This window comes from Quercus suber, unplaced genomic scaffold (genome assembly GCF_002906115.3).
Source record: "Quercus suber isolate HL8 unplaced genomic scaffold, Cork oak 2.0 scaffold_959, whole genome shotgun sequence".
NCBI lineage: Eukaryota > Viridiplantae > Streptophyta > Magnoliopsida > Fagales > Fagaceae > Quercus > Quercus suber.
In genome coordinates this window covers 96,288-168,376 of record NW_027070379.1, presented here as the reverse complement: position 1 = coordinate 168,376, position 72,089 = coordinate 96,288, and the positions used below count along the sequence as shown (strand labels likewise).

Genomic DNA, 72,089 nt, shown 5'->3' with positions numbered 1-72,089 from the left:
TGTTGATCTTATAGGGGATCTACTGGATGCTTGTCTCATCCAAAACCTCCTAAAAGCTTTATGAATAGTTGTAAACTAAGATACCATTGGTGTCATTTCCACATAAATGCGACAAGTTGGTTAGGTGCAGAGCATTTAATGTGATGGTAGCAGCCTTTTTCCCAGATATTCCATCCTTTATTGTTGACTTCTTTCCCTAAAACTTATCCTCAAAAGAATGGTTACCTCTTGCACAGCATTCTCAAGGTGGCCGGGTTCCAACCTTCCATAATGCTTTCCCAAGGAAGCTCGGCTCCTCAAGAGCTACCACTAGTTTGTTATTATCTTTCCTTAACCTCGGCTCATTGACCCCAAAACTTATCAAACCTTTTGACCATCCTCGAGCTCCTATATGTTCCAGGCATAGTCCACAGCCTAACACTCCTGCTCGGCTCATTTATCCTCACAAAAATAGTTAGGTGACAATAGCCGATAGTTGGGGAAGGCAATGCTATGCTTTTAACTAAAATGAAATATTACAACCATTTGGTACTCAAAGAGAGAAAATTGCAATTTACCTTTAAAATTTAATAAACTCAAGCAATAATGAAAGAAACTATCATACAAACACCAAGACATCAAAATGATTACACCACAACAAATCAAATATATAGAAAACCTTCTAATGTTTAAAAAAAGAAAAAAAGAAAAAAAAAGACCTCTACATGAATAAATATAAGGAAAAATTACACTTTTCTCCCCTAATCTTTTACCTAATTTACAATGTCACCTTGAATTTTTGAAATGCACAATTGACCTCCCAACGAAAGTAAAGTTAAAATATTAAAATAAAATTTAGTCAAATTTAAAAGGCACAATTTCTATTTTAGCCTTTTTTTTTTATGCGCCTTTATCTCCTGGTGGCTTTATACCTTTGTTTTCATGCCAGATTCTTTGCAGCTATGCCTTGTATTTTTGTCTCATCTGCTAAAATGCCCTGAAAATGCCCCCAATGCATCACTTGGTTTTGAACTTGGAAATCTTGGAAGAGATCTTCTTGTCCTTGACTTCTCCCACACTTGATATTTAGCAATTTGACACCATAAAAAATTATTTTATTTATTTTACTACGTCACTTTACAAATAGCAATATGGTGTTAACGGTGCTAAAAATAGCAATATGGTCTTAATATTATTTCTTTTTTCTTTTTTTTCCCAAACTAAACCCACGTCATATTTTTTTGTGAGTCTCAACATAAAAGGCCTTGATTAAATAAAAACGCCCAGTATATTGTGGAGCCTAATAGGCCCGTTTTGTCCTTTAACAATACTCTCGCTTTTTTGAACACCGCTACTCAATGCTCAGGCTTTAAGTTATTCGTACAATGCGTTGAGCTATCACTAGTAGGTGAGCAATGTTCTGTAGGTTTTGTTTCTTCTTTCAATTACCTCATCATACCATACTCTTCTCTGTGCTTTTGTGTTTTGTGCCAGGAGATAGGCCTTTCACAAATCTAGTCCTAAATGTTGATTACCGATTTTGTCAAGTCTGTTGGTTCCTTGTATACACTAAAAGCTCATCTACCCAAATATTACTATACAATTTTGTTTTTCATGAACATTTTTAGGATTTCTTATTATCTAGATACACTAATGCTCAATAAATGGTTCCAGATGACTGTCAGTATTAAGTCAACCGTATGCGTTGAAGCAGTCCTACTTAGTCTAGCATCTCTTTTTGTTGCAGAGTTGTATGGATTCGATTAGTACTTATTAATAGGCCACAATCTGAATGACCCCTTGTGATTAACCCTAATTAATTAATTAGCCAAGTTATTAATTAATCATGCAATTGCGTGGAAGCACAAACAAATCACCAAAAACTAAATATGCAGCGGAAATTAAATAACACGGTGATTTGTTTACGAATGGGGAAAACTCTAACGGCAAAAACCCCACCGGGTGATTTTCAGGTCACCACTCTCGAAACTCCACTATTATCAAATCAAGTGGTTACAAGTAAAGGAATCCCAAGTACCTTACCAACCTACAGTTGAACCCTTACCCCAATACCCAATTGGACTTGATCTGTAGCAACAGTTCCCACCTTTGATGCACGGCTCCTAAGTACGTGACTAACCAATGCGCTGATCCCAGTACGCGACTTCAGAACACCAACTAAGGAAGAAAGGTTGGCTGCAAATTTTTTCAGTTCATCCTTTATGATGAATAGCAGGAAGATGCTTGGTTACAAAACCCTACGATGCAAATACACAGCAACTTCTTGAAGGAAGATGAACTAGGTCAAGAACTTCGTCTTTTGATCATAATTTGCTTGAACAGAGATTGCTCAATGATATTGCAACTTGTGTCACACTTGACGGCTCTTAAAACAATCCTTTTATATGTTTAGAGTTAGAAGAAAAGAAGGCCCAAAATCATATTCACGGATTCCAAGAAAATCAGATTGGAAATCTGAAATTTTAAATCTCAACAGATATCAGGTGTCGAGGTAGCTATCGAGAAGGTGTCGAGCTTTAAAAACTTTGCACTTCAGCTTGCTTTTTCTTGGACAGACTTGATGACTTCAACACTTAACCTTGAAACCTTGTTTCTTAAAGTATTAAAAATACATAGAACTACCAAATTACAAGTAAAGTGCGTTTTGTCAAAGGATTAGCCAATTTACATAAATAAGTGACATATGTTCTTAACAAGTGAAAACATATATGTCCTAACACTTATATAAAGAAAACATTTTTCTTTTTTTGGGTTATTAAATAATGTGCAAATAAGAGTTTAGGTTTAGTGCAACCATGACAAGGTGCTAGGTTAATTGTTTCCCATTGCTTAATATGGTGTCTTTGGTGGGAAAGAAAAAGCAGGTGTTTTGGAGATAATGAGTGATCCATTTCAGATTTCAAGTTATTTTTCTTTAGAACTTTATTAGATTGTGTTACGAACTAGCTTGTTAAAGTGGATTTGAACAGCAGTTCAGATCAGATTATGTAGCACAGTTGTTACTATCTCTTGGCTGCTCTTGATGAGTGTTATCTGCTGCACAAGATTGGTTCTAGCTTGTTGAAGTTATCTAATTGTTTAGGATTTGTTTAGGAGTTATTAATGGTTATCTTATTTCTGTTTATAGGGTTGCTTTTCAAATAATGACTCTGCTTGGGTGTGTCCAACAGAGATAGGAGTTGGAAATATGATAGGATTTGATGTTATTTTATCTTTATCATTAGGAATGCTGCATTGTATGCTCAGTTGGAGGCTATTTATAGTCTATGTTTATTAATAAGAAGTCCTCTGAATATTCCAATAAAAAAATCAAGCTTTTGTTTGTTAAGGAGGTCCTGGTTATCCCTCGAAGCATAACCAAAAATTTATCCTTCTTCTTTTCTGTTAATTTCCAGAATTTCCCAAATCTAACCATAGCCCTACGTGGGAAAAGAGGAGCTACACGCAGTCGAGGCGGGGGTCATATCAGATTAGTTGGTTGCAATGCGGAACCAATCATTCTCTTCTTTTCTTAATTTCCTTGATTCTAGTAATTTTTGTATTGTTGACCCTTGTACACTCCCTGTGTAATAAGGTGTTCTTTTTTTGATATTAATAAAACTTATTACTTATCAAAAAAAAAAAATTGGGGATAATGTTGCCTACTAGTCACCTTTCTTAGACCTGTCAATGTGAGAGCTTATGAACTTTAAATCATGCACAGAGAAATAATATAGATAGAACTTTAAAATAATGCTTAATTTGAAAAGATCGTTTGGATTGAATCAAAACTTACTATTTCAACCAATTAAAAGGAACACGATAGTTCTAATTTTAATTGGTTTTGAAGTGGTCTATATCAGTGTAACTGTTTTCTTTTTTGTGGGAACATACGAACACCTGCTCTGAGTTCTTTCTTGATCTAATTTTTCAAAATTTTACAAAATATCATTGAAAGTTTGAAACCAAGCTCTTGTTGGGATTAGTGCCCATGAATCCTATTTGGTAGACCAAAAACACATTGACCCCTTGTGATTAAACCAATTAATTAATTAGCCAAGTTATTAATTAATCAATTTAACATACAAACACGTGGTAGCACAAAATCACCAATAAACTAATTATGCAGCGGAAATTAAATAACATGGTGATTTGTTTACGAATCGGGAAAACCTAGCGGCAAAAACCCACCGAGTGATTTTCAGGTCACCACTCCCGAAACTCTACTATTATCATAACAAGCGGTTACAATTAAAGGAATTTCAAGTATCTTATCAACCTATAGTTGAACCCTTATCCCAATACCCAATTGGACTTGTTCTGTAGTGGCAGTTCCCCCTTTTGATGCACGGCTCCCAAGTACATGACTAACCAATGTGCGGATCCTAGTACGCGACTTCAACACCAACTAAAAGAGAGGTTGGCTGCAAAGTTTTTCAGTTCATCCTACATGATGAAAATCGAGAAGATGCTTGGTCACAAAACCTAAAGGTGCAAATACACAGCAACTTCTTCAGAAGAGATGAACTAGGGCAAGAACTTCGTCTCTGGTCATAATTTGCTTCAACAGAGTTTTCTCAATGCTTGTGCAACTTGTGAACAGTTTTACGGCCCTTAAAACAATCATTTTATATGTCTAGGATTAGGAGAAAAGAATGCCTAAAGACACATTCACGGATCCCAAGAAATCAGATCAAAATTTTGATTTTTATAAACCTCAACAGATAGGAGGTGTCGAGTAGCTGTCGAGCAGGTGTCGAGCAGTTGTCGAGCACACAGGGCTTGAATGGCTTTCTTAAGCTTGATAGATGCAGCTGTTGAGCTTTAATGAAATTGCACTATCAGCTTGTTTTCTTGGACAGACTTGATGACTTCAACACTTGATCTTGAAACCTTGTTTCTTGAAGTATTAAAAACACCTAGAACTACCCAATTACAAGTAAAGTGCGTTTGGTCAAAGGATTAGCCAATTACATAAAAGAATAACATATGTTCTTTAATAAATGAAACACATATGTCCTAACAATCTCCCCCTTTGACAATCCGTGATAAAACCACAACAAACAAATGAATATATAAGAGAAGTCATAAATCACTCAACTCATATTCACTTGTTGAATACAATAAAATCTATCCTAACACAAACTCTTGAAAAACTTTGCAAGAAAAGAGTTTATGGCAAGTAGACTTTGACAACATGTATTTCTGAAACACTTTAAACAAAACTCATCAAGGCATCTTGTGTGAAACAGAAATAATAGATTGCCTACAAGTATTAGAAACATGTGTATAAAGATAGAAAAGAAACAACACATGTAGAGATAGGTGTAAGAAACATACATCCACATATATAGAAAATAAGTACAATGTATGTAAAAATTGGTCATAAGACCTCATATACAAGAACAATGTATCTAAAAAGTAGAAAAGAAAAAGATACATCATATCCTCACTACATCGCTTAAATATCAACACTCCCTCTAACAAAAATGTCCTATACTAACTCTCCCCCTAAGATTAATACTCTCATATCCCAAAACTACTCCCTATTTTTGTCACGAGTGACAAAGGGTAGAGTGTCAAGTAGACATCTCATCAGTAGAGCTAGCATCTCCATCATCATCATCTGAAGCATCATCATCCTCGTCATCATCATCCTCAGAATCAGAAGCCGCTAGAGGAGGTGGTGAAGGAGTAGCCTCAGGAGTAAAACCACCCATGGTCGCCTGCCGTCGTGCAATACGACCAACACGAACATTCACCTAATACAACTCAATGGAGAGTGTATCGAGGTGAGCATCCATGTGCTGCAGCTGTGCCATGATGTCTCCAAGTGAAACATTGCTCATAGAGGAAGAAGGAGCGGATGTAGATGGAGTAGATTGGGATGGAATAGAATAGGAGAGAGGAGTAGAGTCTGGCTGTCTCAACCTAAATTGAGTCTCACTATGTTTTACGGTAGCAGCATCTATGGTACACATGAAAGTGAAATGGTCGGACATGGGAAAAGGAATAGAAAAATGGCGTAGAATCCTTGTGATAGCAGAAGGAAAGATGAGTTTATCACGGGTTGCCGCATCCAAATGAACATCTATAATAGACAGAATGAAATGAGAAAGAAAATTTATGGTAAGATGCTCAAGAAGGGATAACAAAAATTGAGTACGAGGCTCTGTGATGGAGTTGTAGTGAGAAAGCGGATGAAGTACAAAAGTCATCACCATGTTTAAAAATCTAAGACCTTTAGTAAAAGGCCGACGTGATGTGAATTGATGCTCACCCACTCCGAAGGGTGCTCATATAAAGCAGATATGAGCTCATCCCTGGACACAGTCCTTAGACGCTCACATGAAGGATAGTCAGGAAACTCTATCTTAGGGACTCGAAGCACATCCGTAACAAACTGCGGTGTGACAGGGATGCGCGTACCTCAAACGCGAGTGAAAAAGAGAGGTACTGAACGATCAATCCTGTGCATGTTAAAGTAAAACTCTTGAATGAGCACGAGAGGACATGTGACAGGGACGTCATATAGTGACTTCCATCCCTTACTGTGAATGACAGAGTGAAGGTCAATATCGGCAAAGTCCGCCAAAATGACTTGTCGTTTCGAATGAACACCTCGTCTAAAGAAGTTCTCTGAGAATGCCTTATGGGCATCATCATCACGAAACCAAAGATTAAGAGGAGCAGAATCAGAAGATGAAGAAGCTCTAAAACGCAGACGGTTCCGAGCCGAAATAGATTTATGCTTAGGTACCATAGACACTACTAATGTAAACAGAATGAGAGAGAGAGAGAGAGAAAGAGACAATCAAAAAAGTCGCAAAGCAATTCAAATATATCAAATATATTGAATAGAGAGTACGTATGCATGGGGATGCATGAACATGTGACATGCAAAGGAAATTTCATTATGGGCTCAGCCTAATCCAAACCTACCAGCACACAAACATAGTACACACATCTAAATGCATAAAAATACCATTCTAATGCCAATGTGATGTAATGCATGAGATTTTGAACACATTTAAATGAAAATCCATCCCAAAATTTCAAGAAAAACTCATCAATTTTGAAAAACCCCAAAATTTTTCAAAAACCTCAAAACCTAAGAATCAAAAACATGAAATGCATGAAGAATGAAGGGAAAAGAGATCATACCAAGTGATTTGAAGCAAGGAAGGGCCGAAAATCACGTGGGTTAAAGGTTTTGAGTGAGAAAACTGAGTTTGGGAGATGAATAGTCGCGGACAGATCAAGAGAGATCGAGAAAAAGAGAATCAGATCGCGAACATGGTTTATATAGAACCTCAATAAATCTTGACAGATGAGGTATCGAGAGGTGTCGAGCCATCTGTCGATGCAGGTGTCGAGAAAATGAACTTCGACAGCTACAGGTGTCGAGGAGGTTTCGAGGAATAAACACCAGAACCAAAAACAGAAGCTCGATCGATCCACTAGGTGTCGAGAAGGTATCGAGGAGACATAAACTTTCTTGATCGATCCACCAGGTGTTCAGGAGGTGTCGAGCTTGCTTTTAAAAACAGTTTTTCGAGAAGTGAAAAACACAGACATGAATGCAATCCAACATGCACCTCAACCAATGATCCAATCAACATATGAAGCTCTCAAAATTAACTCTCAACAAGAATTTTAAGCACATGGATCCTTAGAAACACACACACACACACTAAACAAGTCTAGCCAATTTTATATTTCAAAAACGAGTCAAGGCAGTTTAGTAAGCATACATTAGCACATTTAAAACCTAGTGATGACCAAATCACATTGTACCTGCACATGTATCAAGAGTAGCAAAGAATATTGCATGTTGTGTGTGAAAAATATCGCAAAATTGCATAAGTGTATACATGTTATGACAATTTGAGATATGAGAAAATCACTTTAACTCACATACAATCATAACTGTTTGATGGAGACTATCACCTTTGAGGTACATCCTATAACTCCCACATCTCCTAGAAAATACGCTTGCAATCATATTTAAAGCATTTTTGATCTTTTTGCATTTTATTTTCTTTGCATATTTTCTTTTATTTAGCATATCATGCATGGACATAAAAGAGAGAAAAGAAATACCCAACATGTTAAGTATTGACATTGCACTTTTGCTATGCCAAAGTATACAGATGTCTTTAACACTGCACTTTTGCTATGCTAAAGTATACAGGTGTCTTATTATAATTGGCGAGTAACAGTGGTAAGATGGTAATTTATGCCTTTTTCTTAGGATTTTCTAGGTTTACCCGTCAAAAAGAGTGATATGAGTGTTAGGTTCAAGAGATGACTTAATCTTACTCATCGTAAACAAAGAGCCACAAAGCTCACTTGCTTAGTTGTGCATAGAGATGCTCATCTAAGCTACAAAAGATACAAAGTTTATAAAACTTTATTTCAGTGGCCATCCAAGGTACACAAGTACTAATGTACACAAAACACACACTGTTTTTGTATTTTTCTGATTTTTCATTTTTTTTTTAAAATAGACAAAACTGAAAACAAACAAACAAAAACATGTTAAACAAAGTAAAGCATAAAACTAGACTGACTCAAAATAAAAATGCAAAACACATAAGTAATGCAACAAACAAAAACAAGAAGATAGAAGAAAGTGATAAAATCACTTAGAGTCCTTTTTCTTCCACACTTTGGAAGAACCTTTCCTTTGATTGAATCCTTGAATCGGTGGTGAAGGGGAAGAATTGAACCCGTTCAAGTTTGAAAGGAACATTAGGGCTTTCAGAAGATCTCCAAAAGGAGCAAGAGAGGATTGAAGCTGATTTTGGCTTCCAGATGCTATCATGCCGTTGCTCTGTTGAGTGGCTAACCACTTATAGCAATTTGGTCGTGTATGACCGGCAGCTCCACAATCATAAAGATACTGCTTCTTCTATTTTGGCTTTTGAGAGGTAGCCTTCTTAGCCCTAGGGTTTTTAACATCTTTCTTATCCTAAGAGGTAGCCTTCTTAGCCCTAGGGTTTTTAACATCTTTCTTATCCTGCTTAGGGGGTGCTACTAAGATAGATTTACCCTTATTTAGGTTCTCACTAACTAATTCAGTTGTAACATCAGTGTTCTTAATTTCAGTGTTATTAGCAGGAGAAACAAAAACAGTAACACTAGTAGAAGCAGTATTAAAGGAAGAAAGACCATACCCTAAACCTGTTCGATTTGAAGCAGATTTCTGATGGCTGAGCATTTCATCAAGCTTTGCACTTAAAGTCCTTTTCAATTGAGCTCTGACTTGAAACAGCTTCGCTTCAAGCTTTTTGGTCTTCTCAGCCAAGAAATTGTTCTCAAATCTCAACGTTCCAATAGTCTGATTTGCCTCATCAAACTTTGTGGATAACTTTTCACGATCAAGTTCCACATCACTGAACTTCTTGGTGGCCAGCCTATACAGTTTTTCATGCTTCTTAGACAGCTTGTATAGTTTCTCATAGGCTGAATGGATATCATCTTGATCATCCATCTTCTCACACTTAGAATCCACCAATTCTTCTTCTTCTTCTTCCACGACTTCAACAATCCCTTTAGTAGGATTGACTGTGGCAGTGAAGGCATTCAAGATTCCATCATCTTCAATGTTGGAATCATCCTTAGGCTCAGTGTCACTTACGGTAGTAGCAAGTGCCTTACTCTTCCCAATGCTTTTGAGATACGTGGGGCATTCTTGCTTCATATTACTGAATCCATGGCATCCAAAACACTTAGGTCTTATGGGAATAGTGTACTGACCGCCATCCCTTGAATCTTTCTTCCTTTTGTCTTGGCTCTTAAACTGAGAAGAACTAGATTATCTGCGGTTTTTGTCAAAGTTCCTCCCATTGGCATTTTTCATAAATTTCTTGAACTGCCTTGTAATGTAAGATTTCATCTTGGAATCTTCATCATCAGAAGAATCATCTGTGTCACTACTCTTTGCCTTCAAGGCCATACTCTTGCCTTTACTTGACTTGCCAATCCTAGATAATCCAAGTTCGTAGGTCTGCAATTTTCCAACCAGCTCAGTCAAAGGGATCTTGTCAATATCCTTTGATTCCTCGATTGCTGTAATCTTTGCTTGGAATCTCTCGGGTAGAGATCTGAGCACCTTCCTTACAATCTTGGGTTCAAGAATGGTTTTCCCGAGATTGAAGGCTAAGTTCACTATGTCCTTGAGTTTGGCATAGAACTCATCGAACGTCTCATCTTCCTCCATCTTTATTTCTTCAAAGCTTGTGGTGAGCTTTTGAAGTTTTGAATCCTTGACAGCCTTTATACCCTCATTGGTTGTTTGGAGGATAGTCCATGCTTCCTTTACAGTTTCAGTAGAGGATATCTTCTTGCACTCCTCATTGGTGATTGCGCTGAATAAGGCATTCAACGCTCTGCTATTGAAGTTTGCCACCTTGATCTTGGCTTCATCCCAATCGGCTGGCGCTTCTTTTGGGTTGGTCCAGCCAATCTCTACATCTTGCCACACCTTCTCATCTAAAGACTGTAAGAAAACTCTCATGCGTACTTTCTAGTATGCATAGTTAGTGCCATCAAATAAAGGGGGTATGATTAATGATTGTCCTTTCTCCATGACAAACAGGGGTCAATGGATCAACACAGCAAAGATTAAACCTAATCAGTGTGTGCCTGCTCTGATACCACTTGATAGACCAAAAACATATTGACCCCTTGTGATTAAACCAATTAATTAATTAGTCAAGTTATTAATTAATCAATTTAACATACAAACACGTGGTAGCATAAACAAATTACCAATAAACTAATTATGCAGCAAAAATTAAATGACATGATGATTTGTTTATGAATGGGAAAAACCTAACGGCAAAAACCCCACCGGGTGATTTTCAGGTCACCACTCACGAAATTCTACTATTATCACAACAAGCGGTTACAAGTAAAGGAATCCCAAGTACCTTACCAACCTACAGTTGAACCCTTACCCCAATATCCAATTGGACTTGTTCTGTAGTGACAGTTCTCCCTTTTGATGCACAACTCCCAAGTACGTGACTAACTAATGTGCGGATCCCAGTACGCGACTTTAACACCAACTAAAAAAGAGGTTAGCTGCAAAGTTCTTCAGTTCATCCTACACGATGAAGATCAAGAAGATGCTTGGTCACAAAACCCAAAGGTGCAAATACACGCAACTTCTTCAAAAGAGATGAACTAGGGCAAGAACTTTGTCTCTGGTCACAATTCGCTTCAACAGAGTTTTCTCAATGCTTATGCAACTTATGAACAGTTTGACGGCCCTTAAAACAATCATTTTATATGTCTAGGGTTAGGAAAAAAGAAGACCCAAAGACACATTCACGGATCCCAAGAAATTAGATTAGAATTCTAATTTTTATAAACCTCGACAGATAGGAAGTGTCAAGCAGCTGTTAAGCAGGTGTCGAGCACACGGGGCTTGAACAGCTTTCTTAAGCTCGATAGATGCAGTTGTGGAGCTAGTTGTCGAGTTTTAATGAAATTGCACAATCAGCTTGTTTTCTTGGACAGACTTGATGACTTCAACACTTGATCTTGAAACCTTATTTCTTGAAGTATTAAAAACACCAAGAACTACCCAATTACAAGTAAAGTGCGTTTTGTCAAAGGATTAGCCAATTACATAAAAGAATGACATATGTTCTTTAATAAGTGAAACACATATGTCCTAACACTATTGTATGATTCTATGTATTATATTATGTATGACATTATGTATAACATGATGTATGACTTAATATTGTAATCAATAAAATTGTTTTATTATTATCTGAAATAATGATAACATGAATATTCGGACATTATTATATAATCCATGAGATGCATAGTATGTGATTTATGTGAAAAGTCGCAGAAGATATAAATCAAAAGTTCTTTGTAAACTTAGAATTTAGTTCGTAGTCAGTGATGAATTTGGGCGTTTCATCTGCGAAGACTATAACATATTAATTAAGATGATTTATCTTGATCATGGAAATGGTGACTTCTAGTTGATATGTTGATATGTTTTAAGAGTTAAAACATATTGAACAGGATTGCTATGAGATTTATTATTCACCTAACTACTGTCAATTGAATAATAAATTTTACGACTTATATTTACATAAACTCTTAATTCTGAGAGAATAATGGACCTGATCATGATGTGTAAGTTGCTTTGATATATCGAGTGAGATCTAAAGTAACGGTCAAAACCTCAGTATATTGGACAGCCATATTTAATGTTGATGGAACATATATTCTCAAGATGGAATTCCTAGTCTCTTAACGGAGATACAAAATATTCCCTTGAAATAAGTTTAATGGGTTTGTTATTCAAAATGTTAGACCTAACTACTTTGGTAAATAGTTACTAAAGTATATATTTATGGAATTGGATTTCATAAATATATAATGAGTAACTTAAAAGATTAAACTGGGACTCAAGGATTAAAATGTAGTAATTCACAAAGTGGCAGTCTTAATTCATGACTTTGTGTTACTGCGAATATTTTATGAAGGGGTTGCATATACAATAAATTCTTGGGATATAATTTATTAATAAGACCTAGAGTGCAATTATATTTATATAGTAGTATTAAATATAATTAATAGTAACTTTGGACTTGTCAAGAGTTGATAGAAAAGTGTAAGGCTCATTGGAGCTAGTGTCTTATTTGTTCCCTTTTGGTCCCACTCCAAGTCACAGATTAAAACCCAATTGTAAAGGCCCAAAAGGCCAGCCCAATTAGATAATCAGTTATAAGGAGAGAAACATATAGAATTTTGTAAGTGCATGAAACGTTTTGTTTGTAAGTGTTGGACACTCTCTAATTCTCTCAAGAACAAACTCAAATAACTGATTGAGAGACCACACATCTTCCAATGTACATTCTCCTGTTCTATATTCTAAAACTTACATAGTGTATGTTATCAATTGTGAATGAAGTAGATTCGTTATTTTTCTGCTGCGTACATATGATTTTCCAACAGCTCTCAGCCAACATTTTTAACTTCGCTAAGTTAAAACAATTGTTGTTTCTTGCACGGCTTATTTTTATGTTCAAAATTACAATAGTAAAGAAGACTAACATTTATAGGTAAATTGCAAGCAAACATCAAGGCTTGGAAAAGTAATATTTAACGGAGGTATAATCTTAACCTTCCACTCCGAGCACCCAGATAAGTATGAGAGGAAACGTCAAAGTATTGAAAATTGACAATGTTAAATATAAACCACTCACATAAGATCAAGATTTTTTAAAATTTTTTTAATTTATAGAATTACTAAAAAGAATAAGTTGATGAAGGCCTTGTAGATGTGAGGACAACACCAGTTACACCACACTTTATTATTATGTCATTTATGGTTTTTTTTTTTTTTTATTGAACTTTGAAAATCAGTCATTCAAAGATTTTAAAAACACTGTTAAATGATGTTTTTCTTTGTGTGGGAACAAGAATTTTCTTGGCCATCTCCTTTTTCCCTCTTATATTGGGGAAACAGATTTCTATCTACCATAGCAATGATTCAAAACAAAACTCGAGCTAAAATTTTTTTGAAAATAGAAAATTTTGAAACAATTGATCACAACTAAAGCGATCAACTTGTCTAGCTTGTACTATTTAAATAATCATCAACATATGTATTTGATAAATCTCATTGTTTTTCTTTTAACCTATTACATGAGTCACTTCATTTTTTCTTTCATCAGCAATTAGCCTTACTAAGGAAACATAGCTAATAGATCTCGCAATTGCCATAGAACATTGAAAACATGCGTAAACAACAGATCATAAGGTCACTTACTTTGACATCATAATTATCTCAAAAGTGTTGATACAAAGATTAATTAGATGCTAATTACCTCCATTTTCACCACTTGTCTCTGTTGAGTTTGCAGCTGGCATTAAAGAACTATTGAATGGTCTGGAAGCTTCTTGACGCAGTGATGGGAAGCTATCTTGGAACTAAACGCACTGTTGGGAAATTTAGATCTTGGTTGATAAAATTAACGAGTTTTAAACCCAAGTTGTTAATTAGATTTATTATAAATAAAGCTTGTTAAAAACAAAAAAAACATCAATATCATGTCAAAATCATGCAGCGGAAAAATAAATAAGACAAGATATGATGACCCAGGAAAACCAATGAAACCAACCAGTTTCATTGTAAAAAACCTGGGGGGAAACCTTCCTGAAAAGAAATTCACTATAGTAAAGAGAAGTTTCAGATCTAGTACAAAACTTTTGTCCCTAGACTCTACAATCCCCGTAGATGAACTCACAGCAGAAACCTTCTATCGCTTCAGAACCTCTAAACTCTTCAATATATGAACGCCACCCTTTTATGTTGCACGGATCCCAATACATAGCTAACTCCTTTGCACGAATCCCAGTACGTGACTCACTCACCAACTTAAGGAAGAAGAATGTTGGCTGCAAAGTTCTTCACTTCATCAACAATGAAGATCAAGAAGCACTTGGTTGCAAAACTCTAAGGTGCAAAGCCGCAGTAGCTTTTCTTAGAGAGAATAAGGTATCGATCACCTATTGCATATGTTCTCCTTGTATTCTCTAATGTGACGGCCTCTAAAATAAGCCTTATATAGGTTTAGGGTTGTGAGAAAAGAAACCCTACTCAAATACATAAGCCTGGCCTAAAAATAGAAATCTGAATTTCCGTAACCTCGACAGATAGCAGCTATCTGTCATGAATTTCCATAAGCCTGGCCCAAAAATTTGAAAAACTTTGCAAGAAGAGAGTTCATAGCATGGAAGACTTTAACAACCTGTATTTCTGAAACACTTAAACAAAATTCATCAAGGCATCTTAGTGTGAAACAGAAATAATAGATTGCGTACAAGTAAAGAAACATGTGTATAAAGATAGAAAAGAAACAACACATGTAAAGGTAGGTGAAGAAGACATACATCATCATATAAAGAAGATGAGCATAATGTATGCAAACATGGTCACAAGACCCAAGGTACAAGAAGAAAGAGGTAAGCACTCCTCCTAACAAGATGAAACACATCTCCCTTTTTCAAAGAAATGTATTTCTCCCCCTAACATGTAGAATCTTAAAAAAGAAACTACATCACAATTTCTCCCCCTTTTTGTCATGATTGACAAAGGGTACAAGAAACTAGAAAGCTTCACCCGAGAGACATAAAGATTATCAAAGATGATCAAGGGGGCACAAAGAATCCATATAAATGCATGAATGTAATGAAACAAGATGCTATGAAAAACAAGATAAAAGAAAGATGCAAAACATGTGAAAGATGAATCTCTCAATAAAAATGTTAAGCACATAGATCCCAAAACACACACATACTAAACAAGTCTAACCAATTTTATATTTCAAAAACAAGGTAAGACAGTTTAGTGAGCATACATTGGCACATGTAAAACCTTTGTGATGGCCAAATCACATTATGCCTGTACATGTATCAAGAGTAGCAAAGAATATTATGTGTTGTGTGTGAAAAACATTGCAAGGTTGCATATGTGTATACATGTTATGACGATCTGAGATATGAGAAAATAACTTTAACTCACACATAATCATAACTGTTTGATGGGGACTATCACCTTCGAGGTACATCCTATAACTCCTACATCTCTTAGAATACACGCTTGTAACCATATTTAAAACATTTTTGATCTTTTTGCTTTTTATTTTTCTTTGCATATTTTTTATTTTTTATTTTTAGCATATCGTGCATGAGCATAAAGAGAGAGAAAAGAAATATCCAAGATGTTAAGCATTTGACATCGCACTTTTGCTATGCCGAAACATACGAATGTCTTTGACACTGCACTTTTGCTATGCCGAAGCATACAGGTGTCTTTGACACTGCATTTTTGCTATGCCAAAGCATATATGTGTCATTTATGATTGGCGAGTAACAGTGGTGAGATGGTTATTTATGCCTTTTTCTTAGGATTTTCTAATCCTACCCATCAAAAAGAGTGATATGAGTGTTAAGTTCAAAAGATAACTTAATCTTACTCATCACAAATAAGAGCCACAAAGCTCACTTGCTTAGTTGTGCATAGAGATGCTCATCTAAGTTACCAAAGATACAAAGTTTAGAAAACTTTGTTTCATTGGCCATCCAAGGTACACAAGTACCAAAGTACACAAAACACACACTGTTTTTGTATTTTTCTCATTTTTCTCTTTCTTTTTATTATTTTATTTTGAAAAAAAAATAAAATAAAAACTAAACAACCAAACAAAAACAAACAAACAACATGAAAGCATGAAAGAAATATGCATGCATATGCATGAAAGCATGATAGAAATGTGCAGATGCATGAAAGCGTGATTCTAAGAACAGATAAGAAATCAAGCAAAGAGAGTCCTACTTTAGATAGACAGAATTAAAGCAGAGGACAAATAGAAAAGACAATTAAGTCTTAGACTCCTTTTTCACCCACACAGCACGAGTCTTTGGCTGTAAAGATGAAAATGCACGTATCCTAGTATGTCTACTAAAGGACATAGAAGAATTAGAATTCTTCTGAAATTGAGTTAAAAAGTTCAAGACTTTTAATAACTCTCCAAACAAAGGTGTAGGTCCTTGAAAGGAAATCTATGACCGTTTGGACAATTGCTTATGAGAATATAACTTAAAGCAATTAGGATGAATGTGTCCAAAAACACCACAATGGTGACAAACATGAGGTCTAATAAAGGATTTAGAATTAGATAGATTAGTTTTGGATTTCATACCTTTATCATCTTTCTCAGATTGTGGCACAAAGATAGTCCTTGATCCAGAAGCTATGGAAGATGAGGGGCTGGAGGAAACAACATATCCTAGGCCAGTCTTATCAGAACTAGGCTTTTGAGCACTCAAGACCTCATCAAGTTTTGCACTAGACATCCTCTCTATTTGAGTTCTAGTTTGACCAAGCTCAACCTTAAGATTCTTGAGCTTCTCTTCTAATAAGGTGTTCTCTACAATAAGAGTCTCAACTAACCTTGTAGTCTCATCTAGTTTGACTAACAGTTCAACTTTTTCAGTTTTTACCTCATTCAGCTCTTTTCTACAAAGATGAGAAGTCTTTTCAGATTTTATAAACTCAGTGCAAAGCTTATCATAGACTTCCTGAAGTGTCATCTTCTTAGGTACTTCATCATCAGAAGAATCCTCACTGTTACTAGCACTTTCCACAATCACCTTATCAGTTGTGGTAGCAAAGGCCATAACTTGATGACATTCATCCACAAACTCATCAGAAGAGTCATCCTCAGTATCACTCCAGGTGGCAGCCAACCCTTTATCTTCTGACTTCTTGGTCTTTTCCTTCATGAGATAGTTTGGGCACTTTATCCTTATATGACCAAAACCTTTGCACTCATGGCATTTAATAAGGGGTTCCTTATTTTTGCCATTCCTAGAGGATTTAAATTTCCGAGGAGGTTTGCCCTTATCCTTTTTCCTAAATTGAAGAAGCTTGATAATCTTATCAGTTATGAAGGTTAGATCCTCATCCTCATCTTCACTTTCATCTTCATCTTCAGAGTCCTCAATCTCTTCCTCTATACCCTTGAGAGCCAAGTTTTTACTCTTTCCACCTTCTCCCATTGAGCCTAATCTCATCTCATAGGTTTGAAGGTTCCTTACAAGCTCAGTCAAAGGAATTTGATCAATGTCCTTTGCTTCTTCAATGACAGTGATCTTGATATGGAATCTTTCAGGTAAGGACTTAAAGATTTTCTTAACAATTTTGGATTCTGCAATAGATTCTCCAAGATCGAAAGAAGAATTCACAATATCCTTGAGTTTAGCATAAAACTCATCAAATGTTTCATCCTCCTCTATCCTTATTTCTTCAAAACTACTAGTGAGTTGTTGAAACTTCACAGTCTTTACTGCCTTGGTACCTTCATAGGTGGTTTCAAGAATGGTCCATGCTTCTTTGGCAACTTTCGTGGATGATATTTTCTTGAATTCCTCATTGATCACTGCACAGAACAAAGCATTCAAGGCCCTACTGTTGAAATTTGCCGTTACGATTATTGCATCATCCCAATCCACCAGCGCTTCCTTTGGCTTAATCTAGCCAACTTCAACAGCTTGCCAAACTTGTTCACCTAGAGCCTGCAAAAAAACTTTTATACGAACTTTCCAGTACGCATAATTAGTGCCATCAAATAAAGGAGGTATAAATAAAGATTGTCCTCTATCCATGACAACAGGGGTCAATGGATCACACTTAAGAAATTAATCCAATCAGAGTAAACCCGCTCTGATACCACTTGTTGGGAATTTAGACCCCGGTTGATAAAATTAACACGTTTTAAACCCAAATTGTTAATTAGATTTATTATAAATAAAACTTGTTAAAAACAAACAAACATTAATATCATGTCAAAATCATGCAGTGGAAAAATAAATAAGACAAGATATGATGACCTTGAAAAACCAATGAAACCAACCAGTTTCACAGTACAAAACCTAGGGGGAAACCTTCCCGAAAAGCAATTCACTATAGTAAAGAGAAGTTTCAGATCTAATACAAAACCTTTGTCCCTAGACTCTACAATCCCCGTAGATGAACTCATAGCAGAAACCTTCTACCACTTCAAAACCTCTAAACTCTTCAATATATGAACGCCACCCTTTTATGTTGCACGGATCCCAATACAAGACTAATTCCTTTGCACGAATCTTAGTACGTGACTCACTTACCAACTTAAGGAAGAAGAATGTTGGCTGCAAAGTTCTTCACTTCATCAACAATAAAGATCAAGAAGCACTTGGTTATAAAACCCTAAGGCGCAAAGACGCAGTAGCTTCTTTTAGAGAGAATAAGGTATCGATCACCTATTGCATATGTTCTCCTTGTATTCTCTTATGTGATGGCCTCTAAAATAAGCCTTATATAGGTTTAGGGTTGTGAGAAAAGAAACCCTACTCAAATACATAAGCCTGGCCCAAAAATAGAAATCTGAATTTTCGTAACCTCGACAGATAGCAGCTATCGAGGAGGTGTCGAGCAGGTGTTGAGTTTTATGAATCTCAACAGATACAGCTATCAAGAAGGTGTCAAGAAGGTGTCGAGGGGACAGAAGCTTTCTCGATCGATCGACCAGCTATCGAGAAGCTATTGTGATTGGGATAAGAATCAGCTGAAGAGCTCGACAGATAGCCAGGTGTCGAGGAGGTGTCAAGAAGCTATCGAGCTTTAAAATTCAGCACTTTCTCACTTGATTCTTGGACAGACTTGCACGACTTTAACACTTGAACTTGAAACAAGGTTTCTTGAAGTATTAAACACATCCTAGATCTAACAAATTACAAGTAAAGTGCGTTTTGTCAAAGGATTAGCCAATTACATAAAAAATATTGACATATGTTCTTAACAAATGAATCACATATGTCCTAACATGCACAATTTGTTGAATGCATTTGAAGTAGCTTCACTAATTGTGTTGAATGCATTTGTAGTAGCTTAACTGAATGACTGGAGAATCTATGAGTCATTAAGTAATAGCAGAGATGTGCATACCCATAAAACGAGGATGAGCAATCCTAAAACGAGAGTGAGCAATCTAAAGGGAGGTACAATAATCTGTAGCAACAAGCCACAAGCTAAAGCTCCAAAAATGATACACACATGCCTAAGTATAGGGAGGTATCTTGTGTTGGGAGTCAGTTGGCTTATCACTACCAATGCTGTAGCGTAAAAAAATATGGCTATGACAAAAGCCGACATGGTTGCACCATGCATTTGAAATGGGTCGCCAAAGCTTTGACCCCTGACTTGGAGGAGGGTAAGCAGCAATATTATGAGAAAGCCAACAACAGTGTGGATTGTAATGGAGGAATGGGTTTCTTGTTGACTGCCACAAATAGAAGAACATGGAATTGCCTCAGATTAGATGCAATATTTGTGACTATACATGCAGTTGAAGAGTTAGCACGAGGGAATTAAGCAAATATCCATTACATTCCATTTGTCAACTAGAATTTTTGCTTTTAATGAGATTCATGCACCTACAAAATTTACAGTTGTAAGTTAAATTATTTGTTGAGTCTTTCAATATTGTATCAAAGACTTTGAATCAAATCTTCCAATCATTAATGTTAACCTTTTCTTTTGTTCCTATGCTTACATCTAATATTCTTCTAGAACAAAATAAAGAGAAGTTACCTGATTTTATTTTGCTGGCTCTCACCGAATTGTTGTTGTGGTAAAAAAAAAAATCCGCTTCATTTCTTTCACTACTCTGTTTGCCATTATTTCACTTTCCTAGGGTGTTTGCTTCGCTCCAAGTTTTCTTCTTCTATTAAAACTAGGATATAGTTTAACTACAAAATTGGTTGTAGTCTAAGGATACAAACCTTACTCAATATCATTAACAATACTATATATTTCAAAAATCTAACTATTAGATTGCATGTTTTTTACGCTCTTAATATACATGTCAAATTTTGTGCAAATCGGCTATTATTTACTATATGATCTACATAATTATATTTTATGCATAATTTTAAATTATAAAAATTTACAATTTAAACAATTTATTAATGACATAGTTATTGATATATAATTTTCTAGAAATTTTACAAGTACGGAGGATATAAGAAGAAATTGTAATCTAATAGTGGATTTGTCAAAATTCTATTAAGTAAGATTATAGATTTAAGCTAACCAATGACTCAGAGATAAATTAATTGGAACTAGTGTTCAAAATATGAGGAACAATTCATTTATCCTTTTGAGAGTAAAAAAAAAAAAAAACCCTTTGTATCTTGATTTTGATCCATCTTCTAATACTCACCTATAGAGTAAATTGAACTTTTAAGTCTTGGGAATTGTATTTTATGGTTTTTTATTATTTAGAATTATATTCTATGGTTACTTACCACAAATCCAACAAAAATTCTATTAAAACTAAGTTGTTAGACATCTTGTTCATAACAGATGAACTTAAATATTCTGTAAACAATTAACAGTGCAGGTAAGCTGTAAGGTTAAGGCCCGAAGGCCCATAAATCCAAAAAGCCTGAGGTAGGCACACCTCTGTATCACAATTCACCAGCCCCAAAATAGTACATAGAGCATTCCCATCATATGTGTTAAAATTATGTCATTTTAACACATCAAAAAACTTATTTTATTATTTTACCTTCTCATTTTACAATACACTATTCATCACATGTTGTATTCTTTTATTTTTTTTGTTGTGTAGATGGCACCCCAGGACTCAAATCAGTAACAATAAATAAGCGAAAATTAAATAACAAGCACATACAAAGAACACAAGAATTTACGTGGTTCGGCAAATTGCCTACCTCCATGGTGACGACAGAGAAATTTTACTATAAAAAAATATGGAGATACAATAAAGCACAAGAACACTCTCAAGAAACCCAAATCCCAATTACACCCTAGCACTCTCTTACAGAAACAGTAAGAATAAAAGCTAGCTACCTCTCTTTTCTCTCATGCGGCTGCTGCTTACTAGGTTAATTGGAATAATCTCTATTGCCCCTTCAACACAAACCTAATATATATATATATTTATATATATGTCATTGGTCGGCTATACTAGGAAATTCATTCCTAGCTATACTCAGTCATCCTTGACCGACTTATAAGAATGGGCTTGGGCTTCAGTGGCAATTCAAGCCACCCACATCAACAAATCTCCACCTTGGCTTGAATTGATCAAGCTACATGAGCGAACTCCTTCATCGCCTCTACCTTAGCCCCTTAAGGGCTCACAAGCTGCAAACACCAAACAAGTCCAAGCAGTGCTTCAACTTGTCTGTTGGAACTGGCTTTGTTAACATATTAGAGGCATTCTCACTAGTAAGAATCTTTGACAAAGAAATATCACCAGACGAAACCCATTCTCTGATCTTGTGATACCGCAAAGCAATGTGCTTTGTTCTTGCATGATATACTTGATTCTTCACCAAATGAATTGCACTCTGACTATCACAATGTAGCACCATGCTATCCTGCTTGAAACCAAGCTCATTAACCGGTCCACTAAGCCAAACGGCTTCTTTTCCTGCCTCTGTCATCGCCATATATTCTGCTTCTGTAGTGAATAAAGAAACTACATCTTATAGTGTAGACTTCCAGCAAATTGGGCCACAAGCAAACCTAAAGGCATATCCTGTCGTGGACTTTCTAGAATCAAGGTACCCTGCATAGTCAGAATCCACATAACCCACAACTTTTGTACTAGCTGTCTGATCAAATAGGATACCAAAATCACAAGTGCCTGTAAGATATCTAAAGATCCACTTTACTGCATTCCAATGCTTTTTGCCTGGATCTGCCATATTCCTACTAACCACACTGACTGCATGAGAAATATCAGGCTTAGTGCACACCATCAACTACATGAGACACCCAACTGCATTCGCATATGGCACTTTAGTTATATACTTTGACTCCTTATCTGAACTTGGACACAATTGTGAGGACAATTTAAAATGGGTAGAAAGCGGTGTATTAATAGGTTTTGCATCAAGCATACTGAACCTCTCTAACACCTTCTTAAGATATCCCTTCTGAGATAATCATAATTTACTAGCCCTTCTATCTTAATGAATTTCTATCCCTAGGATCTTCTTGGCATTTCTAAGATCCTTCATGTCAAATTCACTACTCAACAAAGACTTCAACTTCACAATTTCTTGCTTACTTTTTGCCGCTACTAACATATCATCAACATATAAAGTAAGAAATATATAAGAGCCATCAGTAAGTACTCTAAAATAAACACAATAGTCATACCCACAGTGCATGTACCCATGTGTGACCATGAATGAATCAAACCGTTTGTACCATTGCCTAGGAGATTGCTTCAAGCCATATAATGTTCTCTTTAATAGACAAACATAATCTTCCTTGCCAGGTTCTTTGAAGCCATCGGGTTGTTGCATGTAAATCTCTTCTTCTAAATCTCCATGGAGGAATGAGGTCTTCACATCTAGCTGCTCTAACTCCATGTCATGCATTGTCACAAATCCTAAGATTACTCGAATTGAGGTGTGCTTCACAACTGGTGAAAAAATCTCATTATAATCAATTCTTTCTCTCTGTGAGCAACACTTAGCCACTAACCGTGCCTTGAATTTTTCAACTTCCTTTTTTGACAATGCTTCTTTCTTGCGGAATATCCACTTGCAACTAATAGCCTTCTTTCCCTTGGGCAATTTCACTAATTCCCAAGTCTTATTCTTCTATAGTGATTCCATCTCTTCTGACATTGCTACAAGCCATTTATCATTTGTAGCCTCCTTGAAAGTGAATGGATCTCCATCCTGGTTACGAGAGCAAAACTAACCATGTCTTCAAAGCCATATCTCTGAGGTGCTTATGAACCCGCTTCTCTCTACCTTTAGCAATTGAATAAGGCTCTTCTTATTGCTGTTGTGGATCAATCTCAACATCACCCTTATCACTGGGTGAACTATTCTCGTCAAACTCCACCTCAACATAAAGGCTTCATCAAATATGACATCTCTGCTGGTCATCGTTTTCTTTGAGATTGGATCCCAAAGCCTGTAGCCTTTAACACCTTTTTCAAAACCAAGAAATACACATTTTCTTGACTTTGAATCCAATTTAGAATGCTCTCCACGCTGCACATGCACATAAGCTGGACAACCAAAGATTTTTAGACTCGAATAATCAACTAGTCTACAGGACCAAACCTCTTTTGGAATCTTGAAATCTATGGCTGATGATGGAGATTTATTAATAATGAAGCTTGTTGTGTTAATTGTCTCTGCCCAAAACATCTTAGGCAATCTACATCCAATCTCATGCATCTGGCTCTTTCTGCTAAGGTTATGTTCATTCTCTCTGCAAGCCCATTCTACTATGGAGTTCCTTTAACTATGAAGTGACGAGTAATGCCTTCTAATTCACAAAATCTTATGAATTCCTTATCTTTGTACTCTAGTCCATTATCTATTCTAAGGTATTTTATTTTCCTGCCAGTCTGATTCTCAATATGTGCTTTCCACTTTTTAAATATGCCAAACACATTAGACTTATGCTTCATAAAATAAATTCATGCCTTTCTAGAGTAGTCATCAACGAAATTGACGAAATACTGAGCACCTCTATGAGAAAAAACTGATACTGGACCCCAAACATCTAAATAAATGTAGTCAAGAACACCCTTACTTGTATGAGAGTTGCTTCCCATACACACAATACTTGCAGAAGTCTAGCTTGCATGTCTTCATCCTTTTCAATAAATTTCTCTTGTGCAACTCTAACATACCACATTCACCAATATGGCTAAGTCGTATATGCCATAATTTTGTGTCGTCAGTGCTGGACTCCACTGGAGTGGTGAATGCAACTCTTCCTACAATTGTGTTCCCAATCAATCTGTAAAGCGTGCTTACTTTCTGTTCCTTCATCACCATCAAAGCACCTTTGGTAATCTTCATGATTTCATCCTTTGATGAGTATGAAGAGCCTAAATCATCCAATACTCTTAAAGAAATTAAATTTTTTCTAAGATCTAGAACATGTTTGACGTTACTAAGAACTCTCACAACTCCATCAAACATCTTGATCTTCACGGTACCAATTCCAATAATCGGGCATGTAGCATCATTACTCATTTGGACCATACCACCGTTGTAAGGCTTAGACGTGTCAAACCAATCTTTCTTTGGTGTCATATGATATGAGCATGCTGAATCTAAAACCCAAGATTCCAATAGAATATTGTTACTTGATGAGACTGAAAGTAAATCTGTATCAACTTCACTGTCATCTGATGTTTCTTCAGTAACACTAGCTGATTCTAGGGTCTTTTTTCCATTCTTCTTCTCCTTTAAATGCTCTTTTAACTCTTTACACTGATTCTTGTAGTGCTCTTTCATATGACAATAAAAGCACCTTACATCTTTCTTTGCACGTGATTTAGACTGTGATCTATTCCTGTTGGAGTTTCGTCCTTTTGACCTGCTTTTGCCTCTATTGCCTGACTCAGACTTTACAATAAGTCCATCAGCCTAAGAACCATCGCCATCTTGCTTCATCTTTATGTTTGAAAAAAGAGTATTAGTCACCTCCTCAAGTACTATAGTCTCTTTCCGATACATCAACGTAGTCTCTGGATAATCAAAAGAAGTAGGAAGTGACGCTAATAAGAGTAACGCTTTATCTTCGTCCTCATAATTCACCCCAAAACTTGATAGTTGGGTGTTCAATATGTTAAACATGTTGAGATGCTCCAACATATCAGAATCCTCCTTCATATGCAAACTATACAATTGCTTCTTCATGTACAACTTGTTCGTCAGATTCTTTCTCATATAAAGACCTTATAATTTTTCCTAAACCTCCTTTGCGGTCTTTGCTTCTAGGATGTTGTGAATGACCTCATCACCTAGGTTGAGACGAATAGCACTAGCTGCTTTCTCATCTATCTCTACCCCTTCTACATCCTTCATCGTTTTCAGTTTCTTCTCCTTCCTAAGCAAGACCTTGTGAACTCCTTGTTGAATTAGGAGATCCTTCATCCACCTTTGCCAAAGAGAAAAATTTCCTTTACCACAAAACTTCTCTAGATCATACTTTGTGCTTGACATCTTTATTGTGTTCAAAGTGTTGAATCCTAACCTGGCTTTGATACCATTTGTTGTGCAGATAGCACCCCAAGACTCAAATCAATAATAGTAAATAAGCGAAAATTAAATAAAAAGCAAACACAAAGAACACAAGAATTTATGTGCTTCAGTAAACTGCCTACCTCTACGACGACGACGGAGAAATTTTACTATAAAAAAAAATAGGAAGATACAATAGAGTACAATAACACTCTCAAGAAACCCAAATCCCAATTACACCCTAGCACTCTCTCACAGAAATAATAAGAATAGAAGCTGGTTGCCTCTCTTTTCTCTATTTTCTCTCATGCGGCTGCTGCTTACTAGGTTAATTGGAATAATCTCTATTGCCCCTTCAACACAAACCTAGTATATATATATATATATATATATGTCATTGGTCGGCTGTACTAGGAAATACATTCCTAGCTATACTCGATCATCCTTGACCGACTTACAAGAATGGGTTTGGGCTTCAGTGGCAATTCAAGCCACCTACGTCAACAATTCTAAACATTAAAATAATTTACACAACACATTAAATAATATATTAACTCAAAACAAATGACAAAGTAGAGAGTCTAGAGTGACAAGAGAGAGAGAAGAAATGAACAAATGATAAAATATCTCGTAACATGGGCTTTCACTTATGAAAGTGCACGGTTGCAAAAAAATTTGAGATTTGGAACATTTATGGGTATGAATATTGGTGTTTGGTATTTCAAATACCAAATATTTAACATTTGACACATCTGATGGTAATGCGGCTTAAACCAAAACCAGAGCAAGTCCTTGCTACAGGAGCTCGTATATGGGGTACCTGGCATACTCTCGCACACAGGCGAGCCCCACAGCTATTGTGTCCCATCAACTGTGAGAGGAGAGAAACATACACCCATAATAGGTGTATTTTCTCCTGAGGTAGGCACCCCTCTGTATCACAATTCACCAGCACCAGAACAGTACAGAGTCATAAGGCTTAAACCAAAAACAAAGCAAGGTCCCCTACAACAGCACTAACAATGTCTATCACATTCCATTCCTTTATAATTTATTCGATGCATTATATTATAAACTAGTAAATGAAGCCTTGGTGATGAAAATTATTACTACAAAAGCAATAAACTTGTTGTAGGATTCATAGGCTTATATGTAGAAAAATGTAAAACAAAAACTAGTGCGAAGAGATTTCGACTAACCCTTCGTGTTCGGGACCTAGATCGCTGAGCCTATTTTCCATTCTCTCTCTCTCTCTCTCTCTCTCTCTCTCTGTTTTTGTTATGTGTAACTTCGTAGAGATGAAATCTTTGGGGTTTAGTGCACTACTTCTTGCAGCGCTGATGCTTCTGCACTCTCTAGTATGGCACTCTCTCAAAGCTGATGGATACTGCCTTAAAAGCAATATTTTGAGGTACTATAGCAATTTTGTAAGGATTATTTAGTGACCAAGTAAGTTACAGATTTACCCTTTCATTTGTGCAAATAAGCTTCTAATTCGGTGAGAAGTCACGGGTATATAAGAGGCTGTTTGGATTGGCAATTTTCATGACTCAATTTTCAGTTTTTATAACTCAATTCTCAAAAATGGTGGGACCCATAACAAAATATTCGTTTGCTTGCACCAATACTTTAATTCCATAACTCTATTTCCAATACTTAATTCTTTACTTTTTGAGTTATGAGTTGTGGAAACTGAAAACAACTTTTTGCTGTTTTCAGTTTTCAATTCTCAGTTTTTAATGGCAAACTTGTAAATACTATTACAAATCCGGTCCCACAGTCAGATTTTTGCTCCCTCTTTATCTTCTTTTCTCTTTTTTTTTTTTTTTCTTTTCTTTTTGTCTTTCACAAGTCTGGGACTGTCTGCTCCTCCTCTTCTTTTTCTTCTTTTCTTTTCTTTTCTTCACTTTCTGGGTCTGGTTCTTTTTTTTTTTTTTTTTTTTTCTTTCTTTGTTTCAAGCATGAGTTCAGCTGCTTTAATGGGTGCATGGAATTCTTGAATTTGGCCGCTTGGGAAGATCACTTTTGTGGCTCTAGACTGCTTGCCTCCTGGGCTGGATAGAGCACAAGAAACGTAGTTTCCCATATGATATGCCTTGTGAATATATATATATATATATATATGTCAAGAAGAGAAATGTAAATAAGCAAAACGGTACTTGAAGAAAACTCGGAGTAGTGGCTAGCTAGATATATATTAGTATGTGGGCTTTGAGTTTGATGAACAAGTTAGAGAAAGAGATCGAAGTGGATTTGTGTTGGGGTTGGAGAGGTTTGAAGGAGAAGAGATGGCTTTGGAGAGGACCTTGTCTTGGGATTAATGAGTCAGTTTTGGGAGTACCGGGGGGGCAACGAAGAGCTAGGGAGTTGGGGAATAATAATGAGTCAATTTTATAAGGCAGTAGCTAGCTATAGAAAAAGTCTAAACAAGAAATATACATATGAATATAGAAGATTCTAATAAGGAATGAGCCAGTTGTGTAAAGTAGTTGGGGTTGACATTCTTGCGAGTCCGCGTAGGGAAATTTAAAGAAAGTATCAAAACAATATTTATTATATATTGAAGAAACATATTGGAAGGTACATTTCCAGTTGGTAGTTGATTTTATCATGTATGGTTTATCATTTCCAACAATTATCCTATCTTAACGTGTGAGACCCACTCCTTTTCCCTTTGTAAAGGGAGTTATCTTTCTTTTTCTTTCTTTCCTTTTCTATGTGTGTTTATTGGTCTTGGTTGTGTTTCGTATAGAAGTAATACAAACTTTTATGACTTTCATATATGTATGTATAAAAGAAAGACTAATGGTTGGATCATCCCTTGCTAAGATATATGTCTTTCAGCACCGAAAATGGATTTTTTTTTTTTGGGAAGAATGATCAATAATTAATATAGTTATAATTAAAAAAGAACAATCCAGTGGGGTTGTTGGTGAGAAACCAAAAAAAGAAAAAGAAAAAAAGAACAGGAAAACATGCGAGCTACGAATATATATATATATATATATATAATTGAACAGTAAGGTTTGCGTGAACTTTTTGCTAATTTGTCTTTCTGAGAGAATTGAAGGAAGTGGTGGCGGTGTCGGTTACGCTAGTCCGTGCTCTTCTAAAAGTTCAGCTCATCATATACTATAAGCTAATTGCGTCACGGGAGCGTTGGTGCCACATTTCCTAGTATCTTTCCCAATCTCATATATATATATATATATTTATATATTCTTTAATTAATTAGGATTAATATACGATAATCTAGTACTGCTTTTCCATCTCAAACAATTTTTAATTTTAATTTTTCCATCTCATACAATACAACATCTCATTAGGGCACTGCACTGGCATGGAGTATTTTAAATCTGTTCCACTAAAGTTATGCTTCCGTACTACTACATTGGGTGGCCCCATTATCTTATGCCACCAGGATACAATATTAGCTCCGCTTTTGGGGGATGGTACAACACGGTATTCAACAACTATTATTATAATTATAATTATAATTTGTAAACCATCTCACCTATAACGAAAAACAATCTGTCATCTCTTTCATCAGCCTCTAAAACGAATACAAAGGAATTCACTAAAACATTAGAAGGCCTAAAGTTAGGGGTATCAAATGGGTGAGTTTGGAGTGGGTATAATTGGGTTGGGTATATAAAACTCATTTATCCATTAAAACTCATTTAACTAATTGTTTCTAACCCAAACTCAACCCAATCCAATTATTATGGGTAAACCCCAACCCACCCAATTACCCAATTATCAAAATTACCAAAATGACCCTAAAGTGTAAATGACCAAAGTACTCTAAAATCTTAAAAAATGACCAAAATGCCCTCGAAACCTAAAAATTACCAAAATAACCACGAAACCTACAAAATGACCAAAATATCCCCGAAACCCAAGTAAATGACCAAAATACCCCCAAAATACCCCTAAAACCCAAAAATGACCAAAATACCCCCGAAACCTAAAAAATGACCAAAATACTCTTGAAACATAAAAAAATGACCAAAATACCCCTAAACCCAAAAAATGACCAAAATACCCCCGAAACCTAAAAATTACCAAAATAATCTCGAAACCTACAAAATGACCAAAATACCCCTGAAACCATAAAATAACCAAAATACCCCTCGAAACCTAAAAATTACAAAAATAATCTCGAAACCTACAAAATGACCAAAATACCCCTAGAACCCAAAAAATGACCAAAATACCCCTTAACCTAAAAATGACCAAAATACCCCCAAAAACCCAAAAAATTACCAAAATACCCCCGAAACCTAAAAATGACCAAAATACCCCATAAACCCAAAAAAATGTCCAAAATACCTCCAAAACCTAAAAAATGGCCAAAATAACCTCGACGCCTAAAAATTGACCAAAATAACCCTAAAAACTAAAAATAACCAAAATACTCCCGAAACCTCAAAAATGGCCAAAATAACCACGAAGTCTAAAAATTGACCAAAATAACCTAGAAACCTAAAAATGACCAAAATAGCCCCTGAACCTAAAAATACCAAAATACCCCCTAAACCTAAAAAATGATCAATATACTTTCGAAACCTAAAAATTAACAGAAATACCCCCTGAAACCTAAAAAAAGACCAAAATACCCTTGAAACCTAAATACGATCAAAATAACCCATAAACCTTAAAATGACCAAAATATCCTCGAAACCTAAAAAATGACCAAAATTTTCCGAAACCTATAAAATGACAAAAAAAAACTCCTTAAACCTGTAAGTCGATAAAAATACACCATAAAACTAAAAAATTACCAAAATCCCCCATAAAACTAAAGAATGACCAAAATACTCCCTAAACATAAAAAATGACCAAAATACCTATAAACCTAAAAAATGACTAAGATACCCCAAACCCCTATTTTAGTAATTTTAGAGGCTTCGAGTGTATTTTGTTCATCTTATAGGATTAGTTGTATGTTGGTCATTTTAGATATTTTGAGGGGTATTTTGGTCGTTTTATAGGTTTAGAGGTATTTTGTCGTTTTAAACGTTTCAAGGTATTTTTGGTAATTTTAGAAGTTTCATGTTGTTTATGGCCATTTTAGTTGTTTTGGGTTTATCTGGGTCATTTCAAAGGTTTAGGGGTATTTTTGTCACTTTAGAGGTTTGAGGGTACTGTGGTCATTTTTTAGGTTTAAGGGGTATTTTGGTCACTTTTTAAGTTTATGAGATATTTTGGTCATTTTATAGTTTTAGGGGGGGGTATTTTGTTCATTTTTAGGTTTCGAGGTTATTTTTGTCAATTTTTAGATTTCGGGGTTATTTTGGCAATTTTTTAGGTTTCGAGTGTATTTTACTCATTTTTAAGGTTTTGAGGGTATTTTGGTCATTTTTTAGGTTTTAGGGTTATTTTGGTTATTTTTTAGGCTACGGGGGTTATTTTGGCCATTTTTTTAGGTTTCGAAGGTATTTTGGAAATTTTTATGTTTCAGGGGTATTTTGGTCAATTTTTTGAATTTCTAGGGTATTTTGGTTATTTTTAGGTTTTGGGGGTATTTTGGTCATTTTTTGGGTTTCGGGAGTATTTTGGTCATTTTTGGGTTTTGGGGGTATTTTGGTCATTTTTGGGTTTTAGGGGTATTTTGGTCATTTTTTAGGTTTTAGGATTATTTTGGTCATTTTTGGAGTTTTGGGGGTATTTTGGTCATATTTTGGGTTTCGGGAGGTATTTTGGTCATTTTTTGGATTTTTGGGGTATTTTGGTCATTTTGTAGGTTTATGTGTTATTTTGGTCATTTTTTAAGTTGAAGGGGTATTTTAGTAATTTTAGTAGTTTTGGGGTTGGGTAATTGGGTACCCAATTAAAACCCAATAAACATTAGTGTTAATTGGGTTTAATTGGGTTAATACCCATTTAACCCAACTAATAATTGGGTGGGTTTGGGTCTATTTTAAGTGGGTGGGTTTAGGTGAACAAATGGGTTTGGGTTGATTTTGCCACCCCTACCTAAAGTACATAACAAAAAACTTGTTAAAAAATTAAAAATGAAATTCATACATAGAAGGGTTTGGATTGCAAGATACAAACAGTCAGGGATGATACGTGTTCAAAAACAATTACATGTTAGCTCCATTAAGTACACAGGAGTACTAAACAAAACCTCTACCCTTCATGCAAAGCTTGATATCTTAGAGTTTTGCTACAATTGAACAATGGGAACCATGGGTGAGGAGCTGAAGGGGGTTGACTACATTAAGAATATTTCCATCTAATACACTTGCCATAGAAATTACGAGAGTATCATGGGGTTCATTCAACCTAAAGAGGATCTCCTGTCTCGATAAAGTCAGTCCTTTACATGCAGAATGTTAGAGCTTTGTAGTTTCTACTAAATGCCACAAAGCATACTTTGTCGTTCTTCACCATCGCGCCAATATTTATCACCTACCAAAATTACACACATATATAATTCACGGCTTGCTTTAGTTTGTTTTGAAATAAAATATTTTTCTGAAAAATGTTTTCCCATTTTCAAATGTTTATTTGCATGTAAAATGTGGTCAAAGTTGTAAATTATTTTCCATTAACTATAAAATCCTTTATAAAAAGTTATAAAATGCTTTTATCTTTAAAAATTTTGGTCAAATATTTTATGAAAACTCGTGGTGGTTTCTCCTCACCCCATCTGGTGGTTAGGTCACCAATCTAGTGGGTCGAACAGCCAATGCCCATAGTCTAATGGCTGGAGTTGTCGCTCCAGCGACCGATGCCCAGGGTCCAATCACTTGAGCCACCATTCCGACAATTGGTGTCGATGGTTCAGTCATTGGAGATGCCATTCTAGCCACCAATGCTGGCGGTCTAGTCATTAGAGATGTCGCTCCAACAACTGTCATCAGCAATCTAGTCACCAGAGCCACCATTTTCAGTCACCAAACCTTCGACACCGATGACTCTAGTGGTTAAGGCAATGGTTTTGGTCGTTTGCTTGAAATATTTTACTTCACATATCAAACACTTGAAAATATTTTATTAAAAATGTTTTTACATGTAAAATATTTTATTTCAAAACAAACAAAGTGTAAATTCAATATTGTGATTATATTTTTATTTCTTTTAGAGAAAAAGATAGTAATTTTATTGATTGAGGATGAAAATCAAAATATTGCACAGCCACAGCTTTGGACTAGCCTAATCCTTTGCTAAGCGAGCTAAAGCGTGTGCAACTGTGATTATATTTTGGGTTTGAGTAGGTTGGGATTTAGAAGGATAAAGCTTCTTCTAGTGGTGGTTCCAGAAATATTTTTTTGGATAGTTATTAAGAAACTTAAATTATACAAAATTTAATAAAAAATAGAATTTCATATATTGACCAAAAAAAATTCACATACACACACAAAGACATAAGTCTTACAATTTCTTTTTTGAATTTTCTTATTTTGAAATTTTTGCATGATAATATCATTATTAATACTGCAAATTATATCTTTTTCAAAATTTTAGTTTCATAAAAATTTTCTTGGGTTTTTGCTACAACTCTCACTAAACAAATTAACATGGTTACATATTTTGAAAATTTAAATGTTAAATTGTTTGTTCTTTATATTCTTAAAACACATTTCAAATTTCATGTCAATCAAAAGTTATTTACTATTTAGTCTATAAAGTTATTTTTTATGTATAATTTTAGACAACAAAAATATGAAATTTAAAGATTTGAGTGATGACATAGTTATTGATATTTAATCTTTTTGAAATTTTACATGTATGGAGAACTTAAGAAAAAAATGTAATTCAATGGTGGATTTGCCTAAATTCACATTCAATAAAAAAAGATTGAGTGAAATTGTAGTCTTAATCTATAATCAAGTTTGTTGTTAAATTTTGTCCAAACTATAATTATATTGAGCCTAAAAAAATTTAAGGTGGTCCCAAATATTTTTTAAGGATAAAAAATTATAAAATTTTTAAAATTTACATATAATAATTAATTTTTTTTCCAAGTCAGGGTGGTCCTGTGACCACCCTACACTCTATGTGGAGCCACCAGTTCTTCTATGAGTTGGGAACCCAAAAAAGTAAAAGGAAAAGAAAAGAAGGAATCAATATTGGATAATCATAAAAGAGGCGATCTTGAGTAAAACCATGTAATATGCTAAACAATCGTGTTTTTCTTCATCTGAAAGAATAAAAACCCAAAATAGAAAAAATATCCATTAGGTTGCAATATATATATATATATATATGATATAATATAAGTAGTAATGATTTATATAAAAAATAGAGGTCTTAGACATTATTGAGATTTGCTCATAGGACAAAACTTAGGTGTTGTAGCTAATGCTCCCTAATTGAATTCGACATAAAGTGCATACGAACGCAAATGAATAACCATGCAAACCCAAATACTTCAATTAAATAAGCATTTGGTATATTCTTAAAAAAAAAAACAAAAAAACAAAAAAAAAACAAAACAAAACAAAACAAAACTTATCCTTAAATTTCACTTTGTAGGGTGGAAAAAGAAAGTCTCAAAATTCTGTAACAAAAATAAGATGTAGCATTTTATAACCCCAAAAGAATAACTTTGGAGCAGTTGAACCATTCCGTTCCTCAAGAAGCCTCATTTTTAATGGTGACTAACTAAGATGGGGAGTGCAAGAAAACATGCGAAAGACCATCAAAACTAAAAATGAAAGCAAAATCCCCAACCCTGGACCTGGAGTGACATCTTCAAAATTAACCTCTACCTTAATGGGTTCCCTGGATGGCTGGATGAGAGTGGCATTACCTTAACATTAAACAGCCTGAGCCACAGGTTCAGATGCAGTCGATTCTTCCAGCCTATGTAGAACAAGTAGCAATTTTAGTGAAAAAATATAGGATGACACAATAAGGCCATGTGCTAGGAAAAGCAAAAAATATTTTTGCTGCAGGGTATAAGGTGCATAATCTCACCTCAGGCACCAAACAAAATGAACTGAAAAATCAGCATACAACAAAGACTGACAATCATAGACAACATATGCAGATTAGGCCCTGAAGACCTAGTTCAGCATGTCCAAATGATAAGAAGCTTTGGTAGTCACACAACCGTAAATAGCAATGAAAATGAGTACTGATTATTCAAGGTAGCCTCCCAAAAATCAACAGAAACTTACTAAACAAAATGAAGTTCAGTGATGAATAAAACAATGCTTACATTTCACAAACTGGGTCATATCATTTTATATGATACATCGCATTTGTCTCTAAATCTACTCCGGTAATTCTCAATTTTGTCATTACTGGCTAAAACCTATGCAAATATTACATGGAAAAAATGAACCTCATCCCAGAATTTTATTTCCCTAGGCTTCTAAACGGAGATACACTGGATGAGACAGTGAAATCAAGGAAGTGCTTTGCCATGAAGGAGAATGCAATAGCATAAGAAAGGAGGGAGGTGATCATGCATATGCTATGAATAAGGAACTAATGGTGGTCAGAGAATTTTCTTAAATGTCAAGTCAACAATGAGAATTGACTATTATGGGCTGTATCATTGTTGTATCCTGTAGGGATACATTTGATAAGCAATAACATGCTTGAACTCTTTCTGCTCCAAACGGAAGTGTTTTGATGCCAGTTCTACCTAGTAGGATGGAGCATCAATATGGGGAAACTTATGAGCAACATTCAATACGTTCAGACATAATGATAACTATGATCTTGACCAGGTCCATTGCTATAGCCAAAGAACTGATGGAAAACACACACATTACATTTTACAATATCTAAGATTAAGGAAGCTACACAAGTGATGACAAAGCAAAACTCATATGAACACCATTTCAGAAGCCACACATTACATTTAATATTAATGGTAGTCAAAAAGTTACATTGACAGGCTCAATGGTATTGCTCGGACCAAAGAACATACATTGAGCAAAGTGTCTACCTTTGAATTCCTTCTCCAACTTCCATCCTGAAAAAATTCCCTATCTTCACAGGTGAGCCTACTTCCTTGGATAGATTATTTAACAGTGTCTGTAGAGTAATGTATAAAACATGAGTCAACCACAAAATAGCAAATAATACAGGGCACAAATATGCTCACATATGAAACTTGCCAGCAGTTGTGCATGTCTGCATGTTATAGATACTGGCAGATAAAGTGATTAATACTCCAAACAAGGGAAGAGAAACTATGTTTTGATGAGGTCTTATAAATCAACATTAAGCTAAACTTAATGTCTTCTAGTGATTATTATGAGAAGACACCAACCGGAGCCAGCTATAGTTGGTCTACACTCTTCTATACTCATCACTGTATGGAGTCGTAGTGCTACACATAGATCCCACGATTGTAACATATGGCTTATGGCGTCAACATCTTTTCATGCTTCTCTCTTTTCTTTTTGTGTGATTGAACAGAAATTCATTAGCAATACTAGAAATCCATATAACAGTCAACATATGATGATACAATAAGTACACCACACCACAAACTAGCTTGAAACTAAAAAAATCTACTGTCCAGACGACCATCAATACACAAGGATGAGCTAATATATTGGCATTGACTTCAACTAAAATGGACCTTTCCATAATACAACAGCTAAAATTGAAACCCGTCATCCTCAGTGAGCAAGTTAACAGGTGACATGTTAATTGTTATGTTGCATTTTTTTCATAATATATATCTCCACTTTTACTTTCACAGTTTCACTTCCGAGAACTACGAACCAATGAAGATGTAGGAGGATTTAAGGACATGCAAGGAAGTTACATAGAGCTGATAAGGTTCATCAGAAGTTACCTTCCACTCTCTCTGCCTCTTTAAATTCTCCTTCTCAAATATTAACCTAGATCTAGCTATTTCATTTGTCATTGTCAAGTGTCAATTGCTATTTCATCCCAAATCCAAATTCTTTCAAGACATTGAATATGGCGATACCTTATGCACTGGTTAAAACCTTTTTATTGAATATTGAGATACGCCACATGCATTACTGCCCATAGAATTAAAGAGAAGAAACCGGTGGATAATATGCACAGCTATAAAATTACAGGTGTGATAAAAATTCCATATGAACTCAAATATTCAATAATCATTGAGGAAGTTTTAATTAATAAACATAATTTACAAAGTCACAAGAAATTTAGAAAATGGAGAGCCCTCACTGTAATTCGACAATTAATTATTTAAGAGCTAAATTATACATAATCTTTTTCAGTGATAAGGGAGTTAAATTATAAAATCTATCATTATAAGAAACAAAGGTAGAATGAGAAATCCAAAATGAACATATCTCCACAGAAAGATATTATCCTCCCACAAGGAAAAAAACAATTGTTATACACTTAACTTCAAAATGGCCAGTGTTTGACACAGAAAGTTCTGCCAGCTTCTCTTATTTTTAGTTTTATGTGATGCAATTCATGCAACTCTTTTTTTCTTTTTCTTTTTTCTTCTTTTTTTTTTTTTTTTTGCTAGATACCTCATTCTCCAAATAAAAACTGATTAATCTGTTGTTATCTTCCTGGTCATGTTATCTGAAGAATAAATAAGATTCATCTTATGGTCCATTTTCTAGTAATCAAATTTCATAATTTCAGATAATACAAGCTGGTCTCACATACCTTTACATTTATGGTATCATTCATAACAAATTTTTGCTCCATTAGAACAACATCCTCAAAGTATTTACGAAGTCGACCTTCTACCATTTTTTCTATGGCCATCTGAGGCTTCCCACTGGTTTCAGCCTGTAAAGAAAAACCAAATAAATAGTTTAAATCTAAAACTACCAGAATGAACATTACAATGACAAGTAGCTAGATGGATGTTGCAAATTAGCAGAAAACTACAGAATAGTTTGAGGAGATAGAATAGATTAGCATAATCATCATTGAAAAGCTATCTAAAAATGCTTATCAAAAAATGAAAAAGGAAAGCTATCTGAAAACAAAAGGAAAAAAGAGGGGGAGGGGAGGGGATAGTGGGAGCACAATTGACCGAAGACCACAACTCATGAAGCAAAGGTTGCTAGTTCAAATTTCCCTTTGGGGCCAAACTGTATTAAAATAAAGGCCCCTGTGATATCTGATGGTTCATACTTTTTAAGTTCCTATAATTGCTGGGCAGAGATCATTTGAAGCAACCACAGTCTAACAAAATCATACCAAACAAATCAGGTGATTATGGTAAAGAGATGGGGAATTCACTACAAAAAATTTCCAGTGGCATGCAGTTGCTAGAAACAGTGCTGGAGATCAAGCACACGTATGTCTACTCAACCACACATACATATTATAGTAGAGAGGGGATTCATTACAGCAAGTTTCCAGTGGCATGCATTTGCTAGAGCCTAGAAACAGCCTTTGCACAGCAACACTACATGGCTACTTGGAGTTGGTTACATCAATCCTTTCCTATCAATGACCCTCCTTTGAGTCAACGTCTTCTGCTGAAGAAATTTTTCTCCAAAGGCTCAACTTTCTTCATGGGACCATTAATCTTCAATGCACACGCCACCATCATGAAAATATCACCACCATTTTCTACAAGAATAATCCAAAAAACATCACAGCTTGCTGTAATCCATATAATGTTCTCATTTCAGCACAGTCCGTTCAATAGGTAATGTCTCCTTAATTGCCTAGCATATAATACAATAGAGAACTTACTCCTAGTCATTTCTCCAATTTTGAAGGTATTTATTGATAGCACACTAACTAAAGCATATAATTATCCCTCTGGATGTAACAGAACACCCATTGAAGTACACAAAAAAATTTCTTAGCAATGAAATTAAGGGATTGAAAACAAGAGACCCTGAATGGGGTTATTTATGAGGACGAATCCGAGATGGCAGACCAAGTTGTATAGTTTTATAAAAACTTGTACAAGGAGACAGAGGAGTGGAGGCCTTTTGTGGAAGGCCTGGAGTTTGATCAGATAGAGGGGTTGGAGAGGGACTGGTTCAAACGGAGGTTTGAAAAGGAGGAGGTTGGTCAAGGAATTGGAAGGAGATAAAGCTCCAGGTCCAGATGGTTTCTCTTTGGCTTTCTACCACCATTGTTGGGGAGTTGTGGAAAGAGATGTCTTAGTTGCGTTTGAAGCATTTTATCAACACAGTAAGTTTGAAAAATCTCTTAATGCAACTTTCATAGCTTTAATCCCTAAAAAGAATGGTGCCTCCAATATTCAAGATTTTAGACCTATTAGTTTGGTGGGGAGTGTTTACAAGATTCTAGCTAAGGTGTTGGCAAACCGCTTGAAAGAGGTTTCGGATCAGCTGATATCTAAGTCTCAGAACAGTTTTGTGGGTGGTAGACAGATACTTGATTCAGTTCTTATTGCTAATAAGTGTGTTGATAGTAGGGTGAAGAGTAAGATTCCGGGGGTTATTTGTAAATTAGATATTGAGAAAGCCTATGATCATGTGAACTGAGGCGCTCCTTGATTTGTTGAAGAGAATGGGATTTGGGGTGAGGTGGTGTAGGTGGATCCGCACCTGCATCTCTACAGTCCAATTCTCTTTCTTGTTTAACGGGTCTCCAGCTGATTTTTTTAGGAGTTCGAGGGATTTGAGACAAGGGGACCCACTATGTCCCATGTTGTTTCTGGTTATGGTGGAGGTCTTCAGTAAGATGATGAAAAGAGCTAAAGGGGCTGGTTTGATTCGAGGGTTTAGGGCTGCTGGTATTCGGGGTGGAGGGGAATGTGTCTCGCATCTTTTGTTTGTGAATGATACGATTCTATTTTGCAATGCAGATGAGGAGCTGATTCTACATGTTCGGTGCTTCTTCTTTGTTTCTTGGCAGCGACAGGTTTAAAAGTTAATGCATTGAAGAGTGAGATGGTTCCCATTGGGGAGGTCCCTAATGTCTATGTCTTGGTAGAGATTTTGGGATGCCAGATTGGGTCTTTGCCTATGACCTATCTTGGTATGTCATTGGGGGCATCCCATAAGTCCCCCACTGTTTGGAATTCGATCTTGGAGAAAATTGAGCGTAAGTTGGCCGGTTGGAAGAAGATGTATTTGTCTAAAGATGGAAGACTAACGTTGCTTAAGAGCACGTTATCTAATCTTTCCACTTATTATTTATCTCTTTTTACCATCCCTACACATGTGGCCAATAAAATTGAGAGATTGCAAAGGAATTTCTTGTGGGGGACTCCAAGACTCATTTGGTGGGATGGGACATGGTGTGTGCACCTTTGGAAAATGGTGGGTCAGGAGTAAGGAAAGTAACTACTTTTAATAAAGCCTTACTAGGGAGGTGGCTATGGCGGTTTGGGATTGAGAAGACAAGGCTTTGGAGAAGGGTTGTAGCTCTAAAATTTGGGGAAGAATGGGGGGATGGACATCCAAGCTAGGTAGAGGGGTGCATGGGTGTGGCTTGTGGGGAAGCATTCGCATGGGTTGGGAGGAGTTTAGCAAAAATATTCGCTTTAAGATAGGGGTGGGATATAGAGTTAAGCTTTGGACAGATCGATGGTGTGGGGATTCTCCTCTTCAATTGACTTTTTCGAGAGTGTATGGGATTGCTTCCTATAAAGAGGCATCGATGGCCTCTTCTCTTGAGCGGTTGGGGATAGAGGATCGGAGAAGCTGGAATGTTCATTTTATTCAGAGACCTAATGATTGAGAAATGGGTGGGGTGGATGGTTTTCTTTGTACCTTGGGTTCAAATGTACCTCTCACTGAGAATGGAGATCATATGAGGTGTAAGTTGACAAAGAATGGGGATTTTGATATCTAATCGTTTTACAATAAGTTGAGAAGTCCCTTGCCCATTATTTTTCTTTGGAAAGGTGTTTGGAAGGTTAAGGTTTCTTGGCGTGTTTCCTTCTTTGTGTGGACTGCTGTATGGGATAGGATTCTTACAAGTGACAATTTGAGAGGTAGAGGGATGGATTTTGTTGACTGGTGCATCATGTGCCGTTGCAATGGGGAGACGGTGGATCATTTGTTACTTCATTGTGGCTAGGCTTCTCGATTGTGGAGTTTGGTGTTTAAATCTTTTGGGATCTCTTGGGTCTTGCCAAGATCGGTTACGGATACTCTTTTTGGGTGGTGGAATTGGCCTGGAAAGCATTTGTCTAGTATTTGGAATTTAGCTCCATTGTGCTTAATGTGGTGCCTTTAGAGGGAGCGAAACAGGAGGACTTTTAAGGACATGGATAGCTCGGATGACCAACTATTAGCTTCTTTTAGTGTCTCTCTATTTGACTGGTCTAGGGCTTGGGGACTCACCTCTAGTGATTCTCTCCCTATGTTCCTTAGCTCGCTCCTGTATAATTAGTATCTTTTCTTTTCTTTTTTCCTTCTTCTCTTTCTTTTCCCTTTGTAATTTTCTCTCTAGCCTATGTTTTTTCGCATAAGGTAGTGTTCTTGAATATATATCATTATTACTTATAATTAAAAAAAAAAAAAAAAAGACCCTGAAGTTAAATTAAAAGCATGTATGATTAAAAATTGAGAATAACTAAACGGGAACAAGCATATAAAATAACTACATGGCCACCATCCATTGTTTAGCGCATTAGCACCTATGAATACACAAAAATAACAACCAAGCCTAAGTCCCAAAATTTTGGGATTGACATTTGGATCCTCAATAGACTAGTTAGGGTTGCCCACATGTATTCTTTATGCTATTCGAAGTCTCTCTAACATCTCCTTAAACGATATGTCCTTTTATATTACTTCTAATAATGCTATTTTAGGTCTTCCTTTATCTTTTTCGTTCCCTAGGCTTGATTAACTCACTTTTTCTCATTGGTGCATTAATCATTCTCCTATGCACATGACCAAACCATCCCAAGCGACTTTCCCATATCTTTTCATCAATAGGGCTACCCCTATCTTTAATAGAATTTTTTTTTTAATCATATCTTTCCTTGTATTTCTATCTTATTATCATTTCAGCTACAATGCTACACTCAAACATATTGCGTCTTAACAACCCAACATTCGGTACCATAGAGTATAACTAATCTAATAAAAGTTTTCATTTATCTAAATAGATATCTACAAGTGCTCTTGATACCTACACTTCATCCATCCTACTCTTATCCTATGATTCACATCCTCTTCAGTCTCTTTATCTTTATGAATTATTGATCCAATATATTAAAAGCTCTCCCTCTTTGCTATCTTTCAACCATAAAGTCTTACAACTCCTTCATCTTCGTTTCTACTTTACTAAACTTCCATTCGATGTACTCTGTTATTCCTACTTAGCCGAAGGCCTTTAGATTCTCAAGCATCTCTTCAAATTTCTAAATTCACATTTAGTTCATCCACTAAAACTCTTATACTAACAGGCTTCATCTTGAATCAATTTAGTTAGCTCATCCATCACTAGTTGAAAGAGATATAGATTTAATGATGATCTTTGATGAAAACCTATGGTAATAAGAAACTTACTTGTGATGCTTCCACGTGTTCTCGCACTAGTTACAGTTCCATCAACATAACTTAATAAACCCAAAGAGGGGGGAAAAAAGCCACATTCATATAAAAATTTCAGTTGGCACCTCATAGAACAACAATTATGACATTTATTGAATAAGTCAACGAACAGATTCCATGCTACAATTCAGTGCTTTAAAAGGCACTCTATTGACCATGTCAACAAATAGCTTTCACCGTTCATTTCATGTTTAGCATAGAGCCAATTATTAGTGCTTAATGATGTCACTGAGTACCTGAGACTTAAGAATTTCCCTTTCACTTTCTAATGTATCAGAAGAAACAAGTTCCTTTGTCAAGAACAATGGCTTGGCTGCTACTATATGCATTGCCAATTCTGATCCAACACGCTGAAGAGCATCCAGTTGAGAATTTCCATCCTCTACTTCAAGAGTTAAAATTCCAGCTATACGACCCAAACCTGTTCCAGGTCAAACATTTAATAGTTCATGGTTCATGCCAAATGAGACAATCCTCTTAGTCCGGCCAAGGTTACCAACTTATTATCTAAACAGTATCACAGAACATAGGAGTTCCATTTTAGGACCTGTGTGTGTGAAAGAGAGAGAGAGAGAGAGAGAGAGAGAGAGAGAGAAAGAGAGAGTCTAATTTCTTCCAATAAAGGGAAGGGAAACAGTTTGAAATCACGAGCCAATGAGCTCTATTCTCCTCCCTCTGAAAAATGGTGTACGGGATGAAGTTGTGGGCTCAAAACCTAGTGGGTGCTAACCCAAAAAAAAAAAAGGCAGTTTGACATTACAGTACCTGGTTGAGGACTGGTATGGAGGTAGGTAGAGAGAACACCATTTGAAGATGTAGACATCACGAATCCCCTCCTAAGTTTGACATTTTCTCCCATCATTGCAGCCACTTCCGTAATTGCATTATGAACAGTTGTTTCTCCACTAATCTTTGGATGTTCAAGATTTAACTTCAACTCCTGATACGATTGAAGATAAATAACTCACTGACCATAGACTAACAACTTCAACAACAACAACAAAAAATCAGAATTTCCCTGAAGCAAATTCGAAAATTTTATCTGTTTTCACTATTTTCCTTACAAAAACTAAATTTTCACCATGCATAGACTAAATATCATTGTCACCAGTACATAAATTCATGTCAGCTTTATGTCCTGGTTAAAATTTTCAAAGTCCTTGACCGCCATACAATATGACTACTAGGTGAAATTCTCAAAGCATGATTATATCTTACTAACACAGATCACAATTAGGCCAATGAGCTCTAGTTCACACAGCCCTTCCTACACTTCTAAAATCAGGGCAAAATGTGAGACGTTGAAAACTCATTGGATGCATGTATAACTCACCAATAAAAAGAATCAAAAGAAATACATGTAACTTAGCAATACCCAGTTCACAAACTCATACCCACAATACATTGCTTGGGCAGAAGGCACTAGCCGTCGCACCAAGTTCTAAAATTTATGAAGTTGGCAAAATGAACAATATGAAACTAAGGCTACTTCCCCCCCTTTTTAGACTCAATTTAGCCAAAGTAGAGGTCATCAACAGAGAAAACTACAATATCTCAGCCTTTATTTCCTTCATCACATGATTTAACTTAGAAATTTAGAAAAATAGACAAGAGCTCTCAAGGTCCAAAATCCACATAAGCCCTGAGCTGTATAGGTCCAAAATTTATAAGTAAGTTTTAGCCCCAAGGGGAGGGAGGTTCGAACTAATGACCTCCATTTCATGCGGTGTTGTCTCCAGTCAATTATGCTATTCCTTAGGGTTATTTAGAAATCTACATTAAAAAATATGGTACCATCTTAACAAAGAAGCAGAAAATTAATCAATTGATCCAAGAGTAATTAGTAGAATACTAGAATATATGCAAAATTGTTAATGGATATCCCATATGCTTTACTTGAAACAATTATAAATAAAATGGCTTCTTGTTTATAAAATGGACATGCTTTACTTGAAACTGATCCAAGAGCCATTTTATGGACATGCTTTACTTGAAAAAATTTAAGCTAAATAAATAAACAAGTTCTCATTTTTGATATCCCATATATGCAAAATTGTAGTTTATTTTTCTTCATCTATAAGGGCCAAAGCAAATATACCACCTTTCCTTTCTTCAAATAAATACTATATTTTACAATTAGTGAATTCTCCCTCTGATCTCTTTCTTCTTCCAATTAAACAATGATATAAATAATCACACGCTGAATTGCACACTGCCGTACACAGCGTAGCTGAAAACACGATTTTACAATTATAACTGAAATCTTGTTTCCCAAACAAAACATCCCTATCACCACTCCTAAACTAAACTTTAGCCCATGAGTATCCATTCCTTATCAACTCCCAAACAAAGTGTCGGTAACAAAACTGAACTAAAAAATGACACGAACAGAGTATTTTGGTACGTGTAACTACATAATAATTACTAATTACAAAGCTAACAACAGATTATCCATACCTCGAGATTCTCAGGTCCAACATGAAACCCCCCAGCACCAAAACCCAGCTGAGCTTGAGTACCACTTTCCACCAGCAAAGCCTGCTTCGCCAAAGACAAAGCCTAAAAAATAAAAATAATAAGAAGGATGAGCATCAAAATTGAATGAAGAAATAAATGTATGTAAAAGCAAAATCGGAAAATGTGAAAAATACACAAACCAAGTGCTGAAAAATATCGTTCCTGGCGACGAAATCGGTCTCGCAGTTGAGTTCGATAAGAGCAGCCCTATTGTGAGTGTGAGTGTGAGAGAGAGCGAGAGCGAGCAAACCCTCGGTGGCCGTACGAGCGGACTTCTTGGACGCCAGAACTTTGCCTCTCTTCCTGAGCTCAGTCTGCGCAGCCTCGATGTCCCAATTGGATTCCATCAGTGCGGCCTTCACGTCCTTTATGGGCGCGCTCGTTCGTTCCCTCAATTGCTTTATCAGATTCGTTTGATTCGAAGCTGAAGAAGAAGAAGAAGAAGTTTCGCTGGTGAATCTTCTACTTCTACAAGTGGAATTTGGGAACAGCCGAGCGTTGAAGAGGATGGCTCCGATAGAGCGAGAGCGTTTTGTTACGGCGGAGAAAGCCATGACTTGTCAGAAATTGAAAGTGCGCTGACTCTGAGGCCGAGAGTGTACCGACTACTGACTGCGGCGTCGCTGCTTCAAAGACACTGATGCCCAGTTTGTTCTTTGTTGTGTCTTTTTTTTTTTTTTTTAATTTTTTTTTCCTTTGACAAATAAACGCTTTAAAAATAATTTAAAATGCAAATTTTCCCAATTAACTTTGACTAAAATTTTTTAGTACTCTAACGAGTCTTTTAAGTTTTATTTTTTCTCATGTTAGAATTTTTTTTTACTAGTTAATAGTATACTTAATGGCAATTTTTAGATGGAATTAACATAAGGCTTAAATTTAATAAATTTAATATTTAAAAAACTTAATTGAATGAAATTAAAGTTAAACTCTTAAATAAATTTCAACCAAATTTAAAATGTATAATTGTATTTAACCTCTCTTTTAATCATTTGAAGAAAAAGGCGGAAATATTTTTTTACGGGGATTGTTATGAAAAAAAAAAAAAAAAGACAAGATAGAAATAGTAAAAAAAATTAACTTAAAAAAAGAAAGAAAAAAAAGAAAGAGTAGAATAACATTTATACACTCTTTTTTTATGAACACTTACACACTTCTAAAGAGATGGGAAGTCCTTGGGAGGTAAGTTCTCTGCAAAGAATGGGATTTAGGTTAAGATGTGATCAAACTAACAAGATTTTAATCGGTCAGTCCTAAAAATAATTACTCTCATCCTCACATTAATACATTAGTTGATAATATAGCTTTTTTTTTTTTTTTTTTTTGAGAGGGATGATAATATAGCTATTAATACAATGTTCTATTTATGGAGGATATTTCGAGATATGACCAAATCAAAATGGTTAAGAAAGACAAGACAAAAACGACGTTTGTCACACACTAGAATACTTTCATGTACGAAGTTGTGACTTTCCGTTTGAAAAACGACAAAGCCATGGTCACTATATTGAGTCTATTCCATGAAATGCTGCTAGGAGATGAAAGTTTACATTGACAGCATAATTGCTAAATCTCACAATTTGGAAAATCATTTGATAAACCTATGTAAGTTGTTGCAATGTCTTAGGAAGTTCTAGCCAAGGTTAAATACTAACAAGTGCGTCTTTGGTGCCACGTTAGCAATCAAGCTCCATTTTGACTGCACCAATTATATGATAGAATATGAGGCTTGTATAGTTGGACTGTTGGCAACCTTGGATTTTGGTACCTATAAATTGGAAGTCTTTGGAAATTTTATATCAATAGTAATGATGATTTATAACAAGTCTCATTCGTCCATAACAGTCGTCCAAGCCCAACAACACCCGAGATAATCTTGAGAAGGGAGAAAATAGCAAGATGCACCACAAGCATGAAAATAGGTTGTCCTAGGAGATGTTGTTTGTCCAAAGAGATGTCGGTCTCCATACCACAGGAAGGTATAGACGACCAATTAATACTTATAGTCTATTTAGATGACATGAATTTGGATTTGGATTTGAGTGGGCCAAAATCCAAATCCATTGTTTGGATAAGTTAAAAGAGTTGGATTTGGATTTGGCCCAAATCCATCTTGGACTTCAGGGGTCCAAATCCATGGATTTGAAATCCCCTCCTCACAAACCCAAGAATTTAGAAATCTCTCACCTCACGCTTGCCCTCTGTTCTCAGTACTTCATCAGCTCCAGAACTGTCATGCTCTCTCTTCCTCTGTTCTTAGTACTTCTTTCTCTCTTTCTTGCAGCAAGGTTTGTCTCTTTCAACTCTTTTCTTCCTCTTATCTGCTTAGTGCTTTTTTTTGGTACATGATCTCCAGGTCATCCATAGTACTGATGAGGAACATACTGACGAGCTCCAGGTCGTCGATCGTACTTATGAGGTGAAATTCTGCTTCATCAATATATATATATATATATATTGTGGTGGACATTTTTTGCTTTATTGGGCCTTAACCCCTCTTGTTGCACTGCAGACTGTTGGTCTGAGGTAAGAGAGTCGGGACTGGCCTAAATGAGACTACACTTCAAGCCAACTTGTGCACAAGTTGAGCCATCCTAATATAGACACGTTCTGGCATGGGCATAGTGGGCTGAGTGTATGGCATGGCCACAACAGGAATACCTATTATAGATGCTATGGTAGAAACACAATACAACAGAACAACTATAATACTAAATGAGATGAATAAAACCAACATTGAGAATGGAAGGTAACTAATAAAGTTATGGTAGAATATTATAGCAAATAGAAATAACGCTATGGTAGAAAAGACAAACAGCTTAATAACTGAATAGTAGACAAATCACCCAATAAGTATGAATAGTAAAAGGAAAACTTATTTGCCGAACAGCGGGCTTAGCTTTTCAGCAGAAGTGGACCCAAGAAGGGAGTCAATCTCTAATGTGAGTAACCTCAAGAAAGGCTCCTGTCATAAAAGTAACAGACTTTGGAAAAATGACCTAAATGGTTTAAGCTTCGATTATCAATCCCTCGAAGTGTAGGTTTGTCAAGAGGGAGAGAAAAAGTGGTCTATTGATGCATGTATTTATTCCTATTCATATTTTTTTCTCCCTCTAGTTTTTCTGTGTGTTCTTTCTTTTCTTTTTTTCTACCTCTCCTTCCGTCCTTTCTACTGTTCATAGCTACCCATTGTTGTATCATCTGCTGTTGTGGGATTTACCTTTTTTTCCCCTTAACTGCTTTTGGCTCTTTATAGGTATCCTTCCAAGATTGCCTACTAGCCTGTCGGCTGCCCAGCCACTATCACTACTCATAGTGTGTTGGTTGCACCACTCTTCATTCCCAGACAAAATTACTTGTCTTGTTTCTTACCTCTCTCAATTTTTTACTTCACCCATCTGGATAAGGATTAAGTCATCTCATCATCTACCTCTATAGCATGCATCAAGTAGTCACAGCCCATACTTACCTCTTTTGGGTGAGATGCCATCCCAGCCCCAAAAAAGCTTGAGTGGAAACACCATAATAGACTCCATTTTCTCCTCACCGCCAAACCACACCCTTTGAAAGCATTAACCCATGACCCACCTCCCATGTATTGGATGGGTATAAGTAGGTGGTGCCCTGGCCCTTTGTGCATGCTCCATTTCGTCTGAATTTGTTTCTTTCTAGCCTTCACATCATTTCTGCTGCCTTTGCATTTATTTGATTCTGTTGTACGTGCTAGTTAATGTTTTATCTTTTGTGGCTTGAGGATGTATGGGCTTTTAGGCTCATATTTTCTTCCTTTTATCCCTTCTTGGACTGGGTATCGCGTAGGCATAACCCTTCATCTTCTTGCTCAGCTCGTGTTTTTTCTTCTCTATGACTTGGGCCTTTTAGCCACTGATCCTGCCTTATCACTTCATCGCATTTGCTATAGCTTTAACTCTGTTTTTATTTCTTATTACACTGTGGGCTTAAGGGCTAATGCTCATGCCGTGTCAACCCATTTCTTCATCAATCTTTTACTTAGGGTTTCCTTGGCCCACTTTCCACATCTTTACCTTTTTTTGGGCTTGTTGGCCAACATTCCTGCCATGCTAGCCCATTTTTATTACTTTATTCGTTGGGCTTCCTTGGCCCATTTGCTCCCTCTTTACCTCTTTTACTCCCATGGGATTTTTGCTAAATTCTTTGGGCTTCCTTGGTTCAATTACTACATCTTTACCTCTTATTACTTTTCGGGCTTATTGGCCTTCAAGCCAACTCGTTGAGTTTATTAATTCATTTCCCAGGCTTCCCCAACCCATTTATTTCCTCTTTACCTCTTATTATTCTCATAGGTTTATCATTTCATTTATTGGGCTTCCTCGACCCATTTACTTCTTCTTTACCTCTTTTTATTCTTGTGGGCTTGCTAACCATCAATCCTGCTATTTTAGTCCACTGGGCTTGTTTCCTTATTTCTTCACCGTTTTTTCTTTCTTATTCTCTATTGTTAGACTTCTTCTATTGTTGGGCCCTTTGTCAAAAAATGGGCATCAATATATATAAATATATATATATATATTAATAAGTAAGAAAGTTGTATATTCAAAAGGTTACTTTATGCATGAAAAGCACAAAGCAAACCAAAATTTACGGGGAAGCAAAAAAAACAATCAAAGGAAAAAAAAAAAAAAAAAAGATAATTAATTACAAAAGAGGAGAGAACAATTTTTTTTTTTTTTTTTTTTTGAGAGGGATGATAATATAGCTATTAATACAATGCTCTATTTATGGAGGATATTTCGAGATATAACCAAATCAAAATGGTTAAGAAAGACAAGACAAAAACGACGTTTGTCACACACTAGAATACTTTCATGTACGAAGTTGTGACTTTCCGTTTGAAAAACGACAAAGCCATGGTCACTCTATTGAGTCTATTCCATGAAATGCTGCTAGGAGATGAAAGTTTACATTGACAGCATAATTGCTAAATCTCATAATTTGGAAAATCATTTGATAAACCTATGTAAGTTGTTGCAATGTCTTAGGAAGTTCTAGCCAAGGTTAAATACTAACAAGTGCGTCTTTGGTGCCACGTTAGCAATCAAGCTCCATTTTGACTGCACCAATTATATGATAGAATATGAGGCTTGTATAGTTGGACTGTTGGCAACCTTGGATTTTGGTACCTATAAATTGGAAGTCTTTGGAAATTTTATATCAATAGTAATGATGATTTATAACAAGTCTCATTCGTCCATAACGGTCGTCCAAGCCCAACAACACCCGAGATAATCTTGAGAAGGGAGAAAATAGCAAGATGCACCACAAGCATGAAAATAGGTTGTCCAAGGAGATGTTGTTCGTCCAAAGAGATATCGGTCTCCATACCACAGGAAGGTATAGACGACCAATTAACACTTATAGTCTATTTGGATGACATGAACTTGGATTTGGATTTGAGTGGGCCAAAATCCAAATCCATTGTTTGGATAAGTTAAAAGAGTTGGATTTGGATTTGGCCCAAATCCATCTTGGACTTCAGGGGTCCAAATCCATGGATTTGAAATCCCCTCCTCACAAACCCAAGAATTTAGAAATCCCTCACCTCACGCTTGCCCTCTGTTCTCAGTACTTCATCAGCTCCAGAACTGTCATGCTCTCTCTTCCTCTGTTCTTAGTACTTCTTTCTCTCTTTCTTGCAGCAAAGTTTGTCTCTCTCAACTCTTTTCTTCCTCTTATCTGCTTAGTGCTTTTTTTGGTACATGATCTCCAGGTCATCCATAGTACTGATGAGGAACATACTGACGAGCTCCAGGTCGTCGATCGTACTTACGAGGTGAAATTCTGCTTCATCAATATATATATATATATATTGTGGTGGACATTTTTTGCTTTATTGGGGCTTAACCCCTCTTGCTGCACTGCGGACTGTTGGTCTGAGGTAAGAGAGTCGGGATTAGCCTAAATGAGACTACACTTCAAGCCAGCTTGTGCACAAGTTGAGCCATCCTAATATAGACACTTTCTGGCATGGGCATAGTGGGCTGAGTGTATGACATGGCCCCAGCAGGAATACCTATTATAGATGCTATGGTAGAAACACAATACAACAGAACAACTATAATACTAAATGAGATGAATAAAACCAACATTGAGAATGGAAGGTAACTAATAAAGTTATGGTAGAATATTATAGCAAATAGAAATAACGCTACGGTAGAAAAGACAAACAGCTTAATAACTGAATAGCAGACAAATCACCCAATAAGTATGAATAGTAAAAGGAAAACTTATTTGTCGAATAGCGGGCTTAGCTTTTCAGCAGAAATGGACCCAAGAAGGGAGTCAATCTCTAATGTGAGTAATCTCAAGAAAGGCTCCAGTCATAAAAGTTACAGACTTTGGAAAAATGACTTAAATGGTTTAAGCTTCGATTATCAATCCCTCAAAGTGTAGGTTTGTCAAGAGGGAGAGAAAAAGTGGTCTATTGATGCATGCATTTATTCCTATTCATATTTTTTTTCTCCCTCTAGTTTTTCTGTGTGTTCTTTCTTTTCTTTTTTTCTACCTCTCCTTCCGTCCTTTCTACTGTTCATAGCTACCCATTGTTATATCATCTGCTGTTGTGGGATTTACCTTTTTTTCCCCTTAACTGCTTTTGGCTCTTTATAGGTATCCTTCCAAGATTGCCTATTAGCCTGTCGGCTGCCCAGCCACTATCATTGCTCATAGTGTGTTGGTTGCACCACTCTTCATTTCCAGACAAAATTACTTGTCTTGTTTCTTACTTCTCTCAATTTTTTACTTCACCCATCCGGATAAGGATTAAGTTATCTCATCATCTACCTCTATGGCATGCATCAAGTAGTCACAGCCCATACTTACCTCTTTTTGGTGAGATGTCATCCTAGCAGGACATTTCTCCTAAAAAGTTTGAGTGGAAACCCCATAATAGACCCCATTTTCTCCTCACCGCCAAACCACACCCTTTGAAAGCATTGACCCGTGACCCACCTCCCATGTATTGGATGGGTATAAGTAGGTGGTGCCCTGGCCCTTTGTGTGGGTGAGATGCCATCCCAGTAGGACATTTCTCCCAAAAAAGCTTGAGTGGAAACCCTATAATAGACCTCATTTTCTCCTCACTGCCAAATCACACCCTTTGAAAGCATTGACCAGTGACCCACCTCCCATGTATTGGATGGGTATAAGTAGGTGGTGCCCTGGCCCTTTGTGCATGCTCCATTTCGTCTGAATTTGTTTCTTTCTAGCCTTCACATCATTTCTGCTGCCTTTGCATTTATTTGATTATGCTGTACGTGCTAGTTAATGTTTTATCTTTTGTGGCTTGAGGATGTGAGGGCTTTTAGGCTCATATTTTCTTCTTTTTATCCTTTCTTGGACTAGGTATCGTGTAGGCATAACCCTTCATCTTCTTGCTCAGCTCGTGTTTTTTCTTCTCTATGACCTGGGCCTTTTGGCCACTGATCCTGCTTTATCACTTCATCGCATTTGCTATAGCTTTAACTCTCTTTTTATTTCTTATTACACTGTCAGCTTAAAGGCTAATGCTCATGCCGTGTCAGCCCATTTCTTCATCAATCTTTTACTTAGGGTTTCCTTGGCCTACTTTCCACATCTTTACCTTTTTTTGGGCTTGTTGGCCAACATTCCTGCCGTGCTAGCCGATTTTTATTACTTTATTTGTTGGGCTTCCTTGACCCATTTGCTCCCTCTTTACCTCTTTTACTCCCATGAGATTTTTGCTAAATTCTTTGGGCTTCCTTGGCCTAATTACTACATCTTTACCTCTTATTACTTTTCGGGCTTATTGGCCTTCAAGCCAACTCGTTGAGTTTATTAATTCATTTCCCAGGCTTCCCCAACCCATTTATTTCCTCTTTACCTCTTATTATTCTCATAAGTTTATCATTTCATTCATTGAGCTTCCTCGACCCATTTACTTCTTCTTTACCTCTTTTTATTCTTGTGGGCTTGCTGGCCATCAATCCTGCTATTTCAGTCCACTGGGCTTGTTTCCTTATTTCTTCACCATTTTTTCTTTCTTATTCTCTATTGTTAGACTTCTTCTGTTGTTGGGCCCTTTATCAAAAAATGAGCATCATGTATATATTTATTTATTTATTTATTTATATATATATATATATATAAGATAAGTAAGAAAGTTGTATATTCAAAAGGTTACTTTGTGCATGAAAAGCACAAAGCAAACCAAAATTTACAGAGAAGAAAAAAAAAACAATCAAAGGAAAAAAAAAAGAAGATAATTAATTACAAAAGATGAGAGAACAAAGACACCACAATAAGCACAATAGAACTAAATTCCAAAGACACCAAGTCCTCACAAGTATGCTGATTGCACTCCTTCCAAAGACACTACAATAAGCATAATAGAACTAAATTCCAAATGTTAGACTAGTGCTTCCCCAACCAATTCCATCAACCAAAAAAGCATACCTGGAATTGTTCTTGGTAAGACCCACAACCAATGAGCCTTCTCACAATGAAGCAGTAAGTGGTTCACAGTTCTCCCCACAAAGACGACATATAATGCATTAATCAACAAAATCAAAACCCCTAAGTCTCAAATTATCACTCATAAGAATCTTATTCCAAGTTACAGTCCAAACAAAGAAGTAAACAACGCCAAGGGGACTTAACTTCCAAATACCTTTTTAAGGAAAAACAACGGAAAAAGAACCTTGCAACTTATTATAATAATAAACAACGAATGTCAAAATCCCCATTAGTTTTCAACTTCCATCTCATCCAATCCCTATTATCCGTTGAAGGAGTATTTGATTCCAAGATACGAAGAAAGTGTGCCCCTATATCCAACTCCCAGTCATTTAGATCCTAAATAAAACAAACATCCCAACTCCTCATTTCCCCTGCTCCCAACCTTGTCAAAGAAGACTTAATGAATGCCTCCCTATTAGTGGCAATATCGTACAGCCCCGAGAAAGCTAGTTGAAGATGGGTTAATCTCCACACCACCCATCTTGCCAAAATTTCACTCCATTTCCCACCCCCAATAACAAATTGAGTATTTTTGCTAAAATCTTCCCAACCCATACAGATACTTCTCCATAAGCCACACCCATGAACATCACTACCCCGACTTAGGAATCCATCCCCCCACTCTTTCCCAAACTTCCTTACTACTACCCTCCTCCAAAGCCAAGTCTCCTTGTTCTCAAACCGCCATAGCTATTTTCCTAGTAAAACTTTATTGAATGTAGTTATTTTTCTTATACCTAAATTGTTGTTAGCCATAGGCGCACATACTTTGTCCTAAATGAATCTTGTTATCACCCCCACATAAAGTACCTTTGCAACTTTTCAATTCTATTAGCTACATGAGTAAGGATGGTGACTATAGGCTTTTTTTTTTTTAATTGAAAATTGATATTTGTAATATTTTCAATAACTTAGGGATGAAAAACAAATTTTTTAAAATTTAGGTGCAAACAAAATATTTCAGTTTTTTTTTTTTAATTAATTTTTTTTTAAATTTCAAACTGTAAAAATAGAACCTAAAATAAAATGATTCGGCACAAGAAAAATACCAACTTTCCACGCTATACCAATGCTAAACCATTTCCGAAGCAACAAAAAAAGCACTAGAGAAATTACCACTCATCAACGACATAAAAAATAGCAAATTATATGTCCCAAGGAACTTAAATTTTTAAGGCAACAAATAAAAACCTTGAAAATATAAGTAGTGGAGGTCTTTTTTTGAAAAAACACTAAAACTAAAACTAAATTTGAACTCCAAAGCTAATTCATATGTCAAAACCCAAGAAACTGGGATGAAACCCTCATGTTAAGCTTTCTTCTTTCCTGCAACGGGAATTGCCTTACCCTTCCAGGTCCGGGCATTGGTGTGCGTACGCTGTCCTCTACAAGGCAACCCCTGACTATGCCTTATCCCTCTATAGCACTGAATCTCCATCAATCTTGCTATATCCTTTGTAACTTGGTTGTTCTGAAAACCCAAAATCAAATTTTGTGAATAACATAGAAAAGTTTAAACTTCTATTGTTTGATATCCTTGCATTAAAAATTAGAGCAGGAGTAAACCAAATCCTTGGTTTGTCATACACAGAAACTTGTTTACATTAAATCTAAAACTGCACATAAGTCTTTTTCTTAATTTTATCAGAACTATGACTATATCCACATTTGCCAAACACTTGCAATCTTCTTGAGGGAGATAGAGAAAGAAGCGAGGGGAGAGAGTAAGAGAAATTTACCAATTCATGTGCACACATGTAGTTATTGAGTTCCTCACGGAGAGCATAGAGTTCTCTCCCTGTTAACTCCCTGGCGAGTTTGTTCTCAATGCTGAGCTTGCTGAGAATTTGGCAAGCTCTGGAGCGGCCAATTCCATGAATGTGTTGAAGAGCAATCTGCAGGTGCTTGTTGTCTGGAATCTCCCCTTTTCCTCCTCCAATATTAATGCATTGGATGCGTACACCATGAAACTGCACACAGAAGATGCCAAAATAACACTAAAAATCGCATCTTCTGCTTGAAGTACAATGGATACAAATCACCTATAATGAATCTATTAGTCAATTTGCAATCAAAAACCACAAATCAAATTTAATTTAATCCTATTAATAAATTTTTTATTTATTTTATGTAAGTAAAATGCTTTATTAATAATGAAAAGAAAAAGGCCGAGGCCTAAGTACACAGGTAGTATACTAAGGACACCCAAAAAAGAAAAGGAAAAAAGAAACAAAGATAGACAGGAATCAAGCCATTGATAATCTGTCCCCAGAAAATCCAGGAAATCCCTCTCTGACCCATTGTCAGAAGCTTTCTGCCACTCAAACAAAAGACATAACAGCTGAAATTTGAGTCAAATAATAGAATGTTCTTTCCCTTCAAATTGACGCAGATTCCTTTCTTGCCATATAGTCCACAGTAAACATGTAGGAATAGCCCCCCAACTACTAGAAATCACCCTCTCACCACACTGCCCCGACCAAATAATAATCAAGTTGATAAGCCTTCTAAGAATCATCCAATGAAGACCCATTAGAGTTAACATAAAAGCCCATAGCTCACCGGCAACAGTACAATGCCAAAAAAAAAAAAATGATCAATGTCCTCCCCAGCTGCTTTGCACATAATACACCAGGAATGATAAAAGCAAAAACCCCTTCTCCTCAGGTTGTTGGTGGTTAAAATCTTTCATTTAGCAGTGGACCATATGAAAAATCTGACACGAGGAGTTTTCACCTTCCACACCTCCTTCCTTTCCCCCCCTCCTTCAAACTTAATAGAATTTAGTTCAATTGATTTATGAGTTGAATTCTAGCATCTGGAGTAATATTGGATAAAATTTTTTTGAACTCTATCTTAAATAATTATTAAAAGATTTATATATCATAATCTGATGCAGCAGCCAAGTGTGTGCCTTGAACCAGCAGCAGAAGCATGTTGCAACAGTACAAGCTGTTACAGCAACAAGCATGCAGGGCAGCAGTACAACTCAAGTCAGTAGCTGATATTTGTCTATGTAGTATTTGTACTTAGCAGCCTAATATGTGTAATAATTATACTGTCACATGGTTAAGAGAAGTTAGTTACAGGTACAGCTGTTGTTTAGTTGGTTACAATCTGTTAGAACAGATGATATCTTGTAACAGAAATGGTTAGTGGTTAGTTATTTAGCAAGCAGGCCATGTGATGTTAGAGTCCATGGCAGTTAGTAGTCGAGCTAGCAAGTATAAATAAGGCAAGAGATGTACAGATTACTCAGTTTTTAATGAATAACAGATTCAAGAAGCTTTCCAAGAGAGAGTCACTTGAAGAGTTGTATTCCTTTCACTAGCTTTTAATCAACTTGGCCTTCAATAACCTTTCACCATTTGCTAGACTTTAATTTCTTTGTCCTCCTTTTGGTATAAGATCCCCTCCAATTCCCTCCAATTCTTATTTAGATGTAAGACACGTGACATTTAAAAATCAAAATAAATGCACATCCGGCTAAAATTGGGAGGGAATTGGAGGATTCAATTGAGACAAAATGGTTACCTTAAGAAAAACAATTGTGCTTGTGGTTAAAGTGCCGAAGAAGAAGAAGAAGAAGAAGAAGAAGAAGAAAAGTACACCCCCCCCACCCCCTATCTTCTTTCTTCAGGCGACCACTTTTCACCAATAATCTCCAACCCACTATAAGACTTGCATACTGAATGCATAGAGAGACTGCATCTGCATGAGCTTTAGGGGCCTCCCAAATCCTAAAATGGTCTTCTAAATTCAGTTTAATGCTATTAATAGAATTTAGTTCAATTGATCAATGAGTTGAATTCTAGATTGAAACAATAACAGATGAAAAGAATTTTGGATTCTATCTTAAGTAATTATTAAAATGAGGAAAAAAAAACCCCCCCCCCCCCCCCCTCCACACTTTATCTTCTAACTTCTAACCAAGCATCTACAATCCACACCCACTGTAAGATTTTCATACTGAATGCGTGAGCTTTGGGCATCTCCCAAATCCTATTGTTGTCTATATTGCCTCCACCACATTCCTCTCCTCCGAACTCAGAGCTTTCTTTACCACATTGGCCATTCACATGGCCTCCATTTTAAAGCCCCTTCTATTAACCTAACAATGCCTAACCTTCAAAAAACTCCAAAGACCTATCAAATCCTGAATCCCTCAGCGACTTTATAGATTCATACATCCCATTCTTGGCGGAGCTTCATTGTCCTGATCCCTCCAAAAAAAAATTGGCATGGTACATGATCCTTTATTCTCCAAACTCATTATCTAAACCACATTGCCTTGTGTCAAACTACTTCAAAGGTTGCCAATGAGCTCTACCCCAACTGGCACCTCCTCCTCTTATAAGTTCTAGGAGGAGGGTGAGGTCATGGATTTAAGACCCATTGGGTGCATGTGTAACTTACCAATAAAAAAGAAAGCACTTCTTTTGAGGTGAACTGGAAAGTCTATATTCCATACAACAATTGTTTTAGTATCCTTGTGCTTTTTAATGTTGATGACCAATATCTACAAATGCATTTACCTAGTTTCAGAAGATCATGCTAAATAATTGGTTCATCATCAAGCTTGTCATTGACTTATTTTCTCCTAATTCAAAATTAGGATAAACAATAATAAAACCTTTACAAATACAAACATACATATTAGCCAAAGACTACTAAAATCAAATCCCCCAATATACGTGGCTTAATTTTTTCCAACAAGATAAGTCAACCAATTCAGAATACCCATCTCAAAGAGAGCAACAGTACCCCAAACAATCAAAAACCCATATGAAAAAACCTCAATCCCAACACAGAATTTACATGGAACACAAGGAAAGTAAGAAAAAAAGAAAAAAGGAAAACTGAGCAACCCTAACAAAAAAACAGATAAAGAAAAGGATTTGTTTGATAGCCAAGAAGAATCCAATGAGCGTGTGAAGGTCGGATAGACAATTGTGAGATTACTACATATTTTTGTAAAATTTCTCTGCAAGCAAACAAAGCACGTGAATTTCTAGTTTACAAGATCTGAACAAACCCCAATGCCCAATAAAATGAGGTGCGTCGTGCCAGCAATAACAGCAGTGATCAATGAGGCAATTTGTGATGTGATCCTAAAACAGAATTAAGAAGGGATTGTGAAACTAACCGATAAATTTGGAAGGAGTCGAAGGCCAATATCGGAAACAGATCTTACAGAAGCGATAGCATTCGCAAGGCCACATGATCTTTGGGATTGGGAGGCACAACCACTATTCAGCATACCGTTGTAGAGGAATGTACCGAGAGAAGCAGAGTGCTTTGTTGTGGAGGAGAAAGCCATTGCCTAGCACCAAAAATATTCAAAACTCAAGCCACAAGCTCAATCTAACAAAACTCAAGGCAAAAGCTAATGGGTTTTTCATCCTCCCCAAATTCTCCAAATAAAATAAAACACCCAAACCTTCGAATCTGCTCCTAAGAGAAGAGACACGAAAACTCACATTACCTGGAGCGTGGAAACAGTGAGAGAGAAAGGGTAGCGAGTCTGGGTGTGGGTTGGTCCTTTGATGGGTTTTGTTTTGTAACTGAGTTAAGTGTCCAATCCAAACACAATGTGAAGTGAGAATGAGAAACCAAACCAAGATATAAATGAGTGAACTTTAAGAATTGAGTTATGAGATAAGGGCAAATCAACCAAACATACATAGCCGAATCATTCAAATTTCACAAATTATTATGCTATATATTGTGAACCTTAATAAATTTAGCTAGTAATGAAAGAATCCTTAATTTTAAGGTTCAGGTTCTGGGTACAACCTGCTACATACTTTTATTATTATTATTATTATTATGTAAAGTCTATAACAGATATGCTTGTCTATTAATTATTAAGTCTCAGATCAATGACCCAAAAGGAGTGGAGTGATGGATACCTAAGATACGGCGGAGAAACGACGAGAGCGGTGGCCGTCAGAGTGACAGAGGAGACGATGAGGAGAATGAAACAAAAACAGGGATAAATGTGAAGGGACTGGTATTTTTGTCATTAAAGCCAAATTTCTGAGGGTAGTTTAGGTATTTAAAACCTTAAAATTTTGCTGTGTAAAATCGTGACTTGGGTTGGATTAAAGGGCAAAGGCCAAACGTAAGAGTTTTCCGCGTGTTTCTCCAAAATCATGGCTTTGAGTTCCAACTAAGGCTGCGTTTGTTTTGGTGTAAAACTATTTTAGGAGATGTTTTTTGTAAATGCAGGTATTTAGTTGCGCATGAAAAATAAATTTTTTAGAAATGCTTTTCAATTGACCGTGTGACTGGGTGTAAATTCATTTCTGTTTTTATTTAACCTTCAAATCCCATTTTTCGGAAAACAGAGAGAGAGAGTGAGAGTGAGATCGCGCTCACGCGCAAAGAGAGGGAGAGAGAGGAAGAAGAGAGAGCCCATCGATGGCAACCTATAAGCCGTTGACTTCGCCGGCGACCTTCGCGCCACGAACCCACAAACCAATCTTCAACTTCTCCGGTGAACCCAGAGCCTAGATCACGTCACGAACCTTCGACCCATTGATCTTCGACCTATGAACCCAGAGCCCAGAGCCTTTGACCCACCGATCTTCGACCCAGAGCCTTCGACCCACAAGCCTTCGACTTCACCGGTGACCCAGAGCCTTTGACTTCGTCGGCGACCTACGAACTGATTTCTTTCTCTCTCTCTCTGTGATTTTGATTTCTGTGTGATTTTGATTTTTGTTGTTATTGTGGTGGTGTTTTGGTGGTTTTCCTATTGTGTGGTGGTGGGTTTTGTTTGCTTGTCGTCAGTTGTGGCTTTTGATTGCTGGAGTTTGCTGCCGTGCATTGAATTGGAGTTTCGGTGGTGTGTGGTGTTGTTTCGGTGTTAGGTATAAATTTCGGTGGTTGTGGGTTGTTGTTGGTGGTTGCAAGTGTGAGTATTTGGCTGTGATTTGTTCTGTGGATTGGGATTTGGCTGTAATTTTGAAATTTTCTGTAATAAAATTTGTTTGGATATTGAGAAAATAGCTGAGAAAATGTGAAAAATTTGTAGGAAAATAGCATTTTCAGAATAGAACCAAATACATAAAAATATTTTCTACAACAATTTTCATAATGCAACCAAACACTTAAAAATATTTTTCTTTACTGAAAATTGCACTTTCGGAAAATATTTTATGGGAACCAAACACAGCCTAAATAATTCTGTGACTCACTTTTTTTTTCTTCTATGATATACTAATAAATATTGTTTTACTTTTGATACACTGTAATGATTATTACATGAGAATAGAAATAAGTACTATAATGAATACATTAAGTTGGGATGTAATAAGTATTATTATTCATTAGTTTTGTGACCATTTAGGAATAGAATTCTGAATATATATCCACGATTTAGTAAAGTATAAAAAGAAGGTGTAATTAAATCATTTTGAAGTCAAATTTCCTAAAATATACTTATTTTAGAGTGTTCAAAATAGAGCTAAAAATTAACAACAAGGAAAATTTATTTTCTTTCCTTTTGAAGATGTGACAAAATAGTTTTTTAGGAATTTTTTTTTTAAAGTTATTACATAAGGTGAAGGAATGGATATTCAGTACTTTTGATAAGGAATAATTATTCCTCATTTTGAAGAATAGCTATTCATAAGAAATAACTATTCATTGTAATAAAAACATAACCAAACAACCGAATAGTTATACCATAGGAATATCTATTACATTATAGTGTCTATTGCAGTTTACTAAACGTGCCCTTACTGTCTTTTGTTATATGAAATTACTGAAGATTTAGCAACATTAGATATGGTTTAAAAATGACCTGCGAATTAGGCTATAAACTTATAAATCTAGAAATTAATTTTCAAATTCTCTTCAATTGGCTAACAATATTTGGTGTTCTGGCATCGAAACTTTCTATTTCGATTTTGGATTGCAAGAAGCTATTCGGCCAAGAATGGACTGTCCTTCCATGTCATATCTTTCGTGAAGCAAATGGTGTGACAAATGAATTAGCAAAGAGGAGAGGGGAGCACCAACACAATGTTAGAGAATATAATGAATGTCCAAATTTTGTTTATGTAAAATATGTGTGTAATATTTTGCAACTAGGCACTCCTCGCGAGTGTCCAGTAAACAATACTTGTAATTGTGCACCTTAGTTAATAAATAAATCCTTTGTTTTATCCAAAAAAAAAAAGATTTAGAAACATCATATATATATATATATATTTCATTCCTAAACTTTGTAAAACGTTCTATTTTTCATCCTTATATTTATATCTGTTAGTTTATATCCTACGTGGCCTAATGAAGTGTTGATGTGGTATATGGCTTGGACTAAACCATTTTACTTAAAACAATATGTGGAAACCATCTTTTAAAAGGAGGAAAATACCCTCATCTCTTAGTTGGCACTACCCATAGAAATTCCTTAAGTGTTAATCATACCCAAACGGCCAAACTTGAAACCCCAAGCCCATCGTGGAATCCCCACTAGCGTCCCCAATAGTTCCTTTAATTGACACTCTAGCTTAGCAAACCTCGGGTTAGAGACCAAGAACACATATGAGATTTCACAGGGAGAAATACCCACGTTGAGAAAATGAAGCATGGTAGAAGAGGAAGAAGATTGGTTTGTTTCCAGCAAAGGTCTGGCTAGTTGGGAAAGTGGGGCAAAGAGAGCTTTAATTGGTTGAGATTGAGAGAGACTTAGTTTGATTTGGATGGGTTTGTTGTGTTTGGATTTACTGGTTTAGGTTTTTTGTTGGGGTGGTGGGTTCGTGGGCGTAGTTTGGTTGTGGAGAGTGATGGTGTTGTTGGTGGAATTAGGGTGGGTTTGAGTTACCAATAACACTTTGGGTTGCCACGGGGAATTATGTTTGGATTCATGGGTTTGGGTTATTTGATGGGGTGGTAGATTTGTGAGTGTGGTTTGGTTGTGGAGAGCAGTGGTGTTGGTGGTGGCCTTGGTGGGATTGGGTCGCCAATGAGATTTAATGTGTGGATTTATGGGATTAGGTTTTGTAGGTTCCTGTTTTGGATGTTACCCAGACCCAAAGTTAAGAAAGGATCCTGGGCCTCCAAAGATGGGTGTTTGATTATTAGTTTGACTAAATTTGACTCACCGTGACCTTATTAGGCTGTTTTACGAGCCAATTTGTGCACAATATATATTGGTTGAATGAATATCCAAGGAACGACAAATAAAATGAAAGAAGTGCAAATAGAACATCAAAGATCCTTAAATAAAGTGAGATTATGTTTTATTATATTAAGTATTTGAGTACATTGGGTCTTGCTTTTTTGGGTTATGTCACAAGGCTTAATAAAGTTCAAAAATCATAGACTTAGATAGCTCTCTTTAGGCTTCCAAGACTTGTGAAGTTTGAATCCCTTTGAATCCAAGTATATCCTCTAACCTTCACTCTAGGATCCCTTACAATGCCTTTACTCTTTACTCTATTTTAGACCCTCGGCTCTTTTTCTGCTGTTCTTTCCTTGTATCTTGAATGTTTCTTACTGAATGCCCCCCTTGGCTGGGGCTTTGCCCCCTTTTATAGTCCCCCTTTTAGGGTTCTTCCATGTTAACAATCCATTCCCCTTATGCTATAGGTACCAGAACCAATGTTATGTTTGAAACATTGGTGGTTGGTCATTTCCCCTCTCTTCTCTTACTTCACTTTCTTGGGGACTAGTAGCCAAAAGCTTATTTGCTGACTTTCTTCTAACGAGAGATCCTTTCTGAGTAAGTCCAAATTATTCTCCAAGGTCAAGGCTTCTTATTCTTTCCCTAAGACCTTAAAAGGACACCTCAAAGTTCTAAGGTTTCGATGTTGACTTCTCATAACTTGTCTCTTTCTCCCAAATGGGACAAATTCCTTTTTACTGATGGTGTAGCCGAAAAGGCGCCTAGGCACTGTCCTTCTTGGTTCATCTTCTCTACTTTGCCCGAGGTCCTAGATCCCTTTGTGAGAGACGTGTCCCTCAAAAAGGAAATTCAGATACCTTTTGGGGTACCTCTCTTTTTGGGTAAGTGGTATGGAGTCGCTACTTATTTTTCTTTATATAAAAAAATAAGGAAAAAGAATACTAAATAAAAAATGCATGACTGAATAGTTCCATTCATTGATTGAATAAAAATTACGTATTTGGAAAATTGAAAAGTTACATAGCTTTAGGTCCTAGTTACAATCTACCAAATATTTACATGGCTTGTTGTCTTAGTTACATTTTACCCAAAACAAATGAAGATAAGGCTAGATCTACTAAACCAAAGACCTAAATTTGAAAGCTAGGTTACAAAATGGGAAGGTGTTAGGCACCCATTCCACCCAAACAAAGTCTGGTCTTCTAGACTTTTGTGACCAATGTACTATGCTATGCATGTCATGCGTGATATGTTGAATACGTGAACGAAAAATTAAATCACACAAATTTATGTATGGATGAAATCTCTTCTTTTTGTTAAAAAAAATCATATTTGTTTTTTATTGTTAAAAAAATGATTTTGATTTGTCAAAATATCAGATCTGCTTTGTGGGATGTAAAAAAAAAAGGTCTTGTTATGACAATAATTCAAATTTGTTTTGTTATATAAAAAAAAAAAAAATTTATGACAAAAAGTCAGGTTTGTTTTATTATATATTTTTAAAAAAGATTTTCTAAGAAGAAAACTTCACTCATAATCTAAAATTATGCAAACATGAATTAAAATAAACACAAACATAGCAATACATAATCTCTCTCTTTATTTCAACAATTTGCATGTATTAAGAAAATCAGATTTGAGAAAATTTTAAATTTGCATCTCATAAAAATCCAGATCTCTTTTTCTTTGAGAAAACTCAGATCTACATCTTAAGAAAGATGCAAATCAGTTTTTGTATTGAGAAAAAATTCAGATCTACATCTTATAAAGATGCAGATCTGTTTGTTTTAAGAAAAATTCAGATCTACATCTTATAAAGATATAGATCTATTTTATTTTAAGTAAAATTCAGATCTACATCTCATAAAGATGCAGATCTATTTTGTTTTAAGAAAAATACAAATCTATATCTAATAAAAATGTAGATCTGTTTTGTTTTAAGAAAAATTCAGATCTACAACTTATAAAGATGTAGATCTGTTTTGTTTTAAGAAAAATAATTGTCCACATGCAAATTTATTGACATTCAAGAAAAAGATTATAACAATCATATAGAAAATATCATGCTTTAAACAAAAGGACAATTAACAATTCATAGATATTTGAAAAAGAAAGATATATAATATGCATCATCTCATCACAAGAGAAGAGTGAAGGAAACAACCTCTTGCATGAGCACACTTTGTTCTTGAGAGAATGTTTTAGGGTTCAAAGAAATTTGTTCAATTCTCTTTGAAACGTAAAAACCCTAATTTTGCAGCAACACTCAGAGAGATGATCAGAAAATATGTGTGGTTTGAGAGTAAAAAACGTATGTCTCTCATAGCTAAAAAAAAAAAGTATTGAATTATGAGGTTCAGTCTCTATTTATAGAACTCAGAAGACTATAAAAAATAGGTACGGACAATAAGGGTTTGAATCCGGCCGCATCCTTTTGCGAAAAGATTGAAAAGGGTGTGCATTATCGTCACCCGAAAGTCGTTGGGCCAAAGCCCACATGATGGCAATTCGGCACTTTTAGCATGTATGTGTGTGTATCTGTATAGTTTTTTTGGTTTTTTTAATATTATATAAGAAAACAAAAATCTCATATGAAGTGATAGTCGAGCTTAATATGTTTAGTAGGTTCATTAGACAAATCAATGTAGGCAATGTGGATGGCATTGTGATTGTCATAGTGAAGAGGAATACTAATTGTATGAGGAGCACCCATGTTGGTTCTAAGCTAGCAAAGCCAGACAAGCTCATATGTGGCACCAACAAGAACATGATATTTGGCTTTAATAGTGGAAAATGTGACAACGGTTTTCTTCTTGCGATGATAGGATATGAGAGAGGCGCCTAGTAAGAAACAATAACCAATGGTGGAGCAATAATCAATAGGATCCCTAGGATAATCTTCATCAAAGTAGGCAAATAACTTAAAAGAAAATCGAGAAAAAAGTGTAAGTTGTGGAAGAGAGTGCCTTTTTAACATATTTGAGAATGCAAAGGACAACATCATAGTGCATAGACTGAGGAACATCTATGAACTGACTAACCCTATAAACGACATAGGCAATATCCAGACATGTGACTATATGATAGATCAATTGTATGGCCTACAAATCGCAATCGTTTCCCACAGATGGCGCTAATTGATGAAGCCAAATATCGTTAGTAAGCCATACGATACTCACGTGCTCAAAACAAAGCCTGCAAAACAATAGCAAAGAAAACCCTAGGAGAGTACCAGTGTAGTACCGGCCAAAGATCCTCTGAAGGTTAAGTTAGAGTACTTTTCACAACCCTAGAGTGCCGGATTTGGGGAGAATTATGCGTACCTTGTTTTCTAAAGGTCTTTGGGTTTTTATAGTAGTATAGAACTGACCACGTTAGAATTCCATTCATGTTGAGACTCTATAAGCTAGGGTTAACTGTGAGACACAAGTTGTTTCCATTTAAGATTTCTTGAAAACTACTTAAACTAGGTGGATGCCACGTGGCCTTCTAGACTCATCCACCTTGTGTCCGTGCACTGGATCTATCCACCATAGTCCCACCGATCTAGAGCCGTCAAGTTTTATTAAAATGGATCCATCATCCATATTTTTACCCACTTCACTATGTTAACAGCAACTATCAATATTTCAAAATATGAACAAAAGACAAACAAGATTCCAACGACTATCAATAAAAGACAGTATTTTATGTTTCTATGTTAACTGTGGAACCAAAAAAAAAAAAAAATTGTTACTGTGCAAACCCATATTGTCAAGCCTAGTAAAACCCAATAGCAAAAGGGTAAAATACTATTTTAGTCCTTAAATTTTATCAAAAGTTTGGATTTCATTCCTTAACTTTAAGAAGTTCATTTTTCGTTCCTAAATTACTAAAAAGTTCATCTTTCATCCCTAAACTATTAAACATATTTTATTTATGTTCTTAAATTTTACTAAATGTTTGTTTTTCATCGCTAAACTGTTGAAAAAAGTTATTTTTTTCATCCATATTTTGTCTCTAAACTACTGATTTTTTTTTTTTACAAAGTTTAGGGATGAAAAAAAGAACTTGTAAAGACTGGATTTGGATCCCTGGCCCAAAAGGTAATTGGATTCGAACCCAATAAGCCCAAAACAATAAATTTGTAGAAAGTGGGTCGAAGAATTGGGCTATAATGAATGAAATAGCAGCTAAACTTGGTTTATAAGACAATCAAACAAAATAAAGATATGTCTGAATAAGAAAATTTGTCATCGGCACAATCCGAGGAGCTCTGCTCTTGTATATATTGAGTGATAATGGTTACAGAAGTAGTTCAGATTTTTTACAGTCTCCTCTCCTCTAATTTCTTCATTTTTCCTACTTTATATACTACATTCCCTTTTCATCTTTACCATCCACGTGTAAGTCAGACTTGCTGGTGTCGATCTTTGTCCCATCAATCCCTTCCTAAAACTCTTAGGTAATAGCTGTAAGGCTGAAAACCACTGTTCAGGCATCACTTCCTCATTAATACGGCCAGAGTGTTGGTTGTCGGGCATTTAATGCGGATGTAGCAGCTTTTCTTGAAGATATTTCATGGCCATACTATTCTCTGTTTATCTTTAGTACTTATCTTCCTCCACGGAATGGTCTACAAGGCTACCCTTGTCAGTAAATCACATTTTCGGACCTCGGTGTTGGGAAGCCAAGAAAGAACTCGTCCTCGGCAAAGCTTCCTGGACTACTATGACAATATTGTTCTCTTCACCTATTACTATGAGCCACTTTCTACAATACTTTCCCATCCTCGGATGATTCCTTATCCTCGGCCTAAGCCTTAGGCCCACCACATATGTGGACGTGTATTCTTGGGCTTTTTACCCCTACAATAGCCCTTCAAAATTCTACTTTCTAGCTCCTCTGGTAGAAAGGAGGATTTTGATATCCTCGGGATAGTCTTAGGCCTGTTATGTCTCGTCTTATGATGGCACATGCGCCTTTTTAATTGCCCAAGGCACGCTCCTGACACTTCGAAGTTTGAGGCGTGCCTTCATTAAATTTGTGCGGCTCTCTGTCCCCCAAGATCTACGACTTGATGCAAATCTAACGGTTGAAGATTCCTCTAGGAAATGGGCAGGATTTCTCCCGCTCATAATTCTTACTTTGATATAAATACCTCTTAATTTAATCATTCATACCACTTTAGCATTCATTTTGTTTCAGCACACATTCCTTGAATCTGCAAACCTCTCCAACTCGTTCGTGCCCCTATAAATACTAGAAACCTATCTGAGGACACCTTTACTCTTTCCATAAGTCTTCCTGAACTTTTATCTTTTATTTTCCTATACAATCATTTTTTTTTCTTTTGTGTTTTCTCCTCCTCAGCTCTTTTTCCCTTTCTCGATTTGTTCAACTTTTCTCAAATTTTTCTAAGGATGGGTAGATTTAATTGTCTAGTTGACACTCTGGAGTTGTTAGAAAATTTCAAAATCCAATATAGGATTCCTCCAACGGTAGCTATTAGGTATTGTGCAGAAGGGCAATGGTTTAAGGATAGAAAAGAAGGAGAAGTAGTTATCCCCATGATAGCCTTCATAAAGGGGGGGTATGAGAATCCCTATAGGTACTGTGATTAGGGATTACCTTATTAGCCCCAACTCAGTGCACCCCCAATATGTTTAGGATTTTGGGGAGTATAGAAGCCCTCAATGAAAAAATGGGCTTAGGGTTAACCCACTATGATGTTAACTGGGTTTACAATCTCTACCATCTTACTGGGTAGGGGTGCTACTTAAAATCTAAGTATCCCGAGGTTAGACTTATTCAATGCTTACTAGAGTCCAACAAAGGTTTGAAAAAGGACTTTTTAATACTGTCAGGAGAATGGCACGATGGCCTCCCTTGTTGGACAAGGGAGGGGAAACCAGGTGGGGTTCCAGGTTTAGATTTTTAATTTCAAAATCACTTCTTCTGAGTTATGTTTTACTAATGATATATATATATATATATTATTGATTTTGTAGATCCACAAGCGGCTGTGCCTTATTTCCACCTAGTAAACCAAGAAGGTTTGGACAAAATCTTAAGAGCCGAGGTGTTCGTACATAGTGACGGTCAGCTTAGAGCCACTCATCTTATCCTCGGCTACGACCCCATATCAAAGAGTTTCCAGGCACCCAAGTGTGTCATCAAAGCTAAGGATTTGCGGCTACAAAGAATTAGTGTTATTGCATCGAGTTTCCTAGCTAGTGGTCCAATCCCTGAGTGCACTCAGGTTACAGCCCCTATTTTCGAAGGCATACCTATAGTAGGAACCTCTTCTTCCCATCCAATGATTAAGGAAGTGGAAGAAGAGAAAGAAAAAGAGGAAGAAAAAGAAGAAGAAAAGGTTGTTGAGCTGTCTAACTCTAAGGATGGTTTCGAAGTATTTAACTAACCATTATCCTAGAGACCACTTTGAGTGATCTTGGCCACTCCTTCACAGCTCAGTCCAGTCAACAACAAGGAGGCGACCCCTATCAAGGTGACATGGGTATTCAACACAAGCAGAAGACTAGTCTTCTAGACTTGATAGAATCTCAGCCTGGGAGAGATGCACTTGGGAAAACGACTCAAAACAAGCCTCCTCCTTCTACTCAAAACAAACTTCCTTTTACTTCTCAACCTGCTCAGCCCCTCTAACTTGAACCTGTCGGGTTAAAGAGAAAAAGAGATGCGAAAGGCAAGGAGGTGATGGATGCTAGGAAGAGTCACCTCGCCCAAGAAGAAGAAGCCCAAAGGATAGCTAAACAGCCCAAAGGGGGGTAGAGGGGCATTGAGAAGAGAAGTGATCCTCCAGCACCTCCGGTATGTACCCTTGCTCCCATGTTGGATGGGGAACCTTTGTTAGCCAATGCCTCCATTTGCGACTATCAAGGAGGGAAGGCTGGCTGTGTGGTTGATGTGGTGGAGCAAGGCCTGCTATTCCCCAATAACATGACAGAATTAAGGAACTTAAGGAGGCACAAGGTCATCCTTAGTTTGAAGAGGTACTTAAGCATGGTAAGGCTTTTAACTTTTTTTTTTGTTTACTGTTCACCTTATACTCTCAATTTACCTTGTGTTTCCCTTCCTTGACAGGCTGTTTAAGCCACATTTAGGGTAGAAGAGGTAGCCAGCTCTTGCCATAGACAAATGAAGGAAGAGGAGGCTAGGTGCAACGCAGTTGTTGAAGCCTTTAGGGTTGCTGATAAGACTATCAAGGACCTCAGAGACAAGCTGCTGGAGGAGGAGAGGGAAAGAAAAAACACTACTGCGTCTTTGAAGGGTGCTGAAAGGCAAGCCGAGAACCAAAGAGTTCTCTTACATAATGCCGAGGATTAGCTAGCTGCTGCCAAAATGCAAATTACCGCTCTCAAGGAAAAATTAAAGGAAGTGGGGAAGGCCAAAGATGATGCTGAGAGGGCTGGAGAAGAAGCAATGAAGGCTCGGGAAGAAGCATACAAGGTTCGAGAGCAAGCTGAACAGGATGGATATGACATAGGGGTGGCAGAGACTGAGGCCAATCTTAGGGCTGAGGTTCCAGGGGTATGCAGGCTTTACTGCTCATAAGTATGGGATGAGGCCCTCAACCAAGCTGGGGTTGAGGCTTCATCTATACTTAGGAAGGCAGAGAATGTGTATTACCTTCCTACCATCCGAATGTCTGTTCCTTCTGGCTCGGGGGCTGATACTGCACCCAAGGTGGTAGAGGAGAGCACAGATGGTGCCAACAATGCTCCCATTTCCTTTAATAAGACTGCCGAGGAGACCGAGCATTTTGGAGTAATGGAAAAAGAGAAGAATATTACTCAAGGAGTAGCCCACAATGCTGTGAAGCCTCTAGCTGACACCTAAGTTCCTCCTGCCGAGAAGAAAGCTCCTGAAACAATTAGCTTCCCTTATTGTGCCTGTTAAAGCTAATCTGGCAAGCAAAGGCCCTGAAGCCCCTGAAGCAGCTTCTAACCAGCCTGTCCATGGACCTCCCAAGGGCAAGATTATAGTGAAGTAGAAATAAATTGTAGTGTAGTAATTAAATTTTTTTTTTAATATGTTTTACTTATAAACTTTTTTTTAAATTAAATTTGTAATCAAATTATTTCTTTTGTACTCCACCTATTTTGTTTTGAGGTTTCATTTAATGAAATTCAAGCACATTTGCTTTATTCTGGATTCTCATGTTAGTGTTAACATAATTTATACCTTATCCGATACTTAATAAATGTACTAATAAGACCAAATTCTTCTCTCTGACCTGTATAGGTACTCGGAAAGTGATTTTATTAGACATGGTCAGCCATAAAATAGGTTAAAAATTACTAAATCCACAATAATGGTTAAAACACGCCTTTAATCTCAAAGTCTAGTTATTACAGCAGAATGTTTAAAGACATCATTCTTAATAAACTTTACTGGTCTTAAGGAAATGCTCAAATGTTGACCAAATAATAGATAAGTCCAATGTGCCTTAAAATGCTTTAAGTGATGCTCATGAACTTGTATTTGTTTAAGTCTTTGTTGCATGTCGACAAAGCATATGATCCGAGGAGCCATAAATGGCCAAAATCCTATATGATTCTTAGGAAGATAATTTGAAGTGTTAATTTTCCCAAAGCTTATGGTCCAAGGAGCCAGGCAAAACTTAGGTTCTGTTTAGCACTTAGGTAGATGTCAGAAGTTATTAATTTCCCCAAAAGTTGTAGCTCGAGGAGTTAGGCAAGACTTAGGTTCTGTTTAATACTTAGATCGATGTCAGTATTAATTTCCCCAAAACTTGTGATCCGAGGAGCCAAGCAAGACTAAGGTTCTGTTTAATACTTAGGTAGATGTTAGAAGTTATTAATTTCCCCAAAACTTGTGGCTCGAGGAGCCAGGCAAGACTTAGGTTCTGTTTAATACTTAGATAGATGTCAGTATTAATTTCCCTAAAACTTATGGTCCAAGGAGCTAAGTAAGACTTAGGTTCTGTTTAATACTTAGATAAATGTCAAAAGTTATTAATTTCCCCAAAGTTTGTGATCCAAGGAGTCAGGCAAGACTTAGGTTCTGTTTAATACTTAGTAAGCAAACAAAAACACACAACAAATAATCATAACAAGTCAAAAGATAGCCAAGACTGCTTTCATTAATAATAATACATTTTCAGGTTGTCTACATTTCAGGGAGGGAGTACAGTTTTTTCATCTAGATCTTCCAGATAATATGCATTTATTCCTACCACTGAAGTGATGCGGTATGGTCCTTCCCAATTAGGTCCTAACTTTTCCCATACTTGGTGATGAAAATCAACAAGCATTCAAGGATTCATTGCATGTTCCAGTTGGGCCTATTACTAAAGCAAGATCCAAGAAGATCAAAGAAGCACTTAATGGGCTTTTTACTATATATATATATATATATAAAAGAAAAAACTTTTCAAATCCCTCCTAAAATTCAATAGCAAGTTGAAAAGTCAAACCAATTGCACGTAGATTTTGATTCACTTGGTTTTTTGCTTAGGGGTGATTATTCAGACCTGATGTAATATACGTGAATTTGTGATTCAAGTTCAATATGATAAAGATTCAAACTTTTTTTTAAAAAAAAATTATAAAATTATTTTGATGGGTGCTCTCTCTCTCTATCCCTTATGGCATGCACCTAGCGGTTTTAACTTAGCCTTGCTTCTTTTGAGTGGTATGTCATCCTAGCAGGATACTTCCCCCAAAAGAGCTTGAGTAGGAACCTCAGAATAGGTTTTCCCCTCTCCCCACCGTCAAACCATGCCCTCTTACCTTTGACCCATGACCTTACTGTGTCCCGTATTGGCTGGGTACAGGTTAGTGATGTCTGGGCTTTACACGTGCCTCCATTTCATGTGTGTCCAAAATCTGCCTGCTGCTCATGCGTTC

General features: G+C 36.3%; 2 protein-coding genes across 6 annotated transcripts; both read right to left on the bottom strand.

Moving 5' to 3' along the window:
• Positions 1 to 31,643: 31,643 nt before the first annotated feature.
• LOC112005548 (elongation factor Ts, mitochondrial) lies at positions 31,644 to 45,234 on the bottom strand. Of its 3 annotated transcripts, none has more exons than XM_024037822.2 (8): positions 44,699 to 45,234; positions 44,499 to 44,600; positions 42,807 to 42,981; positions 42,278 to 42,462; positions 37,198 to 37,323; positions 35,513 to 35,601; positions 34,364 to 34,416; positions 31,644 to 32,016 (listed from the first exon to the last, which is right to left on the bottom strand). In XM_024037822.2, exons 1-7 carry the CDS (start codon positions 45,110 to 45,112, stop codon positions 34,371 to 34,373), a joined length of 1,137 nt encoding a protein of 378 aa, XP_023893590.2. In that variant the 5' UTR covers positions 45,113 to 45,234; the 3' UTR covers positions 31,644 to 32,016; positions 34,364 to 34,370. The 3 variants fall into 3 exon arrangements, with proteins under 3 accessions (XP_023893590.2, XP_065624627.1, XP_065624629.1); XM_065768555.1 differs by lacking the exon at positions 31,644 to 32,016 and adding an exon at positions 33,489 to 33,751; XM_065768557.1 differs by lacking the exon at positions 31,644 to 32,016 and having other exon boundaries at positions 34,054 to 34,416; positions 35,495 to 35,601.
• Positions 45,235 to 54,206: 8,972 nt separating this feature from the next.
• Positions 54,207 to 59,115, bottom strand: LOC112005546 (small ribosomal subunit protein uS13m). Of its 3 annotated transcripts, none has more exons than XM_024037820.2 (5): positions 58,988 to 59,115; positions 58,556 to 58,639; positions 58,222 to 58,398; positions 54,815 to 55,045; positions 54,207 to 54,546 (listed from the first exon to the last, which is right to left on the bottom strand). In XM_024037820.2, the coding sequence occupies exons 3-5, from the start codon at positions 58,393 to 58,395 to the stop codon at positions 54,385 to 54,387; spliced, it is 567 nt and encodes a 188-aa protein (XP_023893588.1). In that variant the 5' UTR covers positions 58,396 to 58,398; positions 58,556 to 58,639; positions 58,988 to 59,115; the 3' UTR covers positions 54,207 to 54,384. The 3 variants fall into 3 exon arrangements, with proteins under 3 accessions (XP_023893588.1, XP_023893587.1, XP_023893589.1); XM_024037819.2 differs by having other exon boundaries at positions 58,561 to 58,639; XM_024037821.2 differs by lacking the exon at positions 58,556 to 58,639 and having other exon boundaries at positions 58,988 to 59,114.
• Between the last annotated feature and the right edge of the window lie 12,974 nt (positions 59,116 to 72,089).

Coding starts and splice junctions, on each gene's coding strand:
- LOC112005548 (XM_024037822.2), bottom strand. CDS start 45,112: ATGGCTTTCTCCGCCGTAACAAAACGCTCTCGCTCTATCGGAGCCATC. Junction 44,601..44,698: donor ACGATATTTTTCAGCACTTG/GTTTGTGTATTT, acceptor TTTATTTTTTAG/GCTTTGTCTTTGGCGAAGCA. Junction 35,602..37,197: donor ATGATACCATAAATGTAAAG/GTATGTGAGACC, acceptor ATTACTCTACAG/ACACTGTTAAATAATCTATC.
- LOC112005546 (XM_024037820.2), bottom strand. CDS start 58,395: ATGGCTTTCTCCTCCACAACAAAGCACTCTGCTTCTCTCGGTACATTC. Junction 55,046..58,221: donor GACTCCTTCCAAATTTATCG/GTTAGTTTCACA, acceptor TTCTGTGTGCAG/TTTCATGGTGTACGCATCCA. Junction 54,547..54,814: donor ACATGTGTGCACATGAATTG/GTAAATTTCTCT, acceptor TTGGGTTTTCAG/AACAACCAAGTTACAAAGGA.